The following is a 72,089-nucleotide window of genomic DNA, read 5'->3' as shown; positions in this document are numbered from 1 at the left end:
ATGAGTTCTATCTCGAATTTAATCTCCCTGTCTGGTGCTAAGCCTGGTAACTCTTCAGGGAAGACTGCTGGGTAGTCACATACGACTCGGACCTCTGCTAGCTGTTGGTCCCTGTCCTGACTGGTACTGACTACATGTGCTAAAAATCTCGTACATCCTGAATCCATTAATCTCTGTGCCTTCATAGCTGAGAGAAATTTCTTGGGCTTTCTCTTTGGTTCTCCGACGAACTCGAACTGTGCTTCTGCTTCATGTTGGAATACAACTTTCTGCTTACGGCATTCTATTGAGGCACCGTATTTGATCAAGAAGTTCATTCCAAATATGACGTCGTAGTCAGTCATATTTAGCACTATCAGATCACAAAAGAGCTCTCTGTTTGCTATAATGACTGGCACTGCTCTGAGCCAGTGCGTGGATGCCATAATTTCTCCTGAAGGTAAGGTCGTCAGCAACTGACTACTGAGTACCTCTGGAGGTCTTGCTAACTTCTCAGCAAATGCCCTGGATATATAAGAATGGATTGCCCCAGTATCGAATAAGACAGTTGTACTTTGCTGTAAAATACTAATCTGACCTGTAACAACTGTCGAGGCATTTGCTACGTCCTCTCTGGTCAGTGAATAGATCCTCGCATTGGTCGTAGCTGGAGGGGCTTCTAATCTGCCCTGGCTGATCTGTGGACTATCTAAAGCGGCCTGCATCTGATGTAACTGAGCTGGCTGGCCTCCATACTGAATCAGCTGTGGTTGAGGAAGACTAGTCTTGTTTGGGCACTGCTTAGCCATATGTCCTTCCTGTCCACATTCAAAGCATCCTCGTGTGCCCTTGCGACAAACTCCTGGGTGAAATTTCCCACAAGTAGCACATTTGGGATAACTAGGCTGGTCCTCCCTTTGGGTAACTCCCTGGTTTGCGTTTATTGCCGGAGTTCCCTTTCCAGTTAGAGCTGTGGCCATGCTGTTTCTAAGTGCTTGAGCCTCCTTGCCCTTTGGACTCTGAGAGGACTTGCTTCTGCTGCTTGATGCTATTCTGGTAGTGCTCGGTGGTCAGGGCGCTGCTAACTAGTTCTTCAGTGGTTTACGGCCTAAGAATGCCGCCAGCCACGTTCATTGCTATTTCCGGCCTCAGCATCTTGAGCATCAACCGAACTCGTTCCTTTTCTGTACTGACTAGTTCAGGGCATAAACGAGCCAATCTGTTGAATTTCTTCACGGCTTCTTCAACTGATAGATTGCCCTGACGAAACTCAGTGAACTCGTCGTAGTGGCGTTTTGTAACCCGCATGTGAAAGAATTCCTCAAAGAACTCCTTCTCAAAGTCAGCCCATGTCATCTGGTTTACTGGGCGCTTCGCTCTAATTCTCTCCCACCACATACGTGCATCTCCTGTCAAGCAGAAGGAGGCGCACTTCACCTTCTCGGGCTCTGGCCAGTCCAGAAGCTCCATCGTACTTTCCAGTGTTTTGAACCAGGCTTGAGCATCCCATGGTTCACTGCTGCCCGAGAAATTCTCTGGCTTGACTCTCTGCCACTGGATCAGATAGGCTTCTCTCTTTGCCTCTTCTGCTGGGGCTACTGGTGCTGTAGGCTGGATTGGTGGAACCTCTAAGACTACTGGCGTTGCTAAGTTCGGTTCCGGGGTGACTGTGGGGGTGTTCTGCTGACTAGCCTTCAAGGTGGCTATCTCTTGTTGCTGTTCGGCTAGCTGCTGCTGCTGAACTGCCTGCCTCATGCTGGGGCTCAGTAACTGGTACCCTTCTAGCTGGGCGTCCTCGTGCCATTCTAGAGACATAGAGGCATATATGACTAATACAATCTTAATAGAGTAACTACTGTTATCATATTAACTACTATCATAAACAAGCATGCTTTAGTTATATCTGAACATGGAAACAAGAAACATAGAGAAAGTGAGAGACGTTCTTACTTGGAAGCTGCAGGTTCAATGCTGATGTGTGTGTAAGAAGCTGTACTAATTAAAATTTTGCTAAACTATTATCATTTCTGGGTTCTACATGTGCTAAGGGGTGTAATCTAAACTATTCATGACATATATTACATTCCCCAATGGTCAAGGAACCTAACTAAGAGTTTCTTGCTGATATCAGGCCTCCCAATCGATCCACGGATCGATTGGAATGGCTGGATCGATCCATTGATCGATCCAGGTGGCTACTGTATACGGAACTTAGGTTGGATCAATCCAGTGATCGATTCAGCACGCTACTGTGCTCCGGGCAATATTCTGGATCGATCGGCTGATCGATCCAGACTGGCCAATCGATCCAGTGATCGATTCCAGGGCTTTCTGTTCGCGATAGAAGGCATCCGGATCAATCGGCTGATCGATCTAGGAGCTTACTGTTCGCGGTGAGAACTTCTCGATCGATCGGTTGATCGATTGAGAAGCCCCAATCGATCGGTCGATCGATTGGGATTTCTGATTTCACACCAGAAGCCTGATTTCAGCACTGTTTCGTGCCAAAACCACTCATATCAATTCCAAACTAAATGAAATTCCTCCTAACATCAATTATCTAGCATTCTACACATGTCATGGTGCATAATCCACTAATTCATAACATTTAAGCAAACTGAACGGTAAAACTAAAATAACAAAGTTCTAATAGTTAAACTTGCTAAAATCCCTAAAATCTTTGTTCCAAGTTCCATCCACACACACATCTTCATCACTGCATTGACCTCCAGCCTCCACTAGTCCATCTTCCCTTTACCTTTATCTGCAGTATAAGGAAAATAGTATCTGTAAGCTTGAGAGCTTAGTAAGAAACCATCTACCTCACAAAAACATGCATACGATGCTATTTATGCTTTGAAAACATGCTATTTGAAAAGAACATACTGAATATGCTAAACATGGTATGACATACAACACATGGAAATCGAAATTGATCATGGCAATAAATGCTAACCATAATCTATCATGTTGTATCAATTGAAACTAAACTGATACAAAAGCTGAGTTAAGCTAATACTAAACTGATACTAAAGCTGTATTGATTCACATAACTATTTTGTGATGTTTGAAAACTATATTCATAAGTAGATTAAAATAATAATCAAGCTGCTGTTTGGGCCCGACAACTGTACTTGCTATGCGCGCATCCCTGACAAGACCCGGATTTGCAAGTCCCGAATTTAGTAGGGTTTACTAGGTTATCTAAACATAGGGACGACTATGGGAGCCCAACCCAATGGATATCTAATCCAGTACAGTGCCACTGAGAAAGTAAAATACTGAACATAAGCTAATAATTCTTGTCTTGCTTTTACTAGGTTATCTAAACCCAGAACTAGGTTGTCTGAACCTAGAGGCGACTGTGGGAGCCCACCCATTGGACGTCTAGTCCATAAAAGTTGTAGCAAGACTATATAAGCTCTAAAAATACTTCTATGGCATTCGTCTAAGCTAATAGAATGCCTAAATTGCATTTTGACTGTGCTAAACATTCTACCGAGCACTTGGTGTACGCTAGTGCACACCCTATGTGCTAAAATTTGCATACGACTAAATTAATGCATAAAAGTCATACGAATAGCTACTTATACTGTAGGTGAGGGGTTTCTTACCTCTTGTTCGGTTTTTCTTACAAATCTAATCGCTAGGCTTTCCGGAGAAGAGGTCTCTTCGACGATCCACTCGCGTCTATGCGTTCCTCCCGCGGAGGGGAGCGTCCTCGTGTCGGAGTCATCGCCGGAAAGTACTCCTATGGCCTTAGGGACGGAACCCTAGGTGTGCTTGTGGTTGGCGCCGAGAGAAGAAGGAGAAGAGGGAGGGGCGGCGTGAGGTTCGGGTGAAGAGGTGAAAAGTTACGTTAAAAATAACTCTTCACTTATTAATTCCCTATTTATATTAATTGGGTAATTTCGCCCAACTCTAATATAAATTTAATTGTTTCCCTTTCCTTTCAGCACGGCCCTGCTGGGTTCACTTGGTTACTAGAGTCCGCTATAAGTCATAGGACCCAATAGGTCTCGGGTTCGATTCTCGTGTAGGCTATTTTCGTTTTCTATTTATTTTTGCTACTTCCGCTAATCTAAAATTTCCATAAAAATATCCTAAAATTCCAGAAAAATCATAGAATATTTCTAAAAATAATTTTGAGAATTTTCGAGCGTTACATAAACAAAACCAACTCCTTACTCTATCTTCTCTGCCAATTCTTGGAAGATTTAGGAGACAAAGTGTTGTTGCATTTCCCATCTTCAAGAGGCACTCAAAGCAAGAAAAGATCGTGGGATTCAAGGTTCAAAGTGTTAGTCGTATTTCGATTTGTATTTACATTTGATTCCTTATTTGAGTTCTATTTTCTTGTTCTTGAGATGTATGAGATTTCTCCACCTCTGAATTATTTTGAGAATGAGTTGTTTTGATAGTGGAGAGTGTGCTCGAGGTGGATCTTTGGATTAGTCGCCTCTTCTTAAGGTGGATATCAAATAAATCCTTGTATTAGTATTGGGGAGTTTGCCGCTTCAAGTTTATCCGCTACAATAACATCTATGAAGCGAGCAAGTAAGCGAGACGAGCTATTCACTCTCCCCCTCTAGCTCTGAAGTGTCCCAATAGTAGGAGGATTCGTTGGATATTTTTTATTTTTTTAGTAAATTATTTTTTTTATATTTTTTTAGTATTTTAGGTATTTTTGGTAATATCTATCTTTTGTATTTTAGGATTTGATTCTGTTTAGAATTTTTAAAGATTTGAGTCTGTTAAGAATATTTCCTTATATTAGTATTTTTCCCTTTCTTGTGGTTATGTTAGGATTTCTTTCCTTTTTTTATATGTCTTAGAGTTGGAGTCCATATAAATAATTATTTGAAGTTTTTTTTATAAATGATATTTTTTAGCGATGCCGTTATTTTTTTTCTATTTCTTGATTTTCCTCTTCGAATTAACAGGTTGTAAGAGATTATTTTTGGTATTCATGCGCTATGCAAATCAACAAATTCAATAGCTCATAGGATAATCATTATCCCACTTGACACCACTCCATTGCTTAAGATCGTCACCTTCTCCAAAATTGATTACGACTAAATCAAGGTTTTTTACTTTTCCCAAATCGCATTACAGAATCTAAGTTTTTAAAGCCTCATCTCTGTCTCACTGATTCACAATAGTTACAATACTTGAGATGAGGTTAAGATCTAGGATTTTGTTTTTATTGTTGGTGCAGTTGATACTGATGATCAAATCTAAATTTTGATGAATAACAAATGGATTAAAATTATGTGTGGTATGATTAACCTTTCTACCAAGTGTGTAGGACTTGACGGATCTGGAAGACCTGACACCAGGTTAAAATCCAACTAGATCTGGAGGACCTAATAGCTGGTGTAGAAGTTCAGATAGGTCAAGCAGTTACTTGATATCTCGCAGAAAGTTCGGCTAAGTCCGCACGACCTGACAACTAGCCGAAGTCTAGTCTGTGGACTTGACAATTGGTGGGAAGACTTGGTAGGTCAAAGATAAGTCAAGTGATTCTACATGGTAAGTATGGTAAATCACTAGAGGAGAGTGTCCTCTAGTGAGGATTAGTTCCAATTAGGGACTTTAGGCACATGTCCAGTTTAGGCTTATTTTATAAACCTAAACTAAGACCGTGATCAGATCCTAGTCTCAGGAAGACATGATCTAATTAAAAATTCTATTTTATTATTGTGCTAACTTTGTTTTGAAAGTTACACTTTATTTTTGGACTAGCACATTTTGTAGGATGAAAGGAGCAAAAATCAGTCTCAGATGAACAATATCTGAGATGCCTCAAAGGTGATTTGAGACATCTCGGATTGAAGCTTGGAGGAGTCCTAGGTGAGATGGAGACACTCTCAAGGAGATAAGGGTGGTGGATAAGGTTTCGTGGCGCAGAGGCTCCCTGGAGGCCTTAAAGGTACCTCAGAGGCGCATTAGAGATGCCTCAGAGTGCTTGGAGGAACCCTCGCGTAAATAGAAACCGTAGTAACTAGAGTTTATTAGACTGAAGTTTTCGAGATTAGATTTCCTATTAAAGGCACCCTCATTGGCCTTGGAGGTGCCCTTAATGGTCAATAAAATAGTAGTTTCGGCCAAAACTTATACACAACTTCTACAAGCAATCTTTCAAGTTTTCGACTACTCCGACTTCGTCCTCCCATTGTGTTGTGACACTACTACACCCTATTACTGCTGAGAAGCCATCCAACACTGAGATCGATTCGATAATCTTCAAGTGTTGGGTAACAAAACTTTAAATTAAGAGTTTAATTACTGTATAAAGGAAAGTATAGATTGTTACACTTGTCCTCAGTTTATTATTGTATTTGATTCCCTCTTTCGAGGTTATATAAGATATTTTTAGTGGATTGCTCGTTGATACGGTCCCAGAGATCATGGGTCTTGGAGGTGTTAGTATTAGCCCTAGTACAAATTATGAGATAATTGTAAATGACACATTATTGTATCATATATCATTATTAATAAAAGACAAAGTCGGTTATTATATTTATTTCAGTTCAGTGCCAATTGAATAAGTATAATAATGTCCTTGGGTAGTAGGTTCTTATCTACAACATATCAATTGGTTGAATTGATAGTGAGATATTGTAGAGAACACTACTCTTAACTATTCCTAGTCAAGCATTAATATACAAGGACAATATTAATGCCTTGAGATTAGCATGTAGGTCAATGGATGACTTGATCTTATAAGTCATGGATATGAGATATAAGGTTGACACATGGGTATATATTAGAGAATGTATACTGAATGACCCGCCATGAGAATATTTCATGGATCGTTATATGAGTGTCATAAGCATTCTCATGTGACTATTGGTATGAATAGTCCTTGGACCTGAAGTCACTACGGTTCCTACATAAGAAGTTGTGTGCTTTGGTATCGGCAAACGTCACCTGTAACAAGGTGGACAATAAAGTCGATCACTGGGTATGCAATGAATTATGCATAGGGATGTGAGTGATGTAGATGAGATCTATCCCTTCTATATGACAAAAGCGATATCTGTGGGCCCCTTGATTAGTAGGACACAAGAAAAGCATGGTCATGCTCAAATGAGTCAATATAAGATATTGAGCTTATTTGATTGAATGTGTCTACTTAGAGATCAAGAAACACAAAGGTTAATAAGAGAATGACACGGTCTATGCCTCATTGATCAACCTAGATATCAAGGATAGAGGGACAAAGTCATACAAAATAATAGTCACGGACAGGTTAGGTCGGATCTTGACCTTCTCGTCACTTGGGTAGCAATGATGCCTTGCTAGATGTCACTAATTTCTTATGTATCTAAATGTTTATTTAGGTACATTGCCAACGTTATGAGAACCTATTGGGTCACACACAAAGAACAAGTAGATTTGGAGATGGATTCATATGATAAATCATTGGATTAAGTCTAATCTGAATTGGACATATTGAGTTGGACTCAATTGGATCTAATTGTTAGATTAAGTCCAATTCAAATTAGACTCAAGGAGTCAATTTGAATTAATGAAATAGTCAGTCATTGAATTTGAATTGCATGAGGATTAATTGAGTAAGACTCGATTGAATTAGACTTGAGTTAGACTCAAATGCATTAGACTTGAGTTAGACTCAAGTGAGGAGACTTGAGTTAGACTCAAGTGAGGATTAATGGAGATAATTATTAAATTTCAAAATTTAATAATTTATTTCATTCAATTTTCAAAATTGATTTGAAATGAGGAGTTACACTCATTTAAAATGAGGAATTACAAGTGTGATCCTTAATGGAGTGTAAATACTTATTAAGGCCATTAATGCTAATTAAGTATTTTCATTGGATGAAAATACTTAAGCAATTTTCTCTTCATTTTGGGCACTTCTTCATTGGCTTCTTCCTTTTCCTCTCCTCTCCTCTTGGCCGAAACCTTCTCAAGGTTGCTAGCACAACCTTAGTGTTGGTTGCTACTCGGAAAACCTAGAGGTTCCACTGTACAAAAATTTTGTACAAAGGTCTGAACCTTTTCCTAGCTACCATGTGTTCTTTTAAATTAAATTTTGGATCGCATGCGGAACTTAACACGTTTGATCCAAAACTTAATCTATTTGTTCTTTTAGGTTTTGACTTGGATCTCCTACGGAACTTAACACGTTCGACCCAAGTCACCTTAAGTTATTAATTCCATTAAATATTAATTTCCATAATTGGTTCCCAGTACTGACGTGGCGAGGCACATGACCTTCTTGGATATGGGAGCAACCACCACCGACTAGATAAAACCTCTTATGAAAAGCTAATATTTAATTTCCTAAAATAACTTTAGGTTAACCGAAAAGAACAATCAAATCACAAGGAAAAGAAAAAACAAAAGAACACAACATCGAAAAACATATTCGAAATTCTAGAATTGTAAGCCTCTTGTATTTGGTATTATTTCCATAAATAACTAGTATGATGCAGAAAGAAAAATTACTAGTTATACCTTTTAGAAAGACATCTTGATCTTCTACCGTATTCCTCTTCTAACCTCGGACGTTGTGTGGGCAACGATCTTCCGAGATGAGAAATCACCAACCACCTTCTTCTCCTCCTAGCTAGGTTCGGCCAACAATAAGGAAGCTTCACCAAGGAAGAAGATCAAAACACCAACCAAGCTCCAAGAGATGCTAGCTTTCTCTCCTTCTTCTTCTTCTTCTCCAAGTAGTATCCGGCCACCACAAGAACTCCAAGAGGGATGAAGTATTCGGCCACCACAAGAGGAAGAGAGGGAGAGGATGATGGCCGGCCACAACACCAAGGAAAAGAGGGAGAGAAAATAATAGAGGTTGTGTCTTGTGAAGGCACCCTCACCCCTTCTTTTATATTCCTTGGCCTAGGCAAATTAGGAAATTTAATTACAATAAAATTTCCTTAATTCCCTTGACATGATTTAATTGAGAAAAATAAAATAAAATTTCCCCAGTTAATCTCTAATGGCCGGCCACCTCATGTAGAGCAAATAGGATAATTTTAATCAACAATTAAAACTTCCTTATTTGTCTTTGGAAATTTTTTAAAAAAATAAATTTTCCTTTTAAAATCTCTTCATGGTTGATAAAAAGAAATTTCCATAATTTTAATTTTATCAACATGTGAATAATTTTAAAGAGAAAATAAAACATCTCACCAATCTATAAATAAGGAAAGAGATCTAATCTCTTTCTTTAATCTTTTATAGATCTTTTACAAGAGAGATATTTTAATTTAATTCTCTTTAATAAATTATTTCTTCCACATAATAAAAATTAAAATTAAAATTCTTTTTTAATTTAATTTGGTCGGCCCCCCACTAGCTTGGGTTCAAGCTAGGGCCGGCCACCCCAATTTATACCTAGGCCGGCCCTAGCTTGGTTCCCAAGCTAGCTTGGCCGGCCCCCTATTGGTGGGTATAGGTGGGTATAATACTCTATAAATAAGAGGCTACGATAGGGACCGAGAGGAGGAATTGGTTTTGGTCTCCCGATAAAATTAAGCATCCCGTGTTCGCCCCGAACACACAACTTAATTTTATCAATAATAATTCATTCCACTAGAGAACTATTATTGAACTACCGCACCAATCCCAAATTACATTTTTGGGCTCCTTTTTATTATGAGTGTGTTAGTCTCTCTGTGTTTAAGATATCGAATGCCCACTAATTAAGTGAGTTACTGACAACTCATTTAATTAATATCTTAATCCAAGAGTAGTACCACTCAACCTTATCATCATGTCGGACTAAGTCCACCTGCAGGGTTTAACATGACAATCCTTATGAGCTCCTCTTGAGGACATTATCAACCTAGTATCTCTAGGACACAGTTTCCTTCTATAATCAACAACACACACTATAAGTGATATCATTTCCCAACTTATCGGGTTTATTGATTCATCGAACTAAATCTCACTCATTGATAAATTAAAGAAATAAATATCAAATATATGTGTTTGTTATTATATTAGGATTAAGAGCATACACTTCCATAATAACTGAGGTATTTGTTCCTTTATAAAGTCAGTATAAAAGAAACGACCTCAAATGGTCCTACTCAATACACTCTGAGTGTACTAGTGTAATTATATAGTCAAGATAAACTAATACCTAATTACACTACGACCTTCTAATGGTTTGTTCCTTTCCATTTTGGTCGTGAGCTACTGTTTATAATTTATAAGGTACTGATAACATTATCTTCTGCATGTGACACCACATACTATGTTATCTACAATATAAATTAATTGAACAACTACAACTAATTGTAGACAATTTGACCAAATGTGATTCTTTATTCATAATGAATCACATCTAAGTCCATTAGAAAGGTCCTGAGCCATACTGCTTCTTTAGCTGCCTAAGAGGCTGCTACATACTCTGCTTCCATGGTTGAGTCCGAAACCCATTTCTGCTTAACACTCCTCCATGAAATGGCTCCACCTCCTAAAGTAAACACATAGCCTGATGTAGACTTACTGTTGTCCCTATCTGATTGGAAATCTGAATCCGTATAACCCACAGGGAGTAAATCGTCTGCTTGGTAAACTAGCATATAATCTCTAGTCCTTCTCAGGTACTTTAATATATGCTTTACCGCAGTTCAATGTCCTTGTCCAGGGTTACTCTGATATCTGCTGACCATGCCCACGGCAAAACAAATATCAGGTCTCGTACATAGCATTGCATACATAAGGCTTCCTACAGCCGAGGCATAAGGAACTTCTTTCATGTTTTCTATCTCCTTTGAAGTCTTAGGAGACATCTCTTTAGATAGAGCTATTCCATGCCTGAAAGGTAAGAAACCTTTCTTGGAATCTTGCATGCTAAAACGAGCAAGGATTGTATCTATATATGAAGCTTGGGACAGACACAACATTCTTTTCTTGCGATCCCTTATTACTTTGATCCCAAGTATGTGTGCACACTCTCCTAAGTCCTTCATATCAAATTGTTTGGACAACCATACCCTTACGTCTGACAATACCTTGACATTGTTGCCAATTAACAAAATATCATCTACGTATAGTACAAGAAATACCACCACGTTTCCGTTACACTTCTTATATACACAAGACTCATCCGGACTTTGAATAAATCCATATGACTGAATTACTTCATTAAACCGAATGTTCCAAGATCTTGAAACTTGCTTCAGTCCATAAATGGACCGATTGAGCTTGCACACTAGATGCTCTTTGCCTTTTTCAATGAACCCTTCTAGTTGCTTCATATGGATGTTTTCTTCAAGACTTCCATTAAGGAAAGCTGTCTTGACATCCATTTGCCAAATCTCATAATCCATATGAGCAGCAATGGATAAGAGTATCCGGATAGACTTAAGCATGGCTACCGGTGAAAATGTTTCCTCATAATCGATTCCCTCTTTCTGAGTGTGCCCTTTTGCAACAAGCCTAGCTTTGAAGGTTTCTACCTTCCCGTCTGTCCCTCTTTTCCTTTTGTAGATCCACTTGCATCCAAAGGCTTTTACACCATCAGGTGGTTCTACAAGCTCCCAGACCTTATTAGAGTACATAGACTCTATTTCAGAATTCATTGCCTTTTGCCAAGATGCTGCATCTATATCTTGGAGTGCTTCGTCATATGTTCGTGGATCAGGTTCATGTTTACCCGGGATCAAGTCCGAAGACTCTCCCAAAAATATGAATCTTTCAGTCGCTTTACAACCCTCCCACTCGACGAGGCACTCCGTGGTTGTGTATCATGTGTGACACGTGTTGCGTCTCTTGTGGTACTTCATCTTGTTGGATGAAGTAGACGTGTCCTCTAAGTTCTTCTAAAACAACTTTACTCGGGCTTGTGATCCATTATATAGTCTTCTTCTAAAAGCGGACATTGGTGCTAACAATGACCTTCTGGTCTTTAGGACTATAAAATAAACCACCTTTCGTTCCTTTGGGATATCCTACAAACACGCGAACTTCTGTACGGGATTCTAACTTATCAAGATCTGGTTTCAGCACATGTGCTGGACTACCCCAAATCCGAATATGTCTTAGACTGGGTTTTCGCCCATTCCACAATTCTATGGGAGTAGAAGAAACTGATTTAGAAGGTACTAAGTTCAGAACGTACATTGCTTTTCCAGAGCATATCCCCAAAACGAATTTGGTAATTCTGAATAACTCATCATCGATCTAACCATCTCCATAAGAGTCCTGTTCCTTCGTTCTGCTACACCATTCTGTTGGGGTGTTCCAGTGGACAATTGGGATTGAATCCCGGCCTCTGATAAGTAATTCCTAAACTCTCCTAAGAGGTACTCGCCACCACGATCTGACCGTAGTGTCTTGATACTTTTACCTAGTCGTTTCTCCACATCAGCCTTGTACTCTTTGAACTTATCAAAGCACTCGGACTTGTGGCGCATTAGGTAAATGTATCCATATCTTGAATAATCGTCTATGAAAGAGACAAAATATTCAAAACCTCCTCTTGCCTGGACAGACATAGGACCACATAAATCAGAGTGAACCAACTCTAACACTTCTTTGGCTCTATACCCCTTGGCCTTGAACGGCCTCTTGGTCATTTTACCTTCCAAGCAGGATTCACAAGTTGAAAAATTTTCCAACTCTAATGAACCCAAAAGTCTATCGGCTATAAGCCTCTGAATTCTACTTAAGTTAATATGACCAAGCCTTAGATGCCAAAGATATGCTTGGTTCATTTCCGAAGGTTCTTTTCTCTTATTAGAGTTAGAAGATGAGTTATAAATTTTCATGTTTTGCTTTGTGGAAGAAATTAGATTTAAAGTATACAAATTGCCAACTAATGCACCAGAACAGATAATCACTTTATTTCTTTTAATAACTACATCGTTACTGAAAGAAACTGAATATCCATCTAAGAACAGTTTAGAAACTGAAATTAAATTCTTTCTAAAACTGGGTACATAAAGACAATTTCTTAAAACCAAATTTCTATTTCTACTAAAAGATAAGTAGACGTCTCCCACTGCAACAGCTGCCACCTTAGTAGCATTGCCCATGTAGACGGTAATTTCTCCTTCAGATAGTCGTCGGGTTTCCTGGAACTCCTGCAAGGAATTGCAGACATGATCAGTGGCTCCCATATCTACACACCAGGTGCTGGTAGATAACACCGCTAAACATGTTTCAACAACTAGAGCATGAGATATACCTTTGTTTTGGTTCCTTCGAGGACAGTCCGCCTTCCAATGTCCTGCCTGCTTACAGATGAAGCACTTGCCCTTCGGCTTCTTCACTCCAGCTTTAAATCCCGTACTCTGAGATTTATTCACTTTCTTTGCTGAACCAGCTTGTTTCTTCTTCTTCTTTCCTCTCGGTTTAGAAGTAGAACCATTTTCAGCATAGTGAATTTGAGCATTGTGACGAAATAATCCTTCTGCTGCTGTAGTTTCGCTAATGAATAAATCCTCTGATTCATATTATAGTTCAGGCGGAACTGCTCAAAACTTCTAGGTAGCGTTTGGAGGATCATATCGATCTGGGTTTCCCCATCAATTTCTCCTCCAAGGATCTGTATCTCGTTCAGATAAGCCATCATCTTTAGGATATGATCCCTCACAGGAGTACCCTCTTGCATGGTGGCTGTCATTATCTTTCTCATGGCTTCTTGCCTAGAAGCCCTATCCTGATGACCAAAGAGTTCCTTGAGATTGTTCATAATATCATAGGCTGTTGGTAAATCTTGATGCTGATGTTGCAATACATTTGACATTGAAGCCAAAATGTAACACCGCGCCATCTCATCTGCTTTTACCCATTTCCTATGATATTCAATCTCCTCTTGGGTAGATTCACCAGTAGGTGCTTTAGGGCACTGCTCAGTCAGTACAAATTTATAGCTTTTAGCAGTAAGGACAATGTCCAGGTTCCTTTTCCAATCTATGTAATTAGGTCCAGTAAGTCTATTCTGTTGAAGTATGATGGACAGTGGGTTGAAAGTCATCCTAAGAATCACAAATAACTTTTGGTCAAAACTCTAAATTTAGAATAATATTGATTCCTCAAACAATACTATTTTAAATTAACCAACACCTCAAAACACCGTGAATTTTGTATGCCACGTTAGTGTGGACGTATACTAATTCAACATTTATAAAAGGAGGGTTTTAACCCATTAATTTTATTATCTTGTCAACCTAACTTTTTGACAAATAAAATTAATAGTTGGTATCATTTGGTCACACAAATAATAGCAGTGACTCCGATGGGGAGGATACTATTAGATATGTCTAAGTGTATACCACTACTTGACACTAAGTCCATTAATAAGATTATGACCCTTCCGTTGGGGAAGATCACACGCTCTTAATTAATTTCCTATAGTCATCCAAAAATGGAAGTCTGTTCTAGTGATCCGCAAACAAGCTCATCCGTTATGGAGGAAGGCACTCAGAGCCAACGCGCAAGCTTGCTTGTATCACTTACAAACCAGTAATGGAGACCACGGGATTTACTTAAAAATCTCTCTCCCACTTAGTTATTTATAAATGAGGAATTTTAACTATGCTAGCCTACTAAACTTGTAAACTAACATGCACACACAGCACAATATAAAAGCAATAAATAGAAAATCTAATTTTCAACTATTATGGCTTTTATCTCTAGTTGTCCTCCGTGTGTTGTCATCCCAAGCTGCTGCCATATTTGGCCAACGCCACCGGGTCCAGCTGTCGCATCCATCTTGCTCCTAGTTCCGCTGCGCCTCTGGTCCTTAGAAGGTTCCACGCTTTGCAAGATTCGATCCGCGACATAAATAGAATTTTACATTTTTGATCCTATATTCCATAAAAGGAATGTACATGTATCTAGATTAAAAATAAAATCCTAATAAAACTAAACACAGCTCCTGCTGTATTTTAATACAATCATGCACACACAGATAAATGCCCTTGACATGTCCAAGGGTCCAATCACACACATAATAACTAAAAGTCATAATAGTTGGATCCTGCATCCACAAAGTTAGCACATCCTACTATTAACCTGCCTAAATTATGTATGACATGTGCATAATTAAACTAATACCAAATACACAGAGGCAAAACTCTAGCTCTGATACCAATTGTTGGTTGCTACTCGGAAAACCTAGAGGTTCCACTGTACAAAAATTTTGTACAAAGGTCTGAACCTTTTCCTAGCTACCATGTGTTCTTTTAAATTAAATTTTGGATCGCCTGCGAAACTTAACACGTTTGATCCAAAACTTAATCTATTTGTTCTTTTAGGTTTTGACTTGGATCTCCTACGGAACTTAACACGTTCTACCCAAGTCACCTTAAGTTATTAATTCCATTAAATATTAATTTCCATAATTGGTTCCCAGTACTGACGTGGCGAGGCACATGACCTTCTTGGATATGGGAGCAACCACCACCGACTAGACAAAACCTCTTATGGAAAGCTAATATTTAATTTCCTAAAATAATTTTAGGTTAACCGAAAAGAACAATCAAATCACAAGGAAAAGAAAAAACAAAAGAACACAACATCGAAAAACATATTCGAAATTCTAGAATCGTAAGCCTCTTGTATTTGGTATTATTTCCATAAATAACTAGTATGATACGGAAAGAAAAATTACTAGTTATACCTTTTAGAAAGACCTCTTGATCTTCTACCGTATTCCTCTTCTAACCTCGGACGTTGTGTGGGCAACGATCTTCCGAGATGAGAAATCACCAACCACCTTCTTCTCCTCCTAGCTAGGTTCGGCCAACAATAAGGAAGCTTCACCAAGGAAGAAGATCAAAACACCAACCAAGCTCCAAGAGATGCTAGCTTTCTCTCCTTCTTCTTCTTCTCCAAGTAGTATCCGGCCACCACAAGAACTCCAAGAGGGATGAAGTATTCGGCCACCACAAGAGGAAGAGAGGGAGAGGATGATGGCCGGCCACAACACCAAGGAAAAGAGGGAGAGAAAATAATAGAGGTTGTGTCTTGTGAAGGCACCCTCACCCCTTCTTTTATATTCCTTGGCCTAGACAAATTAGGAAATTTAATTATAATAAAATTTCCTTAATTCCCTTGACATGATTTAATTGAGAAAAATAAAATAAAATTTCCCCAGTTAATCTCTAATGGCCGGCCACCTCATGTAGAGCAAATAGGATAATTTTAATCAACAATTAAAACTTCCTTATTTGTCTTTGGAAATTTTTTAAAAAAATAAAATTTCTTTTTAAAATCTCTTCATGGTTGATAAAAAGAAATTTCTATAATTTTAATTTTATCAACATGTGAATAATTTTAAAGAGAAAATAAAACATCTCACCAATCTACAAATAAGGAAAGAGATCTAATCTCTTTCTTTAATCTTTTATAGATCTTTTACAAGAGAGATATTTTAATTTAATTCTCTTTAATAAATTATTTCTTCCACATAATAAAAATTAAAATTAAAATTCTTTTTTAATTTAATTTGGCCGGCCCCCCACTAGCTTGGGTTCAAGCTAGGGCCGGCCACCCCAATTTATACCTAGGCCGGCCCTAGCTTGGTTCCCAAGCTAGCTTGGCCGGCCCCCTATTGGTGGGTATAGAAGGTGGGTATAGGTGGGTATAGTACTCTATAAATAAGAGGCTACGATAGGGACCGAGAGGAGGAATTGGTTTTGGTCTCCCGATAAAATTAAGCATCCCGTGTTCGCCCCGAACACACAACTTAATTTTATCAATAATAATTCATTCCACTAGAGAACTATTATTGAACTACCGCACCAATCCCAAATTACATTTTTGGGCTCATTCTTATTATGAGTGTGTTAGTCTCTCTGTGTTTAAGATATCGAATGTCCACTAATTAAGTGAGTTACTGATAACTCATTTAATTTATATCTTAATCCAAGAGTAGTACCACTCAACCTTATCATCATGTCGGACTAAGTCCACCTGCAGGGTTTAACATGACAATCCTTATGAGCTCCTCTTGAGGACATTATCAACCTAGTATCTCTAGGACACAGTTTCCTTCTATAATCAACAACACACACTATAAGTGATATCATTTCCCAACTTATCGGGTTTATTGATTCATCAAACTAAATCTCACCCATTGATAAATTAAAGAAATAAATATCAAATATATGTGCTTGTTATTATATTAGGATTAAGAGCATACACTTCCATAATAACTGAGGTCTTTGTTCCTTTATAAAGTCAGTATAAAAAAAACGACCTCAAATGGTCCTACTCAATACACTCTGAGTGTACTAGTGTAATTATATAGTCAAGATAAACTAATACCTAATTACACTACGACCTTCTAATGGTTTGTTCCTTTCCATTTTGGTCATGAGCTACTGTTTATAATTTATAAGGTACTGATAACATTATCTTCTGCATGTGACACCACATACTATGTTATCTACAATATAAATTAATTGAACAACTATAACTAAATGTAGATAATCTGACCAAATGTGATTCTTTATTCATAATGAATGTTTACAAAGCTTAGGCTTTCAGTATACACTCCAACACTTAGGTGGTTTCATCTCCATCTAGTGAGTTTGTGAGACAAACGAACCCTTGTTCGTGTGGATACCGTAGAGGTGCGAGCGTGCGTTCGTGCTGAGATCCGAGCTGTCGGGAGTCCGTGAGCATGCAACAAAGGTATACTTCATCATGTTTTAGATCTAACTTAGTATAAAGTTTAGTTTCCCTTCGCATGGATCTTCTGGGGTAATAGGTTTTTCCGCTGCGCGTTTGCGTGTTTAGCAACCTATTACCTTACAGGAGGAGGAGTCGCCGAAGACTCTAAACTAAGTAACTCCTTGAGTTCTTGTGTTTTGTCTTTATTAGTTTCCACTGTGTATTCATTTTATAAAATCATAAAAAAATAAAAATTTTAAAACCACATGATTTCCCCCCCCCCCCCCCCCCCTCCCTCTTCTCACGCATGTAACGATCATACACTTATTGCAAAGGGTTTCTTTTCAACTATCAAAGATGGCCTATCTTCTTCAAATCTCTCTAATCACCACAAGAAGGTATTTCTTTACTAGTTCCTTTCCATGCTATTATTACTACTGATGTATTATTACCTTGGCTTCTTTAAAGCCCATTTTGATTTTTTTTTTTTAATTCAATTGGGGTTTCCTTGTAATAACTTATAGTTTAAAAAGGACTTGATTTTCTATTAAATTTCCTTGCATCTTGATTTATACAGTTATAGGGAAGTTATGCATTATGAATATTAGTTGAATAATAACTGATTATTTTTCTCTGGCATATAATAGAAGAGAACTTTTATAAAATTAACACAAATTAGCACTGAGGCTTTGATGGAAAATAAATATGCACCATAAAGTATTGTAGATCATGAATTTGTTACACAATAAGAAGTTGTGAAGCAACAACCTATTCGAGTAGAACAAGCTCCATGCAGATCTGATTGGATATGTCGTCAACATGACAGATATTCATTTCTCCTATCTGGCCATGATGGTATCATGCTTGTTGATATGAATGAGCTTACATCCTATCAGGAAGCTGTAATGAGCCTATATTATGAGAAATGGCTAGAGGTCATGAGGTTCGAAATGAAATCTATGCATGTCAACCAAGTATGGACTCTGGTTGATCCACCTAAAGGGATCAACCCCATTGGTTGTAAATGAGTTTTTAAAATAAAACTAACATGGATGGTCATGTACATACCCATAAAGGGCAATTGATAGCTAAAGAATTTATGAAATTCATGGTATATACTATGATGAAACCTTTTCACCAGTTGCAATGCTTAAGTCTATTCGGATCTTGCTTGCTATTGTATCTTACTATAATTATGAGATCTAGCAAATGAATGTCAAAATTACATTCCTTAATGAAAATCTACTCAAGAATGTATGCATGACATAACCTGAGAGTTTTGTGGATCTAAAGGATGCTAGAAAAGTATGTAAGTTACAAATGTCCATTTATGCATTAAATCAAGCTTCTTGAAGCTGAAATTTTCGATTCAATGAGACAATCAAAGAGTTTAGTTTCATTAAGAATGAAGATAAACTTTATGTTTATAAAAGGATTAGTGAGAGCATTGTCATCTTTCTGATCTTGTATGTAGATGACATACTTCTCATTGAAAATGATATTCCTTATTGGTGCAATAAGCTTTCAGAGTTTTGATGTTTGACAATATACCTAAGTCTGGTCAATTTGACTAAGGGTTGATCCAAACAGGACTTGATGTTTTGAAGTGACTAGCAAGAAAAAGTCCTAACTTAGTTAGGCAAGGGGAAATACTAGGGGAGGTAACCCTAGGTGGTAGAAGTCATGCATGGTGAGTGAAGCTAGACAATAGAAATCCTAAGGGGAGGTAATCCTAGGTGGTGGAAGTCCTAGTGAGTGAAACTAAGCAGTGAAAATCTTAGGGAGAGGTAACCATAGGTGGTGAAAGTCTTAATTAGTGAAGCTAGACAGTGAAAATCCTAGGAGAAGGTAACCCTAGGTAATGGTAAAGTCTTAGATATAGTCCAAGTATCCTAAGGGATTGACCCTTAGGTGGTAGACTTAGAGGAGAGACCTCTAAGCAAAAGGTAAGTCTATTAGATCGGGTAGACTTACAATAGTACGACTTGATCTTAAGAGATTGACCCTTAGGTGGTAGACTTAGAGGAGAGACCTCTAAGCAAAAGGTAAGTCTATTAGATCGGGTAGACTTACAATAGTACGACTTGATCTTAAGAGATTGACCCTTAGGTGGTAGACTTGGAGGAAGGACCTCCAAGTAAAATGTAAGCCTAGTAGATCAGATAGACGTACAGATATTGGCTAGGTTGCTTGTTTGTATTTGTATGGATGTTTTATAGGAACCTGGAGCTGGAAGCAAAACAGAGAATAGACAAATGCAAATGGGTGAACTGAACTTGACTCAGGTCGAATCAAACACAAATTAGTTCAGGTAGACCGACTGGGTTCGGTTTAGATTGCTGAGTTGTCAAAAATATTGACATGGAAGATGATGTGGCAAAATATCATCTTTATAATTTGGATCAGGATGAAGATAAACTAGATGATATGGATAGAGATAAGGCTTGATCCAGATAAGGCTTGATCCAGATATTCCTTCATCTAAATATGACTTTATCTAGATATGCTTCATCTAGATCTAAAACTTCATTCAAATAAGAGTTGATCCAGATAAGGATCTGATTCAACTCTATAACAGGAGATGAATGCTCTATATTCAAGATATCGATTCTTCTACTACTTATATTTTGAGTGCTCAAAAGGAAGGCTACGAAGCGAAGCTTTGCTACCGGGGAAGCTCTAGGAAGGATGCGCGACGCTCAGGGCTTCCGGATTGACTCAGCAAAATTTTTATTTGTATTTCTTTTACAACAAGTAGTATTTACTTTATCATTCTTTTATGTTCGTACTTGATAAATTGTAAGACGGGATTCTCCGCCTCCGAAAAGCTTCCGGAAAGGAGACCACTAGTGGACTCGCGCTTGAGTGCGTAGGCCTTGGACGTACTGACCTTGGGGGGTTGGGAACCAAGTAAATCCCGTGAGTATTCTTTCCTTTAAGTTTTTATTATATTCTACTGCAACTAACACTTTGATAGAAACAACGAACAAAATCGAAGCGAAAAGTGACGAGTCGATATTTACCCCCTCTATCGACGCCACCGATCCTACATTCCTATCCTATAGTCTGTGAAGATTTAGTTTAGGAATTATTTCTCAATAAAAAATTTAGATGAAGCAACCTATGTTTTAGGCATCAAGAGCTATAGAGATAGATCTAATAAATTGCTTGGTCTAAGTCAAAGTACATATATTAACAAAATGCTTAATCATTTTACTATGTAAAATTTTAAGAGAGATTTCATGCCAATGTCACATGTTGTGAGCCTTTTGAAGGCTCAATGTTCCTCTACTAAGGAGAAGAGGGATAGTATGGATACGATTCTTTATACATATGCTATTGGATCTATTATGTATGTCATGTTATGTACTCGTCCTGATGTCTCGTATGCATTAAACATGACGAGCAGATCTACACTGGACGACAACTAAGAATATTCTTAAGTACTTAAGAAAAACTAAAGATTATTTCTTGATAAATAGAGATAATGAGGAGCTTGTTTTAAATGGCTATAGCTATGCAAGCTTCTAAACCGACAAGACCGATTCAAGATTGCAATCAAAATATGTGTTTTTCTTAAATGGTAGTGTTGTGAGCTGGAAGAGTTCAAAGTAAGATATAGTTTCTGATTCTACTACAGAGGTTGAGTATTTTGTTGTTTTTAATGCAGCAAAAGAGGTTGTTTGAATCAAAAAGATTATCACAGAACTTAGTGTGGTTCCTAGTATTTCTAACCCAATAGACCCCTATTGTGATAATAATTGGGCTATTGCATAAGCTAAGAAACCTAAGTCTCATCAGCGACCCAAACATATACTTCGGTGGTTCCATCTCATTCGAGAGATTATCAATAGAGGACATGTAACAATATATAGAGTATCGACAGATGATAACATTGCAGATCCACTGTCCAAAACCGTAACACAAAGGAAGCATGATTGTCACACTAGGTCAGTTGGTATTAAACACTTTAGTGATTGGCTCTCGTACTAGTGGAAGATTATTAGTGTCAACCCTGAGAGTCAATCATAAGTTGATTGACTTAGGACATATTATATCATATTTATAATAAACAATGTTTTGTTTGCTATGTTTACCTCATGTTTATGGTAGCTAAGTAAATATAGTGCCCTAAAATATTAGATTCTAGTATCACGCGCGTGCGCGCGCACATATACACATACACACACACACGCACACACACACAAGGGTAATATTAATATGTTGTAGGTTAATTGATTACTTATTCTCAGAAGTTATAGATATAAGATATCAAGTTGACATATAGGTATATATTAAAGAATTTATACTGAATTAACCCGCCATGAGAAGTTGCATGGATTATTATATGAGTGGCATAGACATTCTTATAGTGACTATTAGTGTAAATAGTCTTTAAACCTAAAGACAATATGATTCTCTACATAACGAGTTGTATACTTTGGTATCGACAAATGTCACTTATAACAAGGTGAACTATAGAGTTGTTTATTGGGTATGCAATGAGCTATCCAGAGAAATATCAGTGATGTAGATAGAATTTGTCCCTTCCATATAATAGAAGAGATATATGTTGGCCCCTTGATTAAGTAAGGATACTGAAATATATGACCATGTTCAAATAAGTGAATATGAGATATTAAACTTATTTAGTTAAGTGAGTCTACTTAGAGATCAAGAAATACATAGATTGATGAAAGTATAACACGGTCTATGTCTCATGAATTAATCTAGATATCCAAAGCAAAAGGACTGAGCTATATAAGATAATGCTCACAAACAAGTTATAAGTATGAGCCTTAAGTCTGGAATTTGTTTTGGACCTTAAGCTTATTGATTTAATGAGTTAATTCAATATATTTCCTTTTCTTTTAAGGTCCAACTCAACTGTAGAGCCCCTAAGAGAAACACTAATAGTCATATTTTTAATGAGAGCAAAGAAAGGGAAGAGTTAGCCTTTTCTTTAAAGAGGGTAAAGAAGGTGAAGAGTTAGCCTTTTCTTTTTGTCATCTTAAATAATCATCTCTTTAAAGAAGGCAAAGAAGGTGAAGAATTAGCCTTTTTCATTTTTGTCATCTTAAATAACCATCTCTTTAAAGAGAAAAGAAGGTGAAGAGTTAACTTTTTCTTTTTGCCAACTTAAATAGTCATCTTTAGCAAGAAGCTAAAGGTGGGTGAGACTCTCCAATTCCTGAGTCTATGAGATGAAACAAGAGACGTGCTCGTGTGGATACCATAAAGGCGTGAACATTCTGATCACGCTTAGATCGCCTGGATTAGAAGACTTTCGAGAGTTGTTTATGCATCAAAGGTAACAATCATATTCGCTAGAATAATCATACGAGTAGTTCTACATTCGCATGAATATCTAGAGAGATTAATTTCCGCTACATTTTAGGTTGTTTTTCGCCTATAGATCCCAACACGAGCTACTACTTTTATCTATAAGAGAGGATATAAAAAAAAGTGTTATTGTTTTGATAATGTTGCTTCAGTTGCCATTGTCTTAATCGAACTCAAATTGGCCGCACGAGTAAAACACAGCAAGCAGGAGATTAGGTCCTGTTTAGATTGCACCACAACAATAGCGAAGAAACACAAAGGAGAAATTTGAAGAAGAAGAATCAAGAGAGGAGAGAAGACGAAAATAAGTTTTACCATGATTCGACGATGTACTTACTTCACAAAACGGCCAAGAATTCTCTATTAGTATTAGGATTAGAGTTAAGCCCAAAGAATACATGGTATATTAGACCTAAAATACTAAATAATACCATAAATCCGATCAACACGGCATATTTTTTTATGTGAACAAATCTATTTTTATGGCACCAAATTAGTTGGTTTTGACTATAGAATAAACACATATACGAAGTCCCCTTCATTAGAGATGACACACAAAATTGATTTTAAAATAATTTTATTTCATATAATATTCAGATTTTATAAGTATTATAATTTAACTATCATAAATGATACGGTTTGATTAAGATGTTATAATTTTTTTTAGAGCATGGACCGCCCTCTTCATGGTACATGAAGTGTGAACGGCAGACTGAAAATTGCAGAGAGCATTTGGTGGGTACAATTACAATTATTTGTCCTCTTACGATCGGAAGTAGTAGATTAATAGATTATATTCAGTAACAAATCTAATTTAATTTAATTCAATAGATAGATCTTCTTCCTTCACTATGAGATATCATAAATTAAATTAGACCTTGTAAATCGACCTACCTCATTGATGTTGATGTTCTCCAATCTCCTTCCTTTCCTCCACCTAAGGCAACGCGGAGTTAGATTTGTCAAGATTGAGACTGGCACCATGGTAACATTGTGTAATTTTTGGGCATATAATGAAAAATAATTTGGCATTTCTATCAGAAAAACTTAGATTTCCCCTATAATTAATTAAAATGCCCATGAACTTTTTTTTATTTTCATTTTAATTAAATTTTATTATTTTATTTGATAAAAAAAATAAGACTGTGATATGCTTATCACATCCTTATTCCTAGACTAAGGTGCAGTGGTAAGCGCATCTTGAGATTTATCATGTACTTAGAGTTTAAAATTCAAGAAATGTAAGAAATTCACGACTGTCATTTGCACTTTCAAATTTACTTTGAGGGTCATTCCATGAGATTAACTGATCATCTTTCGGATTAGAGAGATCATAAAACTTGAATATTTGAATTATTAAAATAATAGAAATTTAAAACGTTCAAAACCTCCCGAAGAACTAAAAATTCATTCAATCCAATTCAAAATTTTTATTAAATTTTCTTAAAGATTGTATACTCATGTTGTTGAAATTGAATTGGATAAACTCGGCCAAAGGGCATTGTGCTTGGGCAAAATACCCCCTGTAATTTATCTGTTTGTATCTAATCAGAAGGTCGATAATCCTAAGTCGCTTGAGATAAATGTTATCATCTTTTAGTGGCGAATCTAGGGGAAGCGGGGGTGTGCTTGAGCATCCCCTTGCTCTCGGAAAATTCCATCAGTATGTTGTAGTCCGAGGGACAGCGAGAAGGAAGACAAGCTCCAGCTCCCTTCTTGGAGCACCCTCTGTCTTTTTTGTCTCGATTTGTCACTAAATTTATTCTTGAGTTAATTTTATTTATCTATGATTAACAAGTTTGATTTTTAAACGAACCAATCTAGATCTTGCATGTCTTCTTTTCATGTGGTTTGCTTCACTTCCCTTAATTGATATTTTTGAAATACAACAAATATGTGATAAAAATAGGTGATTCGTTTGCCCCAGTGTCTTCGGTAATTTGTCCATAGACTAATACGGAGGAGGTAAATCATGAGTAATTACTAGTTATTAGTGTAAATGATAAGACATGAAGAAAGATATGTTCAAACATATTGCGTTTCAAACTCAAAACAATATCCTATACCTTAATTATTGCACTGAAATACAACAAATATGTACTTTGATTCACTGTCATAATTTTTATGCTTTTAATTAATTAATTTAATTAGGTAACGTGATGAAAGTGGTTGCCATATTTAGAGTCAAACAGAAAATAATTGTCATGTCCTTTTGCTAATGTGGAGGTAATCTTTCACTAGTCAAAGAATATTGTTTCTAAATTCCTATTGGCTTAATGTCCAGAAAATCAAATTAAAATGACTCGGCTAAAGATTTTCCACAAACATGTATGTTATTGTTTCAGTCAATCAACTATTGCGGCCAACCTATAACATAATGGACTTTTATTTTATTTTTTTAAGTAGACATTATTGTGTGTATCTAATTTATATTGATTAATTTTAAGATAATATTAATTATCAAAATAAATCTAAAAATATTTAATTTAATATTCTTAACTCAACTGTTCATTAAGTGAAATTAATTCATTAAATTATTAAAATTGGGACTCATCAACTGTCACTATAAGATTACCTCCAGGTAACATAATCGACATTTTCCAACAAGCAGTTGAGAGGTGTCTTTCATTTCTGCGCACATAATGGACTTCATTAGTTTATAAGAAAAAAGTGTCATTTTCTCCTCTCCTGTCATCAAATCTTCCGCTATCATTTCCTTAATACTCGGCTAATTGATATCTTCTTATTAATATTTAGTTATTTCATTTTCGCTACATCTCCATAAAAATTTAGGTATAATATTAAATAGATGAAAATTTTCACACCATAGATTAGATAAGAACAAATATGATAGAAAAACTAATAATCTAAGATTTGGAATATGAAACATAGGAACTCTCACTAGTAAATCAATGGAGGTAGTAGATATGATGATTAGGAGAAAAATTAATATTTTGTGTGTACAAGAGACAAAATGGACATGTAAGAAAGCAAAGATGATAGAGAACTCGGGTTTTAAGTTATGATACACTGGAAAGAGCAAAGTAAGAAATGAAGTGGGTATTATTGTAGATAGTTTGTTAAAAGATGACGTTATAGAAGTAGTTAGAAAAAGGGATAGAATTATACCCCTTAAGATAATAGTGGTGAAAGAAACTATGAACATAATTAGCGTATATGCACCACAAGTAGGATTAAATGAAACTACCAAATCAAGATTTTGGGAGGACTTAGATGAAATATTACAAAATATTCCACCAAATGAAATGATTTTAATAGGAGGTGATATAAATGGACATATCGGAGTGAAAATGAGAAATATGAGAGAGCGCATGAGAGTTATGAGTTTGGAACGAGGAATGAAAAAGGGAAATCTATATTAGATTTTGCAATAGCATATGACCTTATATTAACTAATACATTTTTTAAGAAAATGGAAGAACACTTAGTCACATTCAAAAGTGGGAATAATAAATTACAAATTGATTTTCTTATGGTTAAAAAGAAGGATAGAAAGATTTGTAGTGATTGTAAAGTCATCTCTGGAGAAAGCTTAACTACCCAACATAGGGTAGTAGTGTTAGATATACGTCTCAAACATAGTATCAATAGAAAGAAAATATATACAATTCTTAGAATTAAGTGGTGGAAGTTAAAGGATGGGAAGCAACATATATTTAAAGAGAAGGTAGAAGTACAAGCATTAAGTGAAATATAAGATGACTCTAATACAACATGGGATAAAATGGTATCAAAGTTGAAAATAGTAGCTAATAGTGTACTAGGTGAGTCAAAGGGACATGCACCACTAAGTAAAACATCTTGGTGGTGGAATGAGAAAGTACAAGAGAAAGTGAAGGGAAAACGAATAGCTTATAAGGAATTATATATTTGTAAGAACGAGGAAAACTTAAAAAAATATACAATAGCAAGAAAAAAATTAAGAAAGTAGTGAGTGAAGCAAAAAATGAAAATTTTGAACGATTATATCAAAAATTGGATACAAAAGAAGGGGAAAGAGACATTTATAAAATAACTAAAGTGAGAGAAAGAAAAACAAGAGATCTTAGCCAAATAAAATGTATTAAAGATAAATGTAATAGGGTATTAGTAAATGATGGAGAAATAAAAAAGCGATGGAAGAGGTATTTTCATCAACTTGTTAATGAAGGTTTAGGTGACGAACTTAACTTAGGTAATTTAATTAGGTCAAATGAGCATAGAAATTTTAATTTTTATCGTAAAATTCAAACTTCAGAAGTAAAATAAACTTTAAATGAGATGCACAATGGAAAAGCCGTTGGATCAGATGATATTCCGATAGAGGTATGGAAGTGCTTAGCGAAACAAGGTATTGAATGACTTACAAAATTATTTAACATGATATTGAAAACGAAAAAAATGTCTGATCAATGGAGGATAAGTACTTTAGTTCCCTTATATAAGAATAAAGGAGACATACAAAATTGTGCAAACTATAAGGGTATTAAACTAATGAGTCATACTATGAAACTTTGGAAAAAGGTAATAGAAAAAAGATTAAGGAAGGAGATTACAGTGATAGAAAATCAATTTGGGTTAATGCCTGGAAGATCGACAATAGAAGCTATACATCTTCTTAGACAATTAATTGAAAAATATCGGGAGCAAAAATAAGATCTACACATGGTATTCATTGACTTAGAAAAAGCTTATGATAGAATCCCAAGAGAAATTATATGGAGAATTTTAGAAAAGAGAGGTGTTAGCGTAACATGTATTGAACTAATTAAGGATATGTATGAGGATGTAATGACCAGAGTAAAGACTTCAGGCGGAGTAACTGAAGCATTTCCAATAAAGATAGGATTACATCAAGGATCAGCTCTAAGTGCCTATCTTTTTACACTAATTATGAACGAACTCACTGCGCACATTCAAGACACAGTACCGTCGTGCATGTTGTTTACAGATGATATTATTTTGGTATATGAGACATGTGAAGGAGTGAATGCTAAGCTAGAATCTTAGAGGGAAACACTAGAAGGGAAATGCTTTAAACTTAGTAGATTAAAGACAAAATATATGGAATTTAAGTTTAGCAATATTAGAAGTAATGAAACAATTGTTAAGATAGGAGAGGACGAGTTGTCCGGAACCGAGAGATTTAAATATTTAGGATCATTTTTACAAAATTATGGAGGGATTGAGAGAGATGTCTTACATAGAATACAAGCAGGATGAGTGAAATGGAGGGGAGCGTCGAGTGTTTTATGTGACCGTAAATTATCTCTTAAACTTAAAGGTAAGTTCTATAAAACCGCAGTTAGACCTGCTATGTTATATGAAGCTGAATGTTAGGCTATGACTCGAACACGTGAGCAGAAGATGAGAGTTGCAGAGATGAGGATGTTAAGGTGGATGTGTAGACATACAAAGATGGACAAAATAAGAAATGAGAGCATTAGAGAGAAAGTCGGAGTTGCATCTATTGAGGAAAAACTCCGAGAGACACGTTTAAGATGGTACGAATATGTACTTAGACGACCAATAAATGTTCCAGTTAGACGATGTGGAACTATGATAAACATGCATATCAAACGAGGAAGAGGAATACCAAAAAAGACTTGGTTAGCAATAATAAAATAAGATAAAATTTATTTAAATATAGATTATGATATAATAGGAAATAGAGCTCAATAACGTAAAAGGATTCATACAGCCAACCTCACCTAGTGAGAAAATGCTTGATTATTGTTATTGTTTGTTATATGATCCTGCGGATCTGCCACCAGTGCATTTTTATTTATTTATTTTTTTTTTTTTAAACTACTAGTTATGCGAATGAAATTTTGCCTTTAAATTAAAAGAAATTTCAAATCGAAAAAAAATTCACATGTACACAAGTGTGCATCATAAAAGAAGAGAAAAGAAAACCAGAAATAGAAATAAAAGAAAAACTGAGAAGAAATAATATATATTATTTGGTTGGAAGGGATTGCATGCGCTTGAGAATATTATAAAAAATTATAATTCGTTACATTAACGATCCATCTAGTGTCGATTTCATAAATATGGAGAGAAGTATATATAGGTACACAAACCTTAGGCATATGATACGATAAATCTTAGATCGTCAGTTCTTGAAAATCAATCCTTGATCATTATATCACAGATGTCATGTGTTTATTGTCTGTGCTACGTTTAAGGACCGCTTGGGAATATTAAAAATACTAGGAAGAGAGGTGATATTAAAAAAAAAAAAAACTGGCTTCAAGTTTTCTATTGATTAAAGTGGAAAATATTGACTTTGTTGATCTTATTGAGCTAAAGACTTATGACTGATTCAACCAACGATGGTAAGATAGACCTCTTCTTCTCCCTTCTCTTAGTTTTATCTTTCTCACTCTCTCTGGCTAGCTCATGAGATCTAGTTAACGATCTGCTTCTTAGCCCTGTGAATCCTCCATCGCTACCAAAGCCTCCATCGGCCTGCTGCAGCTATCTAGCTAGCCATGGCTTGCACCAACTTAAATTTCAACGTAGACGTCAACAAGTGCTTCAACTGGTTATCGAAATCCGGCGGGAAGCCCAAAATCGGAATCAAGAAGTTGAAGAAAGAAATAGAAAAGCTGAAAGCTAAACGACATGATATCAAAAGTAAGATCGAAGAAGCCAAGCGCGAGGGAAGACTTGCAAGTGAGGAAGCCAAGCAGTGGCAGCGTGACCTGGAGTCATTGGAAGGCCAAGTGGCTGTTATCTTTGAGGATTTCACACGCATCAGTGACTATCCTCTTGTTTTTACAGTAATTAATGACAAGTTATTAAATTCTGATATATATATGTTTTAGGTTTTCAAAATAACATCAAGGTTGGGCCATGGGGAGTCGCCGGAGACTGCAACTTCGACATTGGTCGATCTGCGTCCCAAATCACAAAGGTCAGACTCCACACCGGAGTAGTCGTCGATAATTTGGAGATATCCTACATTGTCGATGGGAAAAATGTTGAAACACGTCGACTAGGTGGCGGTGGTGGCAGATATCACACGGTACGTGAAGTCGCCAACACTCTACATGGATAGTAAACATCGTTATATCGATCGATCTTGCAGGTCGAACTACTTCCGGGCGAATATATCAACTCGATGGTTGGGTTCGTCGGCGCTTTTAACGGCGAAAGTTGTATCTCTCAGCTCAAATTTAAGACCAACTTCGGAAATACGCATGGGCCTTTTGGGGAAGGCGGCGGCAACGAGTTCACTGTTCCGGTCACGGACGGTCGAATTGTTGGATTCTTTGGCCAGTACGACAAGTATCTAAAGGAGATCGGAGTCTACGTGGCTCTTAATTAATTGGCCATTTATATATTACTTGAGTATTTCAGAATCTGAGCATCTATTTTCTCTTCTTCACTTTGTTGCATGCAGCGTGGGATTGAATATTTAAATAAATTTGATAGTTTTTCAGTAAATGGATGATCTGCCAACTTTTGTGTTTGGTGTTTTTAAGCTAGCTAGTTTTATTTGCTCTAATAAATTATTGTATTTTTTTCAACTTAATTTTTACCTAATCACATAGGTAAGATTTGAAATTACTAAATCACATAAGGTAATTTATAAATGTCCAAATTATATACTCACTTTTATTTTTGCCTCTGCTACTACTGTCCCAGCAGAGTCGATTTTTTTTATCATTCCAATCATTTTTTAACCGATTTTAATTAATTCATATTCAAAATATCACTATTCTCAATCTATTGGATAGAATTAATATTTAATAGTATTTTTACAATTAAAAAAACTAAATGAATATATAGAAACTAGTTTCATATCATTTCGAGGTCTCTAGATCCATCAGTCTATTTCAGCTGTAAAACCATTTCATATATATTTGTTTAGTTCTCCTGATTGTAAAAATACTATCAAACAACAATTTAACCAAATATATTGAGAACAGTGATTTTTGAATATAAATATGTCCGAAAAACTAATTCATGTTTAAAAAATTATTGCTCTAAATATATTAAATCAAATTGATATTTGAGACTATGAATATAATCACAAGAACTAAACAAACTCATAGGATCTAGTTTTATATCATTCTGAACACTCTAGGTCCATCAACCAATTTTGGTCAAATGAACTTAAAGAGTTTTAGCCAAAATCTGTTGATGGACCTAAATAGCTCAAAATGATATAAAACCGGTCCTATGAGTTCATCTAATTCTTATGATTATATCCATGCCATCAAATATCAATTTGACTCAATATATTGAGAAAAATAATCTTTTTAATATGAATGTGTCTGAAAAATCTAATTCATATTAAAACAATATTGCTCTTAATATATTAAGTCAAATTGATATTTGAGAGCATTTGTACAATCAGAAGAACAAAACAAACAAATAGAAATTGGTTTCTTGTTATTTTGAAGTCTCTAGGTCCATCAACATGTTTCGGTTGGTTTCAGCAAAAATCAACTGATGGGACTAGAGACCTCAGAATGATATGAATATTGGAAGATTATTGGTGCAATCATCCACATATCAAGGTTGACCAGTTTGATTAAACTTGAGTGGATTCAAGATTGAGTTTTAACTCAAAGGTTAGATAAAGAAAAGTCCTAACTGAAGGCTAGGCAATGCAAAGTCCTAACTCGAGAGTTAGACAAAGAAAAAGTCCTAACTACGATTAGATAAAGGAAAGTCCAAGTGGGTCAAGAAAGATCGCACACTAGCAAAAGAATGGCCCTAATTGTGGTTAGGTAAGGGACAACCCTAACTGAGGTTAAGCAGGATGGAAGTCTACCGAGTGACTAGTCCAAATTGAGGTTAGACAAGAGAAAAATCTAAGTGAGTTAAGGAGGACCACACTTGGTGATCGGAAGTCTAACGAGAAGTTGGCAAAGATATAATCCAAGTGGATCAAAAGTTAACTCGACACTTAGCACGAGATGAAAAGTTCAAGTGGATTAAAAGTTGACCAAACACTTGGTGGGAAAGTCCCAACAGGTCACGAATGACCGGATGTTGAGCAAGAGAACCCTAAATTTGAATTCTGGGTGTTAGGGTTGGGAATTTATTGGCTAATATCGAATGGGGTAGATCCAATCGGTTAGGGTAATCGTTTAAGCCAAGGTCAATCAATTAGGATGATTTCCAAATTGATTGGGAAGCTCGATTCATGAAAAATGGGAAGAGCCAGAATTGATTAGGTCAATCGATTCTAGCAATCCTAAATAATTGGGTAATAGATTAAGGTTATTCTTACGAGAGCACATAATGTGCTGGAATCATTGGAAAATCGATTCAGAATCTTAATCAATTAGGTAATCGATTAAGATATTTTATGAATGAACAATAGCTTCCTAGATCGATTGGGAAGAACTTCTTCGTGAATAGAAGGCTTCTTAATTGATTGATTAATCAATTTGGAGCTTATGAATTGATTATGATGACTTAGCAATCGATTAAGGGTTCAAAAAGAATCATTCTGTAGGTGTTTGAATGGTCGGATGATGTGACAATTGATTAGGGAAAAATTGAATGAATTGGGAGGCGTCGAAGAACCCTAAAATAAGGTTTTGTTGACATTCCGAAGGTAGCCGATTCTTGGTGATTGTGGAGCAAAGTGCTGTTGGGATATGCCCGACGCGGTATGTGCTAAAAATATATTTCGTAAACAGGCACAGCGGAAGACTTAATGATAAATTAACTAATTTATTACATCACACACATTATACGCATGCTAGATACAATCGTGCAGAAAACATTATAAAACAAAATGAAATTGATAACTATTATTCTATGTATACCTTACAGATGACCTGTAATATAATGAGATGGATATCAACGTTTTGCCACGTTATAGAACCTCACCTCTATCAATATCCACGCCGATTTCTTCAAGACAACTCTAAGAGAACAAGCTTCACCTTGGGAAGGTACTAGTTACAAGAGAAGGAGAAGGATCAAAGAGGAAGAAGAATCAAAAGGAAGATCTTCTTCCTTTGGGTGGCTCACGACAACAAGAGGAGACCCTTTTGTTGTAGTTGGCGATAAAAGAGATAGAGAAACAGGGAGAGAGGTATTGGTTTAGGTTTCAAAAATATAATCAAGCTAATAATGAATTGTGTATTAATTCTCTCTAACCATATCAATATATAGTCATCTTTAATGAGTTAGATTAGAAAGTTCAAATCTAACCCATTATGCCTTAACAAAAAATTAGTCTATTAACCCTTGGTTTGGTTCACAACTAAATCAAGTTGATTCATGGCTAACCCAAATTGGTTCATGATTAAACCAAATAGGGTCCAACTCTTCCATAAGAAATGTGGCACATCCGTGCTTCCGTTTCGACAAATACTTCCATATATATCTTATATATGATCCAACCACACTTTTATCTCTTGATCTGAGAACCTTATTCTCTAACTTATTTTACATCTTTTAAAGACTCGTTTATTGAATGTGACCTAATAGGTTCTCAGTTTATTTTGACCGCCCATAATTAACTACTTAATTATGGAATGATCATGAGTGACACCTAGTAGTACATCATGATCCCTAATTAACGAAAAAATCATAGTTGATCTCAAAACTAATTCTAAACCTTTCAGCAGTTACAGTGAGTCGTGCCTCATTCCTTTCACTCATCTTTTACCCACTTAGTTTAAGATATGATCAATGTGTTTGCCCCCACTAGGCTGACTACATCACACCTAGTCTAAGTAATACTTCCTCGTTCGACAAATTTAAATTACTCATACATGTGTACAAGAGTCTCATATTCTTAACATGTAATGTTTTGTCCAAAGACTTTGAGTAATAATCCTAACGAGTGATCATAGGATATACGTCTTCTCACAAGGAGTGGTGAATCCTCTGTGGGCTATCCAAACAACACATTCAAGTACTTCAACTTATACCCAATCATCTCTGGTCCACACCTTCAAGAGAAGTTTGCTTAAGATGTCAAAGTATAAGTCTCCATAACCAAGATGACTTGTATTCCTCCAGTCAAAGAAAACTTGCACTCAAGTTATGGTAAGAACTTAATAGACATATCCATATATATAGAAAATCATATGAAGTCGTACAACAAGTTACTCCAATGAACTAGTTACCATTATTAACATCCAAGTTTAACTCTCGACATCCCAATGTCTCCAGCTAGAGAGAAACAACTGCTTGGCTGAATCAAGAAGTATAACTCGTGCTAAGCTTATAGAATTGATGATATCTAAATGCACCAATTCGACAACTAGAAAAATTCCAATACGTCCATAATTGCACATGTAGAGATAATCACAAGTTGTGATTTAATCATAAATTCTCTCATGCTATGAATTGTATTATGGACATTCAGTAAATGAGTTTAAGACTATTTAAACATATAATATACACTCAAATAATGAATATATATTTATCAAATAAATAATAAAAATTATAAGGCGGTTGCCTTTAGGACATCTCTCAAAATTAAACACTCCCACTTGGACTAATGTCAATCGCTACAACCTCCTAAACCGTAAGTCTGAATGTGACTCTCAAACTTGCATTGTGGTAGAACCTTTGTCAAAGGATCCACTACGCTCCTTTCAGTGGAAATTTTTTCAAGTTATATTTCTTTCTTACTAATGATCTCCCTGATCAGATGATAGCTGTGAAGCACGTGTTTGAATCACTAATGAGACCTTTATTCCTTTGCTTACGTAATAGTTGTTCACTTGGGTTAGCTTCTTGTTCTTGCTCTTGTCCTTATCTTTCAATTTAGGGAAGTTATCTTTCACATACCCTTCTTCATTGCAGTGATATCATCGTATCCTTCTTTTATTACCCTGCGCTTGATTAAATCTTTTAGTTTTAAATAAATTTTTAAATTTACGTACCATCAATGTTGTTTCATTATCATCGAGAGAAGATTCTGAATCTTGTTCGTCTGCCTTTGCTTTTAAGGCAATGTTATGCTCCTTCTTCGGACCTGCACATCTCGTTTCATGGACTTCAAAAGTTGAAAATAATTATTCTAAAGTAGTTGAATCTAGATCCTTAGATATATAATGAGCATCTACTAATGATGCCCATTTAGTATTTCTAGGTAATGCGTTAAGAGCGTACCTTAGCGAATCTTGGTTACTTACCTTTTCTCCAAGATTCGTGAGTCCAACGACGAGCTCCTTGATCTTTGAGTGAAGGTGTGCAATGGTTTCGCCTTCTTCCAGTTTGATATTGTTGATCTAGTTTCTGAGTAGATCCCGTCTCGTGAGTTTCGTCTCCGAGGTTCCTTCATGTAGTTCCAGAAATTTCTCCCAGAGCTCTTTTACAGACCCGTAAGCTCAGATTTGGTTGACTTATTATGGCAGTAAGACGCTTAGTAGATGGAACTTTACTTTGTCGTTTACCATGAAATCGACCTGCTCTTTTTTAGTCCAGTGGCATTTTTCTTTGCTACAAAACCAAATTCCATTATTAAAAGCAAATCGAAATCAGTTTTGAAAAATACCTCCATCTTCTTCTTCCAGTTGGCGAAATCCCCCTCGAACTTCGGTGGGTAGATGCTTGATCTGGCCATCTTGTATGATTCGTTCGACGGTTAGTCCTTCTGAAGCAAACCTCGCTCTGATACCAATTGTTGGCCCTGGTAGGTTGGAGGGAGGAGAGGTGAACTAGTCGTTTAAGAAAAACCTTCCTCAACTTTTAACTCAGATTAGTATTGCAAAAAAAAAAAAGAATAAATAAACAACAAAAAATGAGGCCAAAAGAGTTACTTGGTTACAACTAGAGAGGTTGTTAATCCAAGGCAAGTAAACGTACTAAAGATCTCCTTCTTTAAAGGTGGAGAAACCTCTTACACTCGTTGGAAGTTCAGAAAGTAGCTAAGAAATCAATAAATAAGTTGTTACCTATTTCCTATGTCCAGGGCTCTTTTTATAGCCCCTATAGAATCTTATCCGTAGCTTGAAGGCACCTTCAATAGAGGTTCAAGGCGCCTTCAAGGGATAGAACTTTATCTGCCGAGGATAAAATATTATCCTCGACAACGTTCAAATTTGTTAGATTGAAGGCGCCTTCAATTAAGGTTGAAAGAGCCTTCCATGTGGGTTGAAGGTGCCTTCCCACTGAAAGGCACGGAGGCGCTTTTAACTCCAATGAAGGCGCCTCCAGCAGCTCCGCAACTCCTTTTTTGGCTCTTCTGCTGCTCCGTTTGCTAGGGTGATTTCGGCCAACTGGAATAGGGCTCACCCGAACTCATTTTCTGGCCTTCTCCTCAAGTAGACTTCCTCCCCGGCTTCTCATCTCTCGGACCGCTGTGTTTCCTTCTCATCCACCGGTGTACTCTTCCGCAACACCTCGTCCCTCGGATACACCTAGCTCGTCGGCTCTCTCCCGTGTCGTACTTCTCGATAGCTGCTGATGTGCGTAAATATTATGATCGTTTATGCATGTTTTAACGCACATTCACTTGCTTTATACGTATAATTTCCTTGCATGATCACCTCTTTTATCATATATTCATCATATATACTCTTTTGTTCGGATATCTACTCTTTGTTTGGTTTTGTGTTGTCAGGGATAACTTTTGGAGCAAAAATGATGATTGTCGACGTATCAGAACAAAGCAGAGAGCGCGGTCGTGCAACCTTGCACGACCGTATGGCCAATCCAGAGAGGGATCTGAGCACGGCCGTGCAACCCTACACGGTCGTGCCTTATAGCCAATAACCAAGCAAGGAACGACTGTGCAACCCTGCATGGTCGTGCCCTCCCATGACCGCAACCATGCAGCACACGGTCGTGCAACCCTGTACGGCCGTGTCCTAGGAGCCGAGCCTGGAGTTCACACGGCTGTGCCAATTGGCACGGCCATGCAGCGCAGCCAATGACAAAGAAAGGCATGGGCGTGCCATCCTTGCACGGTCGTGCCATCCTTGCACGGTCGTGCCGCCGTAGCCGCACGCTAGCCTATAAAAGGGTTTTAACCCTTTTCCTCGAGGGGGAGAGCCGGGAAGCGAGCCGTCAACAGGAGAATCGCTCTGGTGCCATTCCACGCCGTCCAAGATATCGGTCCAGCGATTTTTCATCACCACATCAACCCCAGAAGCAAAGGATTAGATCCGAAGATCACTCATCGTCGTTGGATAAGCATGCTTCTTCTTTCTCTCTTAGTGTTTGAGAATTGTATGTTTAAATACATCATGTCTTCGGGTTTTTCTCCGACGTCTATGGAGTAGAGTCCTTGTTCTAGGATGAGGGAGTAATTGTGGATTAGTTTTGATGTAAGACTCGTATTATGCTTATATTCATTGGATGATTTCGCTTGCTTTGTTTCAACTACTCGATCTCCATGTCGTGTTGATTGATTGTGTAGGAATTGCCAATCTCGTAGAGGGAATACCTTAGATTATACATCCGATGGGTCCTAGTGGCAGGGATAATTCGTTCACGGGTATCTAAGGCACTTCCTTGAAAGAAGAGGCGAGGACCAAACTAAGCTCCTTAATTTGATATATATATACCTCTTTAATTTAATGTTTTAAAATTTGATCATCGATCTGTACATCTTCACTTCATTATGAACTAGTATCGTTTCCTCTAATAAAATTTTGTTTGATGTCACCATTGTCTTCCTTGACAGCATGCATCTCTGCAATTTGCAATTTGTGGAGAATTTGTGGACTGAGAAATTAATTATCATGAAGAGCTAGTGATCCTAATGCACGATTGAGATATTTGGAGGATCAACTTGAGATTTAATATGAACATTCTGATTGATACGGTTGGTAATGGAGGGGCCCAAGAGGAAAGGGTTAGAAAAGTCAAGGTCATATGGCGGTCAAAAGTCAAGAGGATGCGGCAGTCAATAGTCAAGGCGACTTGGCAGTCAAATAGTCAAGCTGACGGGACAGTCAGAGTTGAGCATAGGGGGTAGCCAGTGGCCAGACAGACTTGTTGATCGAAGGGGCAAAGCTGTAGGAGAACGAAGAGAGACGACAGGCGAGGTACAAGTCACGGGTCGAAATCGACAGAACCGGGCAGAGGCAGGTCGGGATCGGTAGAACTGATCAAAAACAGCTCGATCTACAGGCCTGCGGTGGAGGGCCAGGAAATACAAAGCACAGAGGCAGGTCAGGATCGGCAAAACTGATCAGAGGCAGCTCGATCTACAGGCCTGCGGTGGAGGACCAGGAAATACGAAGCGCAGGATGCAGGTCAGGATCGGCATAGCTGTGTAGAGACAGCTAGGGCTGCAGGTCTGCGATTCGGAGGCCCGGAAATGCAAACCACGGATCATAGACCGGATCGGCAGAGCCAGTCAGAGTTAGCCCGTCTGGCAGGTGACACTTAGAGGCTAGAGCCGATCGGAAGAGGCGAGGCCGGTGCAGGTCACAATGGATCGGAGGAGCTAAGTAGTGCGGGTGCGGAGAATCTCAACGGTCCGTAGAGGATAATCATTACATACCAACAATGCGTGCGAAGGCGGAGGTTCCTAAAACGAAAAGATGCCCTCATAACCAGTAGTAGCCTGCCAGCTGTCCCTCACTACAAGACAAAACCCATGTGCGAAGGTGGAGGTTCCTAAACAGAAAGATGCTTTCACGATAAATAGCAGCACGACAGGTGTCCGGGACTACACGACAAAGCCCAGCGTCTAACGTTTTCTGACAGGATTGCAGGTTCTAGGAGGACGACGCATAAAAGGGGAGAGATCCCTCGTACGCAGGTACGCGCACACACTCTCTCGTCACTTTTTCCACAACTGTTTCGTTAGCAGTCGTTTCTTCTTCTTCTCTCTGCTTTTTCTGGGGAAAAAGGACCTGACTTGAACGTCGGAGAGCCTGATTCGGGGACTTTTTCCCTGGGTTCTGGTCTCTAACGTGAGGGGGGATTGTCTGAGTGTGCGCAGGGTCCTGCAGCAGCGTCAACCACCCGTGGGAGCCGAATCACCTACGACTTCCCGTCAACGACCAGGCCACCGTGACCAACTTCCGTCCGACTCAGCCTTCGGACGGGATCACTGATGAAATTAAATATCTACTTAACCCTTTAAATTAAATTATAATTTAATTTTGTTTTCCCATTGGTCCCCTACCTGTCATAATATTAAACAAATTAGTTAGAAGAAATAATTAGCCTTGGTAGTAGTGAAACAAGTAGAGTGCTACGATGCTAATGATTTTGAAGCGATATGGCTAAACTTGCCCATTTGTTGACCTAGCACAATTGATTAAGCAAGAATGGTCCATTGAGGTCGGATGCCAACTTGTTTCACTCATCCGAATAGAGGACATGGAGCCACTTAAGCTTATTGGTGATTGAGTGAGAATATAATTAATCATACTTTTTGTTCACATGAGATGAGGCTGCATTAGCCCTCACAGACAAATAGTAAATGGATAGTTATTTGTCTTGGATGTCATCCAGTGTAACTCACTCCCCATTTATTTACCTTCTTAATCATCATCATGATTTACCTTTTTCATATACTAGTGGGGACATTAACCTTTTCCCCAAGAGATGAGGCTGCATTAGATCAGGAGAATTTTTTTTTCTTCATGAATCAAACATAAAAACTACTTTTCTTTAGAGAAAAATTTGTATAAATTATTTTTTATATATTTTTTACAAACAAATAACTAAACCCTTGGATAAATATACAAATGTAGCCATCTTATTGTTTTCTAGAAACATCTTATTATTATTTCAGTCAACAGAACCTAACATCGTCAAAGTAGAAGTTGAGTTGCTCACACAAGCAAACATAATAGACTTAATTTATTCTGAGTCTTCTGTCCCCCGACTCTGCCATCTCCTCCCTGCCTAACTCTTACCAATATTGCTAGTCAACAAGGTGGAACTTCTCCTCGATCGTCCATGGCGTGCATCAAACTAAATCTCAACGTAGACGTCAACAGTTGCCTGAGCGGGCTCAAGGCGACGCTGCGGCTGGGCAGGCCAAAATCTGGCATCAAGAAGTTGAAAAAGGAAATGAAAATTTTGAAAGTCAAAAGGGACGACATCAAGAACCGGATCGACCAGGCGGAACTCGAGGGGAGAATTCCGACCAACCAAGTGAGCCACTGGCTATGGACGTGGAGACGTTGGAAGGCCAAGTGACTGCTATCGAGCAGGATTTCCAAAGCACCAGTGAGTCTTCTCCCTCCCGTATATACCTTTTTAATTGTCTTTTCACTCCATTTCAATTGCAAGTTTTTTTTGCGTGTTTTAATCCATACAAGCTGCTACGACCACTGTTTTTATCTATAAGAGAAAATAGAAAGAAAAAAAAAGTCTTTGTTTCGATCGTCAGGTTGCTTCAGTTGTCATTGCTTCAATCAAACTCAAACTCAAACTGGTGGCACGAGTCAAACACAGCAAGCAGGAGATCAGGTTCCTATCAGAGAGTCATCAAACTGCTGCTCCATCATCCTAAGAGTGGCCAAGAAGCTCGGCGAGGTTAAAGAATTGATGGACCGAGCTGATAGACTGGATCCGGTTGCCACAGTTGGGCCTTCGGAACCCGCCGTGATGCTTCCCATCTCACACCGATCGCCCGTTGGGATCGAGTCGTATGAGGAGGACATTGTGGGCTACGTCGATGGTGGAAAAGGCGACATCATAGGCATCTACGGAATGGGCGGTGTCGGTAAGACCACCATGTTGACGAGGATCCAGCAACACTATCTTCTCAAGCATACCATATTTGATCGTGTGATTTGGGTTGTGGCCTCCAAAGACTGCCAATTGAAAAGGCTCCAGATGGATATTGCTAAGAGTCTAGGACTCAAGACACTGCAGGAGAGTGACGATGAACGAACCTGTGGTGATAAGCTCTTTACCTTTTTGAAGAGCAGGAACTGCTTGCTGCTTCTAGATGACATTTGGGAACACCTAGATCTTCAACTGTTGGGTATGGCACACTCGGCTACTACTGAAAGAGGCCAGCAGCAGCAACCACGCAAAACCGTGGTGTTCACAACCCGTAGCGAGGGAGTATGTGTACAAATGGAAGCAGAAAAGAAGATCAAAGTCAAATGCCTGGATCCAGTTCAAGCATGGCAGCTCTTTGAAGAGAACAGCGAGGGGGATGTTCTCAACTCAGATGCTGGAATTAAGTTCGTTGCTGAAAAACTTGCTAAAGAATGTGCAGGTCTTCCGCTCGCTCTTGTCACCGTCGCCCGGGCCATGTCAGGGAAAAAGTCTTGGGAAGTTTGGGATGCCGCTCTCCGTCAAATAAGGGATGAACATCAGTGGAAAACCGTATGTCTTCCTGAAGATTCAGTCGTCATGTATAAAGCCTTCAAGCTGAGCTACGACAGTTTAGAGAATGACTCCATAAGAGAGTGCCTCTTGTGCTGCGCTTTGTGGCCTGAAGATTTTAAGATCGACCAATTCTCTAGGTTGATACCGTGTTGGATTGGTTGCGGAATAATCTGTGAATTTAATGTAATTAATGAAGCTTTCGCCAAAGGATGCTCCCATTTGGAAGCTCTTAAGACTGCATCTGTTGAAATTGGTAAGTATTTTGGTAGAGCTCTTGAGGAGAAATAGATAGTTTTTCTTGATACTTAAACTTTTGATTACAAAGCCTTTATATAGACTTGAAAGAAACTTAGGGGGCAAGTAACCTAGCAACTTAGGGGGCAAGTAACCTTAGAAACTTAGTGGGCAAGTAACCTTAGTGATGAGTAAACTTAAGTGATAACACATTAACTTTAACACTCCCCCTTAATGTGTTGTCGGATTCCAAGTTTGGCTCGGAGCTGTTGAAATCTTTCTCTCGGAAGTGCTTTTGTGAAGATGTCAGATAATTGCTCCTCAGATCGACAGAACTCAAGTTGAATTTCTTTATCTTCAATTGCCTGTCGAATGAAATGATGCTTGAGTGCTATATGTCGAGTTCGGTTGTGGTGAACTGGGTTCTTAGCCATAGCGATTGCAGATTTGTTGTCGCAGTGTAGCACGGTTCCTTCAATCTGATGGTGACCGAGATCAGCCAAGATTTTTCGAAGCCAAATTGCTTGTGAAGTGGCTACTGATGCTGAGATGTACTCGGCTTCCGCAGACGATTGTGCAACACTTTGTTGTTTCTTGGATACCCATGAGAATATTGCTGAACCAAAGGAGAAACAGTACCCCGAAGTGCTTTTCATGTCATCTAAGGATCCACCAAGATCACTGTCACAATATCCGACAAGATTAAGTGCGTGATTCTTCTGAAAGCTTAGACCGAGGTTAGTTGTCCCTTGAACATATCGTAAGACCCGCTTTGCTGCACCGAGATGAAAATGGCTCGGACTCTGCATAAATCTTGAAAGTAGACTTGCAGCATACATGAGATCAGGTCTAGTTGCTGTGAGATATAACAAATTACCAATGAGGCTACGGTAATAAGTGACATCCGCTGCTTTTCCTCCATCTTCCTTTTTCAATTTCTCCCCCATAATGAGTGGTGTAGAGACAAGATTGCATCCCAGCATGTTGAATTTCTTCAGAATCTTTTCTGCATATATCTTTTGGCAGATAAAGATTGTCTCTTCTTCTTGGTAGATCTCCATGCTCAAGAAATGTCGAAGTAGACCCATATCGCTCATTTCATACTTTTGAGCCATGTCATCTTTGAACTCTTCGATCATCTTCTCGTTGCTTCCAGTGAAAATTAGGTCATCAACATAAAGAGTGACTATAAGAACATCATTACCTTGCTGCTTGACATACAAAGTTGGTTCACTCTTGCTCTTTTCGAATTTTGTTCGGTTGAAATAGTTGTCGATCTCACTGTACCAAGCGCGAGGAGATTGTTTAAGTCCATATAGCGCTTTCTTAAGTTTGTAGACTTTCTCTTCTTTTCCTTTGAGGATGAAACCCTAAGGTTGATCTACATCACTTCTTCCTTCAATTCACCATTGAGAAATGCTGACTTGACATCAAGCTGATAAAGTTTCCACCCTTTGCTGGCGGCGAATGCAATTATAGCTCGGATTGTGTCTAGCCGAGCTACTGGGGCAAACGTCTCCCCGTAGTCAATTCCAGGCTGTTGAGAATATCCTTTGGCCACTAGTCTTGCTTTGTGTTTTTGAATGGATCCGTCTGGGTTGTGCTTGACTTTGTAGATCCATTTAACACCTATGACTTCTTTATCTGTCGGTTTATCAACAAGCTCCCATGTCCGATTTTTTTCAATCACACGAACTTCCTCCTCCATCGCTTTTTTCCATGGTTCTTCTTTGATTGCTTCAGCAAAGTTCTCAGGCTCAATTGAGCAATAATTGCATGTAGCATATATATCGCTCAATGATCTGTACCTTTTTGGAGTTGCGCTTGGGGATGAGGAGTTTGATGAAGTTGGATCAGTTGAGCTTTCTTCGTTGGGTTGAGATGAGCTTGAATCTGGTGTGCTTGGCTCAATTTCATCTTCTTTGTCAGTACTGATCAGAATGTCTTTCTTTTCAACTTTGTTTTCTTCCCAATTCCATAAAGCATTTTCATCAACTTGAACATCTCGGCTAATAATAACTTGACCCAGCTGTAGGTTAAATAGTCTATAACCTTTGCTCATGGTGCTGTAGCCGACAAAAATACATCTTTTGCTAGATTCGTCAAGTTTGCTTCGTTTCTGTTTTGGAATTTGAGAATAGCAAATGCTTCCGAATACCTTGAGATGGTTCACCGATGGTCTTCTACCACTCCATGCTTCAAACGGAGTCTTGTTTGGTATGGCTGTGGTTGGGCATCGATTAGATAAATAAACGGCTGTGTAGACTGCTTCAACCAGAAGATTTTGGGTAAACCTTTCTCGTGCATCATTGATTTTGCCATTTCAACGATTGTCTGGTTTTTCCTCTCGGTAACACCATTTTGTTGAGGGGTGTACCTTACCGTTAGTTGCCTTTCTACTCCTTCATCTTCACAAAAATTGTGAAATTCTTTAGAAGTGTATTCTTTGCCTCTGTCACTTCTTAAGGTTTTGATGAAGCATCCACTCTGTTTTTCGACGAGACTCTTAAACTTCTTGAATATCATGAATACTTCGGACTTCTGCCTCATGAAATAGACCCAAGTCATACGAGTGTGATCGTCGATGAAAAGAATGAAATACCTATTCTGAGCATGAGAAAGGGTGTCCATCGGCCCGCAGACGTCGATGTGGATAAGTTCCAACTTTTCTTTAGCTCTCCATGATACTCCTTTTGGGAAAGGTAATCGATATTGCTTTCCAAACGCGCATCCTTCGCATACATGTTGCTTTCCTTCTATGTGAGGAAGTCCTTGCACCATACTCTTGCCAGATAACTCTTTGAGGCTTTGTAAATTGAGATGACCGAGTCGTCGATGCCATAAGGTTGATGTCAGGTAGTCCGAGGTAGAAGCTTGATGAGCTTTTAGGTCGGCATAATTGATGTTGAGAGCGAAGCTTCAATTGACCATTTTGATCTTTGTGAACACCTTTGACTTATCTCTCCTGTCAAATATAACACATTCATTGTTATCGAAGCAGAGCTTGTACCCATTTTCCACCAATTGTCCGAGGCTGAGTAAATTTTGACTCAAGCTCGGCACACACAAGACATTGTTGATGCAACTCGGTCCTTCCTTCGTCTCGATGGCGATTTTCCCAAGTCCTTTTGACTTTGTTTGCTCTCCGTTTCCAAACTGAACAGGAGCATTGATGCTAATGTCGAGTTCAGAGAAAATTTCTGAGATCGGCGTCATATGGTTGCTACATCCGCTGTCCAGCAACCATTTTCCTTGCTCCTTGTTGGTGGCCGTGTGACATACATAGAATGTTCCATATGTCTCCTCAGCTGTTTGATTTTCTCCAACCTGATTTGCCTGATAAGTGTTCCTATTTCGGCAATCTTTGGCGAGGTGACCAAATCGATTGCATATTTTGCATCTCGATTGACCTTTGAACCAACAGTCCTTCTCGGAGTGATTTGGCTTATTGCAATTGCTGCAATTCGATGAGTTGTCTTTTCCTTTTCCTTTTGAGATACGTCCATCTCGTCCTCTTGATTTCCATCCAAATCGTGATTGGCCTTCTCGTTCGTTGTTACCAATTTTGAGCTTTGATTGGAATGCACCCTCTATTGGCTTCTCAGAATGTCTGGACAATCTTTGCTCGAACGATTTTAGGGACGCCATCACTTCTTGAACGGTGAGTGTTGTTAGGTCCTTTGTTTCTTCAATGACGGCAATAATGGGATCATATTTCTCAGGAAGACAGATGAGAATTTTGCGTACCAGCCTTTGATCTGTAATATCTTCACCATGAGATTTCATTATATTGACCAGATCAAAGATTCTGGTTGAGAATTCCATGAGTGTTTCTTTCTCCTGCATCTTGGCATTTTCGAAATCCTTGAGTAGTGATTGGAGCTTAATCGCTCTTACTTTCACATCTCCTTGAAATTCGCTCTGCAAGATCTCCCACGCATCTTTAGCCGTGTTGGCTCGCATGATTCTGGGAAATATAGCCTTAGTGACTGCTCTTTGAAGGATTGAGAGAGCACTTGCGTCGGCTTGTCGAGACTTCTCTAATTTCTTCAGACCGGCCTCATTGAGGGCAGTGGCTTCCTCGGGCTCTTGTACTCCATTCTCCACAATCTCCCATTGGTTAAGAGATCGAAAGATGGTCTTCATCTTCACGTACCAGAAATCATAGTCTTCGCCATTAAACTCTGGAATGAGATGGTTGATGTTTGTTAAACTCGAGCTGGCCATGGATTTGGATTGGTAGAACCTGGACGCTCTGATACCAACTGTTGAAATTGGTAAGTATTTTGGTAGAGCTCTTGAGGAGAAATAGATAGTTTTTCTTGATACTTAAACTTTTGATTACAAAGCCTTTATATAGACTTGAAAGAAACTTAGGGGGCAAGTAACCTAGCAACTTAGGGGGCAAGTAACCTTAGAAACTTAGTGGGCAAGTAACCTTAGTGATGAGTAAACTTAAGTGATAACACATTAACTTTAACAGCATCGTTGCTAGAGCACTCCGCCGACTTTATAAAGATGCACGATGTCATCCGAGACATGGCACTGTTGATGGTCTCTGGGTCGGATGGGAACAAAAGAAAATGGATTGTAAAAGCAGGAATTGGGATGAGTGATTTGCCTAGACAAGAGGAATGGCAAGAAGCGGAGCGAGCGTCATTCATGAACAATCGGATTACATCTTTACCGGACTATGGAGCTTCCACTTTTCCAAAACTTTCTATGTTGATTATCCATCACAACAAAGGCCTGAAAACAATTCCTCCGAGTTTGTTCGCAAGCATGCCTCGTTTGGTATACTTGGATCTGTCTGACTGTCGTATAACAAAACTTCCCAAGGAGATTTGTAGCTTAACTGAGCTTCAATATTTAAACTTATCAGATAATCATATAACAGGGTTGCCGGCCGAGTTTGGTTGCCTGGGCAAATTAGAGTACTTGTTTCTAATGAATACTGATCTTCAGATTGTACCCAATGGGGCGATATCCAATTTATCAATGCTTAAATGGTTGGATATAAAAGAAAATCCTCTTGCACTCGAGTGGTGGTGGGATGAGCTGAAATGTTTCAAAGGACGACACCAATTAAGTGTGGCAATTAGCATTAATGCTACAATAGATAACATTGAGCGACTCAATATGTTACCACCAAATGTCTCTATATGGCACCTCACTTTGGCTGGAGAGAATATTTCAAAACTTCCAAACAACTACGATCTGGGGACTACACAATGGGGTTGCAGGGTAAGTGACAAGCTTGAGTCTCTGTACATTGTGAATCTTGGATTAGACAGATTAGTGTTGGCCGCGGGCGAAGGTCGCGAATCAAGTTTCGGATGTCTAAAGCTTCTCTATTTTACTGAGCTAAAACTATTGGAAGATATTTCATTGAATAGAGTTCGGCTCCACAACCTTCGTAAAATATATATTTTTGATTGCCCCATGTTGAAGGATGTTTCTTGGGTTCTCCAACTGCCATGCCTTAATTCTCTATCCATAGTTAATTGTGGAAAGATGGAGGAACTCATAAGTGACGTAGGGAACTCCAACTCCATCTCTAGCTCTAGCATCCAGCACTTGTTTTTGGGCAACATACCAAACCTCAATCGCATTGCAAACCGATCGCTCCATTTTCCCTATTTGGAATTTATAGATGTGATAGATTGCCCAAAGCTCAAAAAATTACCATTTGGGATTGAAATATTAAAGAACAAATTAAAAAGGATTGACGGTGAAGACGATTGGTGGAACAATTTGGATTGGGATGACGAGACGATCAAGGATTCCCTCACCCCTTATTTTAGGTAACGAATATATTTTTATACCAAATTATTTAAGATGCACGCCTTTCCTTTGATATTCTTTTTAGGGCATGCAATTTCGTCATATTTCCCAAATAACCATGATCTTGATCTACAATATAAAAAATAATGGGCTACTCCATTGAGTCAATGTTTTTCATGTCGAGTTAAATATCCTGAGATAGCAACAAAGGGAAAATGTCTCATTGTTAATATTATTCTATATAGATAAAAATTATTATGAGTTTTAGGACTTGACAATACTATATCTTACTCTTAATTATTTGAAATTTGCTCCAATCCCTATTACTTTTAACAAAATTTTGTGATTTTTTAGGTCCTATCGGAGAAGGAGGCTATAGTGATGTTGTGGACGGTCAAATTGTTGGATTCTTTAGTTGGTTTGATATGTATTTAAATTTTATCGATCATAGTTAATTGGACATCTCATTAGTGTTTTAAAATTTGATCATTGATATTGTCTTCTTGACTTTACTTCAAGTATTGATATTAATTACTATGGTTTGGATAAGTCAATTGGATGTGTGTGTTTTTGTTAACTTATTGTCCATGTTTACAAAAATTTGGCTAGTAATTTGAGCCGATCAACAATTTGATCCAATCAAAAGAGAAAACACCGACATAGTTTGAAATTGATTTGACCTTGAAGTTGCAATTTACTCGAAAAAAATAATTAAAATTTATGTCCAATTTTTAAAATTTTGATTTAATTTTTTAAAACACTCTATCAAATGCAGTTATGTCTTAAGCGATTGAGAAAATTATATTGAGATTGGTTATGGATTTTGATATTTAAGTAAACATTTAGATTTGGATCACATGAGGATATGATATATTCATGAAGTTGGGTAGGGATTAGTTGCAACACTGTCACAACTCAAAGAGCGTCATGGCAATATGAGAGATAATTATATTAATCTCTTTGTTCACAATAATGTTCACCGCTATATTATAACCTAATTAATTAAGAATAGTACCACAGGTGATATTACCTTCTACCATTAATTTTATCGTAACTAATTAACCTCCTTGCCTAATTAATTTTTATATTACTCCAGCAGGAAAGAGTTGTTTGCCACTTGCAATGGATCAAAGAAAACTTGAATGAAGAGGCAGCCATTATCAAACTTTTTCTTAAAAAAGTCATATAGTCATAGAATCCGAACATCCCTATAATCGGCCTCACAATTATCTGTTGAGAGGTAAATAAAAAAATCGAATAAGTCACCATAATTATCTGGCATGTGTACCTATATTTTTATATCATATTTGATCTGTGTACCTAGATCCTTTTGCTTTGATCCATGTATATTGTTGGTACATATTTTATGGAGGTGGATATGTTCAGGACCTAGGTTGTTATACCATAGAGGATCTGTATACCCTAGATCTGTGGATTTGACTTACTGGTACTAGGGTACACATTTTTAGATATATATATGGATTGGTTCAGGATATTGTCATGCTTAATATTATGCACCATTCGCATGATTGCATGCTGCGCGATAGTCTGCTCTATTATTGTTGAGCACATCGCCAGTTACATCACTGTCGGTGCTCCGTTGGTCCGCTCATGGGTAGCGTGACGCAACGTGGTAGCACGTCAGTTTGGCTCTGTCGGTGCTCCGTTGGTCCGCTCATTGGTAGTGTGACACAGCGTGGTAGCACGTCAGGGATCTCTCCCCATCATGATATACCGGGAGATGAGAGCATTGCGCTCCCCCACTTATGATTTGGGGTAGGAGGACAGGTGTACTTCGACAATATCCCGTCCACTCGGTCACTCATAAGGAGTAGTAACGTCAGAGTGCACGGTTGTCACAGCCCTACCCACTCGGTCTCACCATTGTGTGTAAGATGGCTGACTGGCGTCAGGGGTGACTATGTCATTGACATCATACGCATTGATGCATTTATTGCTTGTGCTTGCTGCATTTATTTGCTGCATTTGGTTAGATGCATATGTTTGACATCCATACAGGATTTATGACACTCTCGGTTTGACGACCCTTTTGTTCTGGATAGGAGTTTCTGGTGAGTACAGCTTCCTCAGTTACCTTTCAGTTTTGTATTTTTCCTATATATGATTAGGAAGCTGTATTCCATGTTTATTACTGTTAGATATATCTTACTAGGCATGTCTATTGGTATTCGCTGAGTTGTTGAACTCTCCCTCGTGGACACTATCTTTTCCAGGTACCAGGTTGTTTATGGAGTCGCTTGGAGTATCCTGTCAGCTGGTCCCCACGTCACATCAGAAGACATGTCTCTGCCTTTTTGTTTATTTTATCTTGGTATATGATATGTGTGTATTTGGCATTTGTGTGTTCCGGTTTTGTTCCGGAGTGTTGTGTTGTTGTGTGGTGTAAGCCTAGCCGGCTAGCAGTATTTTGTTTTGTTTTGTTTTGTATGAGCTTGTCTTTATGTTTTTCCGCTGTGTTGGTTTTGATTACAGCCGAGTGGGCTGATAAAAATATATATAACTGCGTGGTTGTTGTTATATTTGTCCAGCCGTGTAGGCTGAGATTATTAACTACGTGGTTGTGTATATATTCCAGCCGCATGTGGCTGATGTATATTGTGTCTGTAGAAATGCTTCAGATTGTCAGCCGTACAGGGGAGATGCTGCTGAAATTTTCTTCGGACAGGGGCTCCCCCGGGGCGTGACATATCCATTATAGTACAACAAAATCCCAAGAAACTTCTTCACAATTACCGTGCTAAAATTATTTACCGCTAGCTCAACGTGTTCTTTGATCAAAACCTGAAGATACTACAGATATGTTAAGTAAAAGTTAGAGTAAGACTGCAAAAAGGTTGTCAAATTCATATCGAGCGCAATTCCGTATTTTATACTCATTCCAACAGCTGTCAATATTTCTACTCATCATGAAGAAAAATAATGCGTATTTTGTACAATATGTGGATATATAAAGAACGAAAGCATGAGATGACTCATAAATCTCATGAAGTATAGTCAGTGCTCAATAAAAATATATATTTGTGCAGCTGAAATGCATTCTTTTACGTCAAAAACTAACAATTTTAATTGGTATAAACTTTCACAACAGAAATCAATCCCACAATACACGATCCACAACAACAAACCAAATAAAGAACAATCGAAAACAGAAGTATCTACTCCAAGAAAGTATCATGAATCAGCCCTTTAGGTAATGACCTCATAAACATAGAGACGGAAAGAAAAGCAAAAAAAATTTCTAGATTACAGAGCAGAACAAGACAACAAGACAACAAACACAAAGACTGAAAAAAAAGCAAAAAATATTTTCCAAATAATAAAGTTCCATCAATTTGTTTCACATAATTTTTACCTTTCTCAAACTCTAATAAAATTTCAGGCCAAATATAATGTTCCATGGATTACTTTCAAATTTCAGGCCAAATATTATTAAAGAGAGATGAAGATTTGTTGGGGGATAAAAAAGAGATGAAGACAATTTAAATTGGTAGACTCGTCTCTTGGGTTTAACATGTCAATACTTGAAAATGTATTAATGATTTATAGAATATAAGCAAAAAATTCATATGACAAAGTTTAATAAACAACCAGTAACTTCATTAAATATAATAATTGACAAAGTTTAATAAACAACCAGTAACCTAATTGAATGTAATAATTGACATTGTGAATAGGTAATCGGAATTTGAACATTGCTTTCACTTGAAAATTTTACAGGAAAAAAGCTTGGATTATGTTTTCATGTGGCATGCTTTAAAATATTGGAAATACATAAAAGTCAAACAACCAAACAAAACTAAACCAAAAAAATTGAATATCATTAACTCCTACAAATAATGACATGAAATCAAATTGTTAGTATAAAATAGAATCTTGTTTTAAAAAGAGAATATATCCATTAAAAAAATCTTGTTTTGGCCTCTCAATACCACTCCATTAAATTTACAAGAAAGATTACAGCAAGGCAACGCTGGCTCTCACCAATAGAAGACATATCCATCCACACCCTCCAAATTCTCAGGAAAGTTGTGCTTAGATCGGAAGCATAATGTTTACATGTCTTTGTTGGAAGAATAGCACCAAACCTGCAACAAATTGGAGACCGTCTAAAACATGATTTTGCAAAATAAAAGAGGAGAAAAAGAAGAAGAGTAAGAAAAAGAAATCGAAGAAAAGAAACCTGGACCTTAGCCTTCCGCCAGCTCTGTCAAATTGAAAATATACGGTATATCTCAAACACTTGCAACCTAAACCCTACGTAAGAAAGTTCAAGTTGTCAAACCTTATTTTTGGCTGACTGCTGCAAACCTTCGTCTCTGTTGCCTAAGACTCCAAATCGGAAGCCCTAACGAGGGGGAACGGAGAGGACTGAAACGAAGGGGAAGGAAGAGGAGGTCCAACAACTCAATTTCGGAAGAGAAGCATCGGAAGCCCTAACCCAAGAAAACGAAAGGAAGTGGGGGGAACGAAGGTCTATAGAAAAAGTCTGAGTCTCTTTGTAAAAATAAAAGTTAACTCTTGTACTATTACTTCGGAGTAAACACTAAAAAATGTATTCACGACGTTACTACTTCGGTATTTAACAAATTTCCGAAGTAATAGCTTATTTCAATTTAAAGCGAAGCCCGTGTTTTTAAATCTACGAAGTCTATATTTTTATATACTTCGTCGGTTTTTGTAGCGAAGTTGCTTATACACTTTTACTTCATATATTTAAATTGCCGAAGTAAATTGTGGCGAAGTAAAAAAGTCGTTTTTCACATAGTGTGTACTCTTTCGCAGCCCTTTCGTCCCTCGGATGCATCGAGCCCGTCGGCTCCCTTCCCGTGTCATCCTTCTCGCTAGCTGCATCTTCTGCTCGACTTCCTGTGCTCCTAAACTTCTATACACTTAGACACAGAAATCAAAATCAAATAGGACATAACTTAAATTGATTAATCATATCAAAATAATCATGAAATCTAGTACCAATAAAATGACATAATAGTATAAGCAACAAGTGGCTATAACAAATTGACTAAGAATAGTATTTATTTATATATCTATTTATTTTTAAATATTTTGGATCAATCTATTATATCTAGTTGTTGCTCGTAATAATCAGCAATAATAAGTATACGTAATAGATTGACCAAGAATAGTGTATGTTTTTTAATTTGCACACATGGCATGACATCAATGTACTTTATAATTTTCTTTTCCTTTATTTAGCTATAACCAGCTGTGCCGTCCATGGTATGTGGCACAGTAGAACTCTCGTGGATGGCTTGGATTGATACTTTAACAAATTTTAGTATCAATTTTTACCATAGGTAAAATACTCAGTTGAATGTTATCCTTATCATGCTAAGGAAAAATAATTCTCATAATTTATCTATTTATATTTAATCGGTGAATAAACGATACTAAATCATTTAAAATAAATATTTTTATTTTTTTCAAAAGGTGGACATTTTTGACCAGAAATATTGTTTTTTTAATTCGTATTGCAGAAACTGCGTACGAATCACAAACAAAGTGGATGTGATATACCGACATTTTTTAAAAAAAATATTATTTTTTAATTTGTACATTTTTGCAGAAAGAGTTTATTAATCATAAGGAAAACCGTAACATGTGATAAGACGATTAGTTGGTCACTAGCGTCCCAGTTGATTCACAAAACTTTATATAGTAATATTCCATATTTCAAGGACAAATTCAACTTCTATGATCTATTGTACCGTACCAATGTCAAATCAAAATTAAAAAATTCATAACTTTTATAAATCTCATCCCATCATTAATTTTTTTTAAAAAAAAATTATGTTGTATCCAAGGTCTAAATTTTCACGTAACGATAAAATTATTATTTTATGATTTTTTAAATCTTAAATATAATTTCTTTAAAAAAAAATTACGATAGACTCACCTTACAATACTACTTGATTCATAAAACTGAACTTCTAGCATCGTAGTTATCCAGTACACAGCCAAATTGAGTTCAAACTTTCAGATGAGCCTAAAATCTCATTAATAATTCCTTTTTTTTTATTCACATTTTTAATATAATTTTACAGGGACAACAAACATAAAAGACAACGTTATGAAAGTATTAAAATAGCAACTTGAATCGCTATTTATGAGATAAAAAAGTAATAGTTGACGCGTGTGCATGCATTCTCCGGACAATAATTCAGTTGATCCAGCTTGTAGTCTCAGTGGTAGATCATCACATTTACTTGCTCGGTTCAACTCATTGGTGATGCACAGTAGACTACTTTAATTGATTCAGCATTTGTTTTTTTACCTCCCTCGTATTGATCTTAAAAGAATTAATAAAAACATTGAAATAAACATATTTATCTTTTTGTCATCATAATAGACTACTTTAATTGATCCAGCATCATCTATGGTGGTAACAGACGAAGCAATTGATTCAGCATGTGACAAAAGGTGAAATTATAACCTTGGCAGTCCACATTAATTGATTCAGCATCATCGATGAGTCTATCTTAAAGTTGAAAAGATGACACGTTGATAGTGATGACTTGATTATTGAGTACTAAAAGAAGATCGTTTTCATCCGAGGAAAAACTTTCCTTCGACCCTGCACATCCCAATACGAGCCAATAAAATATCAACATCAAGAAATCAAGAGAGAGTTCTAATGAATGCCCTCCAATACTCAAGTTAATATGAGTTCCGATCGAACAAAATAAAGAACAGTAAAAGGACATACGTATGAAAGTAAACTTCAAATGTTATGTCCAACCCTTGCTCCCCTACTCGTCATCAAATTAAATAAATTAGTTAGAAGTTATAATTAGCCTGGGTAGTAGTGAAACAAATAGAGTGCTATGATGTTAATGATTTTGTAGCGATGTGGCTATACTTGTCCATTTGTTGAACTAGTACAATTGATTAAGCAAAAATGGTGGGATGACAACTCGTTTCATTCATCCAACCAGAGGACATGTAGCCACCTAAAGCTTATTGGTGATTGAGTGAGAAAAGAATTAATCATCTCAAACATAAAAACTACTTTTCTTTATAGAAAAATTACTATAATTTTTTTAAAATTACTTTTACAAACAAATAAACAAATCCAACTTGATACATATACAAATGTAACCATCTTATTATTTTCCACAAACATGTGATTATTTCAGTCAACCGAACTTAACATTGTCAAAGTAGCAGTTGAGAGGTCTCTTTCATCTTTGCTCACAAAATAGTCTGCATGAGTCTTCTGCATGAGTCTTCTCTCCCCCGACATCTAGTCAACATGTCAATTTCTAATGCCCAACTCTGCCATCTCCCCTGCTTAAGTCTTTCCCATATTGGTAGTCAACAAGGTAGTGTTTCTTAGGGATGTAATCGAATCAAGTCAAATTGGATGTAATCGAGTCGAGTCAAGTTAAGTCGAACTTTTGAATATTTGAACTTGACTCATTTATAATCGAGCAGAGCTCGAGCTTTATTTAGCGATTATATTCATGGCTCACGAGCTTATTTAAGCTTTTATCGAGTTTAAACAAGTTTAATAAATATAAATCATAAATTTAAATATTCATTAAAAACTAAATTATATATTTAGAAAAAATTATAATAATATTATTAAAATTTATGATTTTATTCTAATAAATAAATTTAATATATTTGTCTATATTTTTTATAAGTAGAGTGTAAAATCTATAAATTTAATATCAAAATTATTATTTTTTTTATTTAAAAGTTACTTAATGAACTTAACGAACGTGTTCACGAACTAACAAGTCGAATACTGCGAAGTTTGAGCTTGATTTGTTTATCTTAACGAGCCTCATTAAACGAAATCGAACGAGTTTTTATTGAATCGAGTTTCGAATAGCTCACGAACGGCTTAATTCATTTACATCCCTATCTGTTTTTCATCGATCGTCCACGGAGTGCATCAAATTAAACCTCAACTTAGACGTCAAACCAGATTAAAATATGTCTACTATCAGAAAATATGACTTTAGAGATATAATTAAAATCTATTTTAAATTTAAATAAATCAGAAACGTATTTATTATAAAATTACTGATCAGTTCCACTTTAATAAAATATAATAGTTTAAAAAAAAACTTAAGAAGGAATTTAAAATAAATTTATAATGTAACGGTAAATAAATTTTTATAAATAAAAATAAATAACTATTATAAATAGAATTTAAAATCAAATAAATTTTGTTTAAAATTTAATGAAAATTTTAAGATAGAAATAAGCTTATTTAGCTACCGTAATTTAGTGGCTAGACCAGGAGCATTTGCAATTGTGAGCTTGTTACGACTACTGTGATTTTGCAGCCAAACGGTGAACGTGCCATTTGTTACAATTGAAAAATTAAAGTACTTATTTGTAGTCAACTTTGCCCCTCTTTCTAATACAATTTTAAAAATAGCATGCTGAAATTAGATTTTGGTTGGTAAGTCAAGTCAATTTCAAATTTTGTTTGTGGTATTCTGAATGGTAAAAAATGATTCGTTTGCTCTAACATCTGAGTTAGTTTGTCCTCATGTTAACACAAAAAAGATAAATCATGGATAACAATCAACTTTGAGTAGTTGAATAACGTATAGAGGAGAACAGACATCCGACTACTAACTAAGATTTAACTTCAGATATTATGATGATAATACTATTATACTGTAACTAATTGTCCGTCCTAAAAGGACATTGTTTATGTTAATCTAGCAAACGGGGTGAAGAAAGAAGAATAGAATCAGAAATAAAAGAAAAAGTGATAAGCCTCCTCTATGACTTCAATGATTGATTTAATCAGGGATAAGTGCTTTCCAGGAAGAAGAACAACAAAACTAATAAAAATAAAGATGGGGCCTATCATTAATTAGTATGTTTTGTTGAATCCGTCAAAAGTTATGTTCATGCCGTCCACAATTATGATTTAAATTTTGTATGTAGTCCCATATTAAAAATATTTTATTTTTTTGCTCCTTAATTAAATATAATGGATATTAATTTATCTAATTGCTCCTCATATTTTTAAATATAAAAAATCTAAAAATAATATAATTTCTCTTAAATTCAGCACATTAGAAAAGAGTCTAATATATTTTCTATCAAATTGAACATAATTTTCTACCACCTCAATTGGATAATAAAATATACTAGATTCTCTTTAAATGATGCTCAATTAGATAGAAAATATACTAGAGTCTTTTTTAAATTGTATCGAATTTAAGAGGAATTATATTAAGTAGAAAAAATCTACTCAATTTAATAAAAAATATACTCAATTATAATTTAGAATGTTGAATTTAACAAGAAATATATTTATTTTTACATTTTTTTTATATTTAAAAAAATATAAGGAAAGATTATGATAGAAAATATACTTAATTCTAATTTAGAGTACTGAATCTAAGATGAATTATATTTATTTTTAGATTTTTTTTATTTAGAAAATATGAGAAACAATTAGATAACGACGCCATGAGTGAATTAAAGCAAACAAAATTATACATGTAAAGAGTAGAAATAAAATTTTTCGAATACGGAGACTATATGTAAAATTAAAATTATGGTTGAAAATTTTCTCCATTAAACTCATCATAGAGACCTCTTCAATCTATTAAAGGAGAAGGAAATGGATCTGCATGCCACAATCTGTCCCTCAGCTTTGTGAATCCTCCATCGCCACCAAAGTCTCGATCGGCCTGCTGCTAGCTAGCTAGCCATGCTTTGCGCCAACTTAAATTTCAACGTAGATGTCAACAGATGCTTCGGTGGGTTATGGAAATCCAGAAGGCGGCACAAAACCGGCATCAAGATTGGGCCATTCGGAGGCGCCGGAACCCGCAATTTTGACACTGGTGGATCTGCCGCCCCAATCGCAAGGGTCAAACTCCGCACAGGAACCGTCATCTACAGTTTGCAGATCTCCTATAATATTAACCGGAGAGACGTCGAAACAGATCTACTAGGCGGCGAGGGAGGTGACTCCCATCACACGGTACATGAAGCTATCAAAAACTGATTTCAATACTTGCAATATATATATATATATATATATATATATCTTAGTCTTAACCATTATATACATCGATCGATCTTACAGTTTGAACTACGGCCTGGTGAATATATCAACTCGATGACTGGGTGCGTCCGTGAATATAACGGTGAAACGTGTATCACGAAGCTCGAATTTTACACCAATTTGAACGTCCGGCACGGGCCTTTTGGCAAAGCAGATGGCAGGAAATTCAATGTTCCGGTCATAAATGGTCGTATTGTTGGATTCTTTGGCCGGTACAGTAAATATCTAAATGAGATCGGAGTCTATTTGGCTCCTAATTAATTGGGCATCGACTCATTCAGTGAAGATATACATTTTTTGATGGATAGGCACGCGTAAAACGTAATAATGTTATAACTGCATAAAATTTAATTTTGGATAAAAATAAAAAATGTGTCGTGTTTTTTTTTTTTTTTAAGAATCATCATAATGATGTCCGATTTGAATGATGATTCATATTTCAACTTGTATTTGTATCTTTAAGTGGTATTTTATCTGGTCTTTCTAGTAATCGAAGTTTTCGTGGAGAAAAGAGGTGGGCGAAAGGTACTGTAACATTCTTGGTGAGTCATTGATAGAAGAAGCTCGCACACAGAAAAACAGCGAATGTTCCAAGACTGGATCTTGAATTGTAGTGCTTGATAAAAAGAAAACTAAGAACTCAGTGGTATTGGACCAACTTCAAGAAACGAAAAACTCAATTGCAAAAAATTGATTGGAAGGGTGATAGTACCGATTCCGATCAACTCCAAAAATTCAAAAAATATCACAGAAAAAAAAAAACTTGAACGGTAGTTTCACCGATTTAAAGCGACTCCACTCTGATACCAATTGAAGAATAAAAAGTGCTAGGGGAGGTGAATACAGCGCGTGACTTTTTCACTATTTTAGAAAACACTCACGTAAAGAATAATTACAGCGGAATAAAGAAAGAGACAAAAAACAAAGAATGCTAGCAAGTCAAGATTTACTTAGTTCGGAGCTTATAGCGACTCCTACTCCAATGCTCGTAGGTGAGAGTGCTTTCATTAGGCAATCACTAATCAATCGAAAAATACAAGTACAATTTCAAATGATTACAATAAGTTTGAACAATGAAAAATACCGATGACTTTGGAGAACGAAATCTTCAGCTTAATTGTCGTCATAGCAGCTTTTGTGCGTTGGAGACTTTTTCAGAGCAATGTGTAGGAAGGAAGTTGTTTCAATTGGTGTGTCTAAACTACTGGTCGAAACCTCCTTTTATAGCCCTGTCTGAGCACTTGGATCCCCTCCTGGGTGCTTGGATCCCTTCCCAAGCGCCTAAATCCCCTCTCAAGCGCCTGGACTGTGCTGACGTGGTGAGCTCTCGTCGAAACTTCATCCTCAAAGTTTATCCACATCCGGGAGTCCAAACCCCTTCCAGGTGCCTAGACCGCTGACATGAGTCGGCCAATCGTTGTGCTCTAGCTCAGAGTATCGATGAGTTTGTGGCCATCCGGGCGTTCGACACCACTTGGGTGCTTGGCCAGGCACCACCCGCCCGGGGTTGTTGCTTCGTCAAAATCTTCCCAAGCGCCTGGAACGACTTCGGGCGCCTAGACTCCAAGTGACCAGAGCCGGGCACCCAGACCATCTTTTTCCAACACTTGTCTTTCTGCATAAAAATAGAGTTAATCCAGACAACAAACAATATATATATAAAGTATGATTTTGATAGCCTCTAGACTATCTGGTCCTGACTCCGAATTTCGCTGAAACTTAAGGTCAGACCGACGTCTACCATTCCCTCTTCGAGGAACGCACCCTCACCTACTCCTCTCAGGAGAGATTATTTTTTGATAAATTGGTCAGACCGTCCTCCGGACTTTTGCTTAGCATTCTAAACATCAGTACTTCATGTTGGACGTTTGATCCCCGACACGTCCAGTCTTTCGGCTAGTGTTTGCGACCCCCAGGACTTTCACCTAACATCCTCGACCCTAGGATTTTGCCCAATGTTACCGACCCGCCAAAACTTTGCTCAATCTCCCGGACCAGGACTTCGTTGCCTAATCACAGCTAGGACTTTCCTTTTACCTAAGATCACTTAGGACTTTCATGCATACTCAGTTCAACTTGTTAGAATAACAATAACACTTAACTTAGAGCCCTTTGCCATTATCAAAACTCAAGTTCGATCGTTTGGTGCTCCTTGCACCAACACGCTTATACTAGTGTCTTCAAGATTGCTTTAGCCTATAAAGTGGTTTCTTCAATTTACAAACTAAGTGCTCTCTTGCTTGGGTTGACTAAAACTTTATAGTTATGACATGTAAATATGCCCCTCCAAACGTTATAGTTGTGACTGAACCCGGTCTACAATATGGAAATCTGGTCCTTTTGTGCTGTGGTTCGATCGACCAATCAGGTCGTTCGGTCAACCGATCATGGCTAAGTTTGACCCTGCAGAACTGTTAGTTTTCTGCAAAACAGAGTTAGACAAATAGCAAATACAATAAATAAGTTGACAACTTTCAGGTTGTCCGGTTCTGACTTCGGATTTCATACCGGACCTAGGTCGAACCGACACCTACTATTCCCTTCGCGGGGAACGCGACCTCACCTACTTCACTCAGGAGAGCATACTTATTGCCAGTCCGATCCTTCAGACCGATTGAACTTTCTGCCTAGTGTTACCACCCCCTAGGACCTAAGGTTACCACCCCCTAGGGTTTTTCGCCATCTAGGGTTACCTCCCCCTAGGACCTAAGATTATCCCTCCTTAGGATTTCCATCACCTAGGGTTACCACCCTTAGGACCTAAGCTTGTTGCCCCTTAGGATTTTCCTCCACCTAAAGTTACCACCCCCTAAGACTTAAGGGTACCGCCCCTTAGGGTTTTCCATCACCTAAGGTTATCACCCCCTAGGACCTAGGGTTATCACCCCCTAGGACCTAGGGTTACCACCTCCTAGGATTTTCCACCTGCCTAACCACAGTTAGGACTTTCCTGCAACCTCATTCACACACATTAGATAACAAACCAACTTAACTTAAACCCTTTGACATAATCAAAACGTCGGTTCGATCGTCGGATGCTTCCCACACCAACAATCTCCCTCTTTTTGATTATGACAACACAGTTCAAAGTTAAGTAAAAATATGACAAAATTTAAATATGAAATTAAGAAATTTTAAACATGAGCATGATTGTAAAAATTTGTAAAACTTATGCTCTTAAGTTTCTTTAACTTTGACTTTTATTTCCCCCTTCAACATAAATCAAAAAGAATAAGTAGAGAAAAAAATATTTTCTTTAATTTTAAGCTCTCCTGAATAGTATCACTTAGTAAAATTTAGCTTTGAAAATACTTAGCTAATTTAGAAATATTTTGAAAAATATCTAACTTTTTCAACAAAAACTTAGAAACTTTTATATCTTTTTCTAAAAATAAACTTAGCTAAATTTTCAGCTTTAAAATTAATTGCGTTGAGAAATCACTTTACCAAATAGCTAAGTTTTAAAACATAATCCAAATAGTTTAGTTTTTTAAAAACAAACTTGATTAAGTATTTAGCTTAAAGGGGTTTTTTACAAAAGCATAGTTAAGTACTTATCTTCAAAAATACTTAGCTCTTTCAACAAAAAACTTGGCAAAACTTAGCATTTGAAAATAATTGCTTGGGAAAACACTTAGCTAAATTTGAAAAGCCTTTGAAAGATTTTGACAAACCCTTAAAAGTATTGATAAATACTTAATTTTTAAAAGGATTTTCTTGATAGAAGTTTAGTTTAAGTACTTAACTTTTCATAAAAGCTTAGTTTAAGTACTTAGCTTTGAAACCATTTATATTTTCAACAGAGACTTAACTAAATTTTGAAAGTAAATGTTTTGTCAAGTACTTAGCTTTCAAAACTCAACTTAAAATTATGATTTTGAATTTAGAAATGATTTTGAATTTAGAAATTATTATGATTTGAAAATTATAATTTTGTAGGTAATCATTAATATGATTTGAAAATTAAAATTTTGTAGATAATTATTTTGAATTTTGAAATTAATATGATTTGAAAATTATAATTTTGTAGATAATGATTTTGAATTTTGAAATTATTATGATTTGAAAATTATAATTTTATAGATAATTATTAATATGATTAAATTGAGTTCAGGATGATTAATTAGATTAAATTAAATTAGGTTAATTTAAATTCAACTAAATTCAATCTTGATCTATCTCATCCGATTCTAAGTTGTCAATCAGGGAACCTTATGTATTTTTATGAAATGATTATCTTTAATTTAGATTATATCTAAGGATTAATTTACATTTGAGTTAGACTTAGGTTTTCCAATTAGTCAATTAAACACACATTTCTAAGATTAGCTCCCAGACTGTGGCAAGGCACTAGGTTTTCTTGGGTATGAGATCATCTACCACTTATAGACAGAGTCTTTCAAAGAAAGTATATATTTAATTTTTCTTTTTGAAACCCCTAGGTTTAACTAAACAAGTGTAAATTATGTCTAGGTCCTTAATCTAGCATAATCTAAACATATAATAAAAGTAGAAAAAAATAAAGCAGTCATCAAACAATTCTATTTGTTTATAAAGATAGTTTTTCGATTAGCTCCCCCTGGATCATAGCCTCGATATGGTCTATCAAGGTAATGGACTTGATCCTTGGGGATCCAATAGCGTCCAAGTCTGACTTGATTTGTCAGATTTGACTTGGGGACCCATGCTTGGACTACTTTTCTATTTGATCGATTTACAAGTGATAAATACGACTTGTATTTGTGTTTGGCCTTAAATCCAAGTCCGAATTTGTTGTAAACAACTCACTGTTTTCCAAGAATCAGATCAAAATTCCTGGAACCCAATATGAATAGTTCCAGCGTGTCCTTGATCTCTTTAACTTGACTTTTTAAATTGAAGTTTTCTTCCTCAAATTGTTGGACTTGAGTTGAACTTCCAATTTGAACTGGCTCAGTCAAAGGACTCGAGTTAGTCACTTCTTTAAGGGTTGTTACCTCCTTTTGGAGTGACTTAACCCGGACGTTGGATTTAGCTAATTTCCTTAACAAATAATAAACTAACTTTTGTAAATCGTTTACTTGAGTACCGGCGAATAGAGAACTTACAATGGTGTTAGGCCCTTCAGAAATGGATACGGATCCATGGCTTCGCTCGGACTCGGTTTCTAAATCGCTCTCAGTTTCGGTCTCGAACTCAGACTCAGTTTCCACAATATTTGCTTGTACTGGTAGAGCGAGTAAGCTCGTTTGTTCTTCTTCGTCGAATACGGATTCGTCTTATGACTCGGACCATGTTGCCTTCAACACTTTCTTCTTTCTAGCGTCCTTTGTCTTGCTTGTACCTGCAACCAACGCAACACCTTCCTCGGCCAAAGTAGTATTAGTTTTCTCAAATAATTCGTCTATTAAATCATGCTTACTTACTTTCATATTCGAAGTACCTTCGTGTAGCTCAATCAGCATCTGCCACAATTCTTTTGCACTTGAGAAAGGGCTGACGTGGTTCAGCTCCTCATTGGTTAGTCCGCACTGAAGTGTATACGTCGCTTTGGCGTTTGCTTCTACCTTCTGTATGAGTGCTGCATCCCAGTTCTCGCATGGGATAGGTTTGCCAGCGTCGTCAGTTGGAAGATCTAGACCAGTTTTGATGATCATCCAGACTTCAAAATGCATTTGGAGGTACGACTCCATTAGGCTCTTCCAGTAGCCGAAGTGTTCTCCAATGAAGAGCAGTAGGTGGTCGGTGTTATAGCCTTCTTGAAGAGCAATTTTAAAAAGACAACCTCGCACACAAAAAAAATAAGAAACTTTGTTCCAAGACTTGGTCTTGGATTAGTAGTGCGGGATTAAGAGAAAACTAACAATTCACTAATTTTTAAAAAATAATAATAAAATATTAAAAAAATATTATTACAAAGTTTTTTAAAATGTAATATCTCGCTAATACCGACCAATGGTGAAAAGATGAAATTGAATTTTTTAAAAGTAATTTTGGAGGGGAAAAAAATAAAATGCGTAAGGTTTTATTTTTAACAAAAATGATATCTAATTTTGCTTTTCAAAAAAGGAACTCCCTACTTGATTGATGGTTTTACCAATTCAGAGCGGCTTGGCTCTTATACCAATTGTTGGATCGATACGCGCTAGAGGGGGGGAGGTGAATAGCGCTCGTGGCTTGCACTTATCGTTTTCGAAGACGTTCGAGTAAAGCGACGAAAAATAAAACATACATAAGAAGACCCAAGTATTTTCACTTGGTTCGGAGCCTTGGACGACTCCTACTCCAAGGCCCACGATCGTTGATATCGTTGATCGCTTTCGGTGGGCAATCACTATCAATCTGTAAGTCTTTTATAATTTTGAGGTACAAGTACTAAATAAAGAATTATACTGATAGTACAAATAGATGAAGAAAGTTGTCGTCAGTTATCGGAGTCGTAGAGCGTAGTTGGAGCGTTCAGAGCAGTGTATAAGAGCACAGGTTGTTCAATTCTCATTTTTTTTTTCGAAGCTGCTCCCCGAGGCTCCTTTTATAGCCTCTGCAGAACTGATCCAGATCCTCAAAGCTTGAGATCAGGTTTGACCTGAAGCGGATCGGTCGACCGATACCCACGTTCGGTCGACCAATCAGATGATCTCCTCCTCATCCGATCTGCTCGCTCCGCTTCGATCTGGTTAAGTCTTATCCTTGGTTCGGTCGACCGATCCCAAGGTTCAATCGACCAATCAGATGACCTCCTCATCCGATCCGATCCCCCTGACTTCGATTTGGTCAACTCCCATCCTTGGTTCGATCGACTGATCTCGAGGTTCAGTCGACCGATCCCTCGACTAAACCCAGTCTGTAATCTGGAAATCTGGTCCTTTTGTGCTGCGGTTCAGTCGACCAATCAGGTCGTTCGGTCGACCGATCATGGCTAAGTCTAACCCTGTAAAAATGTTAGTTTTCTACAAAACAAAGATAGACAAATAGCAAATAAAACAAATAAGTTGACAGCTTTCGGACTGTCCGGTTCTGATTTCGGATGTCCTACCGGAAACCCTAGGTCGAACCGACGCCTACTATTACCTTCGCGGGGAACGCGTCTTCACCTACTCCACTCAGGAGAACATACTTGTTGCCAGTCTGGTCCTCCAGACCGACTGGACTTTCTGCCTAGAGTTTCCACCACCTAGGGCTACCACCCCCTAGGACCTAAGGTTGCCACCCCTTAGGGTTTTCCTCCACCTAGAGTTACCACCCCCTGGGACCTAAGGTTACCGCCCCTTAGAATTTTTCACCACCTAGGGTTATCACCCCTAGGACCTAGGGTTACCACCTCCTAGGGTTTTCCACCTGCCTAACCGTAGTTAGGACTTTCCTGCAACCTCATTCACACACATTAGATAACAAACCAACTTAACTTGAACCCTTTGGCATAATCAAAACACCGATTTGATCATCGGATGCTTCCCGCACCAACACTTGTAACTCCTTATCACCTCCCGAATGGGGCAAGACTAGGCCATGCCCCAGCCTCAATGCTGTCTTAGAATGGGGCACGGTCAAGTCATGCCCCACCAATGTTGGCGTAGGGAACATCAGATGATCGAATATAAGTTTTGATAATGAAAAAGGGTTATAAGTTAAGTGTTATTATTGTTCTGACAAGTTGAATTAAGTGTGCAAGAAAATCCTAAGTGATCTTAGGCAAAATGAAAGTCTTAGTTAAGACTAGGCAAAAGGTGGAAAGTCCTAGTTGTGGTTAGGCAACAAAATCTTAGTTCGTTGGATTGGGAAAAGACTTGGTAGGTCAAGGACGTCAGGCAAAATCCTAAGGTCAAAGACACAAGGTGAAAGTTCTCGGGGTCGTGGACACCAGGCGGAAAATCCTATGGTCGAGGGCACTAGGTGAAAGTTCTCGGGATCGCGAACATCAGGCGGAAAATCCTAGGGTCGAGGACACTAGGTGAAAGTCTTGAAATCTCAGATGATGAGTAAAAGTCCAAATAGTCTGGAGGACCAGTTTGGCAAAAGATAATCTCTCTTGAGAGGAGTAGATGAGGGTGCGTTCCCCAAAGATTGAACAGTAGACGTCGGTCTAGCCTAGAGTTTCAGCGAAACTCAAAGCCAGGACCGGACAGTTCGAAGACCGTTAAAAATTACATTACTTTACATATTATTGCTTGCCTTTCTAACTCTGTGGTGTAGGTATTTGAAAGAGAAAAGGGGCTAGAAAATAGGGCTCCAGATGCCCGGAGCTTGTCCAGGCATTTGGACGTCTAAGTGTCTGGAGGTGCTCTGGGTGCTAGGGTTAGGACCTTCGAGGGAGCACTGGGTAAACACCCAGATGGTCTAGGTGCCCGGAGTTGCTCCAGGCACCCGGACCAGTAAAATTCATCTTCAAGCTGAGTTGGAGCACGTCGACTGGCTGCCCCATGTCACCGGTCCAAGCGTCCAGAGGTGGTCCAAGTTCCCGGATATGGATAAATTTTCAGGATGAAGTTTCGACGAGAGTTCACCACGTCAGCACACTCCATGCGTCCGAAAGGGGATCCAAGTGCCCAGATGGAGCTGTAAAAAGAGGGCTCGACCAACATCTCAAAGACAACAATTCAAACTACTTTTACTCTTGCGTGTTGCTCTAGAAACAACTCAACGACACCCATACATTGCTCCGATAATCGTAGTCAAGAATCTTCATATCTGTAGTTGTCGGTAACTTTTTATATATTTGCATCTATATTGTAATCGAGATATCCTTTGTAATCGCATTCGATTGATTAGTGATTACCCAATGAAAGCACTCTCACGTGCGGACCTTGAAATAGGAGTCATCATATGCTCCGAACTAAATAAAACTTGACTTTGTTAACATCGTTTATTTTCCTTTCTTATTATTCCGCTGCGTATTTATTCTTATTGATTGTTTTTTGAAAAACGTAAAAGGTCATAAACGCTATCATCTCCTCCTTTAGCACAATAATTCTACGGTCCGCTCCAATAGATCGGAACATGGCTCGGTCATATGCAGTGGCATGATTTGACTGCCCCCGACTGTCACAGTCTAACTATGCTCGGTAACACGACCGTGTGTCTCTAAGCTTGTTGAAGGCCCATACATAACATGGCCTGGCCATGCGTTTAAGCACAGTCATGTCACGTCATCATCGAAGAAATCGGCACGCCCTGACCGTACGTCCCAACACAATGCAGCCCAACTTCGGCTCCATGTGAGCCATCTACAACGGGACGACACCTCTATACTTCAAATTCCATTTCATTATCATTAATAATGAGTTAACGAGTTAATTATTTTACATATTTAATTACAAAAAATCAATAATTAGTATATCAATTAGATCATTTTTATTGAATTTATTCGCAGCGATAAATTAGTATGTTATAAATTAGCGTATAAGTCCATCGAATAGAAAAATAAACGAAGGTGATTCATGACCATCCTTAATGCCTTATCATAAAATATAACGGAGGTGATTTTAATAATTCGAGGGACGTTTTTTAAATATGTACTTCTATTTGCTTTTAATTCATTAATTTAATTGATTGCCTAATACATTGCAAATGTCTTTTCCTCTGTTAGAGCATAAATGAAGGAAAAGACAATTAAAGCTGTGCAATCAAGCTTAGGAGTGTTCGGTAGAATTTTTATTATGCGCTTCTAAAATTCTACCTATATAGAAAATATTTTTAAACATTTATAAATATTAATTTCTTTTTCAACTTTTAACTTTTACCTAAAACTGACAATAAAATTTAATATTTTTTCTTACTTCTATTTTTCTTATTTATAATCTAAAATTAAAAATTAATATTTATATCCTTAATAAATTTATTATTTTATATAATTTACACCACACTTTTAATTTTAATAAATTTATCATTTTACATAATTATCACCCCAGTTTGATATTAATTTTTTAAATAATATTTTATATTTTGTGTATATATATATATATATATATATATATATATATACAAAATATAAAATATTATTTAAAAAATTAATGTCAAAGTGGGGTGATATATATATATATATATATATATATTATCATTTTTTTTATTTTTATTGATTTTATATATTTTTTCATTATAAAATTATTTTGATACATATTTAAAATATAATAATAATTATATAGATAAATAATGTATTGAAATTATATTTAGATAATTAAAAAAGATTAATTTATATAGTTTAATGATATTATTATTATTTAACTAAAAATTAAGTTAAAAAATATTTATTCATCAAATACTCAAACTTTATCTTATATTAACTTTTTAACTTTTATTTTGAAGGACTCCATACTTCAATTTCTCACTAATTTTAAAATAATCTTTATAAGAATTATTTCTATTAAGTGTCAAATTAGGAAGCATTTGCGGTGAGCAACCCAAAAGTCCAGTATCCGTTAGTTACAAGTCTTATTTAGAGAAAAAAATTCTTACAAATGTACCATAACTCGGAATCGAACTGTGAGTGTCTAAGAGACAATTGAACGACATTAGCCCCAGGCTCTTTTTATTTAGCTCGGATGTAAAGCTGTGCAATCATGTGGCTTAATAGTATGAGCGTGGATGTAATAGATGAACTTTTTTTTTTACTAGAGAACTCTAGATTTCTAATTGATCAATGAGAAAAATTCTTAATAATACATTGTATCTGAGTCTCGAACTATATATTCTTGCAGGGCTGGCTCAAGCCTATTTAAGGCCCTAGGTAGAAAAATATTTAGGTCTTTGACATTGTTTAAAAAAATTTTGCTTCACCATTTTTCATTCAAATTTAGGATTGAAAATGATAATTTAATTTTTTTAACAAATAAAAATATTAATTTAAAATTATTTTTCTTATAAAATTTAATGTTCTCCCTTATTGGAGATGTAAAATTATTAATTAAATTTTCATATTCAAGTTTTGATACCCTAATTAGGAGAAGTATAGACTTTATGGTATTAAACAGAGTATTATTATTAGATATAATAATACACCTCAAGGAGATAATAAGTTTATAATTCACTTAGCTAAAAATAAGTGTATTCAAAATTGTTTAAAAATAAAGAAAGATAAAAATATGTTTAATTATTTAAATAAAAGATGAAGAAAGTAACCCTTGCACATACTCCCATGCTCAACTCATCATCATCATCATCATCCGTGAAGCACAATAATTAAATAAATAAATAAATAAATAAATAAATAAATAGTATATAAATATATATTAAATGACAAAACTTAATATAATCCTTAGAATAGTATCATTGTCCCCAGGGCGTAGCACAGATGGGGAGTGCATGGTTCTGTGGCTGAAAGGTCCAGGGGTCGATCCTCGGGGTGTCACTGCCTGGGGTTAACGTCTCCGTCATGCACTTTCCACATATGTACCTGCATTTACCTCCCTCCATATCCGTGGGACCGGCTCTAGGGGGGCGCTGATGTGGCGGTTCCACAATTTTTTTTTCTTAGAACGGTATCATTTATCAAGAACTAAATGTGAGCCTTTTTAGGCATGCAGTAAAAAAAAAAAAAAAATCATATTTTTCATACCTAAACTAGAACCGTTGTAAATGATAGAATGAATCACAAAGGAAAAAATGAACAATTTATGACTATAAATACATCTAATAAAAGTTAAACGTAATGATGAAATGGTAAACATACCTAACTCATTATTTCTCAAAATAATAAAATTTTCTATTTTGATTAGACATAATCTAGATGAATGCATCAACATTTGAATTTAATTAAGCAAGGAGCATAATAACATTACCAATCGGATCAGCGTGTTAGTATTAAGTATGATTTCTCTTCTTTAATCTCAACAATAAGAGAAGCATAGAGAGGGAGAGTTGGAAAAGAGGAAGAGGGCGAATTAAAAAAAAAACTAAAATTTTTATTTTACATTGTATGGATAAAATAAAAAATTTCTATTATTGATACAAATTCCTTATAGATAAAAGCAGTATGTAGTAACTTGTATGGATTAAAACACAAAGTGTGACAATTGAATTGGCATGAAAAGGAACAAAAAAGGTCTGGGAGAATTAATACTCCCTCATGCTTTGGAAATCCTGGTTGATAGCAGCCAGTTGGCCTTCCAATTCCTCCACCTCTCGTAGCCACTGGCTGACTTCGTTGGGTCCCCTCAGATGGGTCTAGTGGCTAACACATGAGGTATTATCACAATGAGGTCTGGGGGTTCGAATCTTGGCAAAGCCGAGGTAAATACCTCCCTTATGTGCTAGTCACTATTCTAAAGGCTAGTAGCCGCCCGTGATTTACCTCCTCCGTGTTGGTCCTGGGATGGATTGGCAGGGGCGCTGGGGGCGAATTTATTCGCCTTGTGCCACAATGGCTGACTTCGTTGGTCGGAATTTTCCCTTGGCGATCAGCCTAGTCGATATGGTTCTTGATGTCATCCCTTTTACCTGTCAATCTTGCCATTTCCTTCTCCAATTTCTGGATGCCAGATTTTGGCCTGCCCAGTACTGGCAGCGATGCCCACAGCCCGCTCAGGCAACTGTTAACGTCTACGTGGAGATTTAGGTTGATGCACGTTGATACTGCATAAAGATGGGAATGTGACAGTCAAGGATAGTCAGAAGTCAAGATGATGTGGTAATTAAGAATAGTTAGAAATCAAGAGTACGTGACAGTCAAGAATAGTTAAAAGTTAGAGAATGTAACAGTCAACAGTCAGAAGAAGGAGAGAGCTAGACCACCTCACGTCATCAACCACATAATTCCTGGGTGAACACATGTAGGGCAGATCCCCCGATCGGTGACATCAAATGCAGTGTGGACTAGTTCCCGACCTGTCCTTGCTCGGTCGGATACCCCTAGCTTGGGCCATGGGACCAGACCTGGAACTTTCAGTAAGACAATTCTAAGCTGGCCCTTCAGCGATCCATGCACAATGGATGGGTCTCCCACCAGTCTCAAATACAGATAACAGATAAAAATTGGGCAGGTCGCCACAACTCAGCCTCCATATCAAGACTTAAGTCAGGTGATACCTCTGAACGGGCATCCTGCGCGGTCCATAGCTAAATCCGGGCGGGACAGAAAGCACTAGGTAACAATAATAATAGGGAATCATAACCTCCTGTCAGGGAATAACTGTCATACCCCAGGGAATATTCCAATGGTCTGCTATCCTCTGCGAATGGAACCTTCCTTCTACTAATAGGAGACCACTGTACACCTTCTCTCGTCTAACTCTGACACCCGACCTAACATCGGTCAGGGTCCAGAAGGTACGCAGCGTCATATAAAAAGGGAGGTCCTCTCCCTTAGCCATGTACGCGCACTCGCACATTCGTACTCGTCTTCTACAATTCTCTTTTCCTTCGTACACTATTCTTCTGGAGAAAAAATACCTGACTTGAGCGTTGGAGAGCCTACGCCGAGGACTTTTTCCCTGGTTCTGGTCTCTAATGCTCAGTGTGTTTGTCTGAGTGTGCGCAAAGCCTAAGTACCGCCAGTGTAGTCACCACTGTCTCAGAGTTCCACATAGGGGTCTGTCTTTCCGATGTACATACGCTCGGTGTGTCAAAATCGTCTCTCTATCAATATCAACACCCTCTCAGCCAATCTTTATCTGAATGAGATTCCGAATAGGATCGCATACCATGGACGAGAAGGTAGCTTGCAACGACTAGCAACGAGAGATTTGCTTCGCGTAAGTTTACTATAAATAAATAAATAAATAAATGGCGGTTAAAATTTTTTAAACATAGGTAAAATTATGTTTAAAATTGACTCAAAATAGAATTATCGAATAATATAAGTTTCTGTGCCAAACCATGCCATGTGATTTGTACAGCTAAGCAAAAGAAAAGGATAATCATAACGTATAAAAAAACAGTTACGGACAACCAATTAAATTAATTAATTATATGAATTATAGAACGACAATTTACCAAATCACGTACCTAGACATCTTAATTGACCAAAAAACGTATGCTACTATGATATTTACCAAAGGACGCACGTTTTCAAGTGCACTTTCCTTTTTATCCTTATGACAAATCAAACTTTTTTTTTTGTCATTTTTCTTTTCTCCCTCTTCTCTTTCCTATCTCCTTTTTCATCAACGACATTTAAAATTTAGTTAATTTTTTTGATAACATTTTAATACATTTAGAGAAGCTAAAATAAACTATGAATAGCAAATTTGAACTCCTTGCAACATCAGGAATCCACAGGAACTGAAATGTGTGTAATCTGAGGTCTCTAGGTCCATCAGTGAGTTTCGGTCAAAACCCACTAATGGACCTAGAGAACTCCGATTACACCCATTTCAGTTTCTATGTATTCCTGGTGTTGTAAGGAGTTCAAATATGCTATCCATTATTTATTTTGACTTTTAGAAGGTGTTAAAATACAAAAAGAAAGAATAAGAAAAAAAATTCATATCAGGCCCACGTTGGGCCTGATATGGAATCATATCAGGCCCAATGTGGGCCTGATATGATTCATATCAGGCCTAACGTGGAGCCTTTTTGCTGATTCTTTTTTCTTATATTTTAACACTTTCTAAAAGTCAAAATAAACAATGGATAGCATATTTGAACTCCTTGCAACACCAGGAATCCATAGAAACTAAAATGAGTGTAATCTGAGGTCTCTAGGTCCATTAGTAGATTTCGGTCAAAACTCACTAATGGACCTAGAGAGTTCCGATTGCACCCATTTCAATTTCTATGGATTCCTGGTGTTGCAAAGAGTTCAAATATGCTATCTATTGTTTATTTTGACTTTTAGAATGTGTTAAAATATAAGAAGAAAGAATCAGCAAAAATGTTCCATGTTAGG

The 72,089-nt window shown here is 37.2% G+C and overlaps 3 protein-coding genes across 4 annotated transcripts; all 3 read left to right on the top strand.

Moving 5' to 3' along the window:
• The first annotated feature begins 29,241 nt into the window (after positions 1–29,241).
• On the top strand, positions 29,242–30,393 carry LOC122049685 (protein GOS9-like). 2 transcript variants are annotated; one of them, XM_042611045.1, is made up of 4 exons: positions 29,242–29,279; positions 29,374–29,703; positions 29,772–29,971; positions 30,035–30,393. In XM_042611045.1, the coding sequence occupies exons 2-4, from the start codon at positions 29,436–29,438 to the stop codon at positions 30,272–30,274; spliced, it is 708 nt and encodes a 235-aa protein (XP_042466979.1). In that variant the 5' UTR covers positions 29,242–29,279; positions 29,374–29,435; the 3' UTR covers positions 30,275–30,393. The 2 variants fall into 2 exon arrangements, with proteins under 2 accessions (XP_042466979.1, XP_042466981.1); XM_042611047.1 differs by lacking the exon at positions 29,242–29,279 and having other exon boundaries at positions 29,294–29,619.
• A 9,193-nt stretch (positions 30,394–39,586) lies between these two features.
• Positions 39,587–47,229, top strand: LOC122048884 (probable disease resistance protein At5g43730). The gene is made up of 5 exons (XM_042610400.1): positions 39,587–40,038; positions 40,195–41,472; positions 45,027–45,082; positions 45,144–45,232; positions 45,905–47,229. The coding sequence occupies exons 1-5, from the start codon at positions 39,799–39,801 to the stop codon at positions 47,227–47,229; spliced, it is 2,988 nt and encodes a 995-aa protein (XP_042466334.1). The 5' UTR covers positions 39,587–39,798.
• A 9,588-nt stretch (positions 47,230–56,817) lies between these two features.
• On the top strand, positions 56,818–57,779 carry LOC122049684 (agglutinin-like). The gene is made up of 2 exons (XM_042611044.1): positions 56,818–57,205; positions 57,311–57,779. The coding sequence occupies exons 1-2, from the start codon at positions 56,930–56,932 to the stop codon at positions 57,548–57,550; spliced, it is 516 nt and encodes a 171-aa protein (XP_042466978.1). The 5' UTR covers positions 56,818–56,929; the 3' UTR covers positions 57,551–57,779.
• The last annotated feature ends 14,310 nt before the right edge of the window (positions 57,780–72,089 follow it).

The sequence above is a fragment of the Zingiber officinale genome, chromosome 2B (assembly GCF_018446385.1).
Source record: "Zingiber officinale cultivar Zhangliang chromosome 2B, Zo_v1.1, whole genome shotgun sequence".
Taxonomy (NCBI): Eukaryota; Viridiplantae; Streptophyta; class Magnoliopsida; order Zingiberales; family Zingiberaceae; genus Zingiber; species Zingiber officinale.
This window is presented reverse-complemented; position numbering and strand designations above follow the sequence as displayed.

Coding starts and splice junctions, on each gene's coding strand:
- LOC122049684 (XM_042611044.1), top strand. CDS start 56,930: ATGCTTTGCGCCAACTTAAATTTCAACGTAGATGTCAACAGATGCTTC. Junction 57,206..57,310: donor GAGGTGACTCCCATCACACG/GTACATGAAGCT, acceptor TCGATCTTACAG/TTTGAACTACGGCCTGGTGA.
- LOC122048884 (XM_042610400.1), top strand. CDS start 39,799: ATGGCGTGCATCAAACTAAATCTCAACGTAGACGTCAACAGTTGCCTG. Junction 41,473..45,026: donor GTAGAGCTCTTGAGGAGAAA/TAGATAGTTTTT, acceptor TTGGCTTCTCAG/AATGTCTGGACAATCTTTGC. Junction 45,233..45,904: donor TGACCAGATCAAAGATTCTG/GTTGAGAATTCC, acceptor TAACTTTAACAG/CATCGTTGCTAGAGCACTCC.
- LOC122049685 (XM_042611045.1), top strand. CDS start 29,436: ATGGCTTGCACCAACTTAAATTTCAACGTAGACGTCAACAAGTGCTTC. Junction 29,704..29,771: donor TGAGGATTTCACACGCATCA/GTGACTATCCTC, acceptor TATATGTTTTAG/GTTTTCAAAATAACATCAAG. Junction 29,972..30,034: donor GTGGTGGCAGATATCACACG/GTACGTGAAGTC, acceptor TCGATCTTGCAG/GTCGAACTACTTCCGGGCGA.